This window comes from Salvelinus sp. IW2-2015, linkage group LG18 (assembly GCF_002910315.2).
Source record: "Salvelinus sp. IW2-2015 linkage group LG18, ASM291031v2, whole genome shotgun sequence".
NCBI lineage: Eukaryota > Metazoa > Chordata > Actinopteri > Salmoniformes > Salmonidae > Salvelinus > Salvelinus sp. IW2-2015.
This window is the reverse complement of record NC_036858.1, coordinates 52,251,672-52,307,693: the sequence shown is the minus strand read 5'-3', so window position 1 is coordinate 52,307,693 and position 56,022 is coordinate 52,251,672. Positions and strand designations below refer to the sequence as shown.

Sequence of the window (56,022 nt, the reverse complement as noted above, 5' to 3'; positions counted from 1 at the left end):
GTCTTGCCCTCAAATGGTTATTCCCATTCTGTCAAGGCTTCTAAAGATTATAATGTGGCAAAACAACCTTTGCATTTTTACTGAATGTCGACGGTCCAAAAAATACATGTTTATCCTTGCCTTACTCCATAGTTAGTGTTGATGTTAGGTGTTTGACGCCCAACAAACCCAAAACACGACATAGATCCTAAAGACAGAGAAGCGGATGCAGCTGAATCCATGTCCAAAAATGGACAGGGATGTGTCTTAAACACAGCCGACAAATGGTGGCCGTACATAGTGTGGAAGTAAAAAGACAAATATGTGAACACAGAAGTCTTACCGTCAATTAAGACAATGACGACTCTACCAATCTCTTACTTCAACCCTACAGAGGACATAAAAACTGAATTGAAAGGGATCCTCACAGAAGCGAAGGAGAATGGCTACATTTCAGACAATGAGGTCAAATTTCTTTCAATTTCAGCTCCGCGAATGGCTTCTTTTTACCTTCTTCCAAAGTCCACAAAATTCTTGAAAATCCCAGGCCAGCACCAGTCATTAGTGGTAATAAAGTCTGACAGAAACCCATCTCTAAGTACAGCTGCTCAAAAAAATAAAGGAACACGTAAACAACACAATGTAACTCCAAGTCAATCCACACTTCTGTGAAATCAAAACTGTTCCACTTAGGAAGCAACACTGATTGACAATAAATTTCACATGCTGTTGTGCAAATGGAATAGACAACAGGTGGAAATTAAAGGCAATTAGCAAGACACCCCCAATAAAGGAGTGGTTCTGCAGGTGGTGACCACAGACCACTTCTCAGTTCCTATGCTTCCTGGCTGATGTTTTGGTCACTTTTGAATGCTGGCGTGCTTTCACTCTAGTGGTAGCATGAGACGGAGTCTACAACCACGCAAGTGGCTCAGGTAGTGCAGCTCATCCAGGATGGCACATCAATGCGAGCTGTGGCAAGAAGGTTGCTGTGTCTGTCAGCGTAGTGTCCAGAGCATGGAGGCGCTACCAGGAGACAGGCCAGTACATCAGGAGACGTGGAGGAGGCCGTAGGAGGGCAACAAACCAGCAGCAGGACGCTACTCCGCCTTGAGCAGGAGGAGCACCATAGCTTGTAGCTCCCTACAAGCTATGGGTATTGATCATATTCCAGCCTCTATTAGAAAATTAAACACAAAGGGAACGTTTTTGGATTTACAAACTACAGGCCACTAAATACCCTGGTTAAATGAAATATGGATTTCTCCCTCACCCTTCCTGTAGGGTCATGATGGGTCCATTTGCTGTCATCTAGTGGACGTTTTGCTCAATTGCCCTCAGCTATGTTTAGACTGTTCATGTTTTGCTGTGTTCTAGTGTACTATGGAATATATTGCTGTCTTATTCTTGACACTTGTCCCAGTCATATTTAAGGTTAGAACTACCTTTCTAAGTGTCCTGATACTTCTAGCTTGGAGTTGTATTTTTATGATAACAGAGCTTCAGTATTTCACTTTTTAATGTGTATGTATATGTGTGTCCAATCAATTTTGTAACCACTCCCTCTTCTAATTAGGGCTAATTGGAAAAGCTGTTCAAAAGAGGACAATGTATTATTTCTTTGTACTCCCTGACGAAGGCCATACAGCCGAAACGCGTCGGATTTTTAAAAACTTTGTTTCTATTGAACATCCCATACTAATAAAGGCATTTTAATTAATTATATGAAGAGGTCCTTGGTCCTCCTTTCTTTTTGAGGATCTCTATCTGAATGTTCTCACTCTGGTGCTTGCATATATCTGATCCGTTTACTCTTGTAAGAATCTATGCATGTGACAGAACCAGGATTTCAAACACAAGCCAGACACTTTCATTTCAGTTCTATGATCGCGTCACTTCCTCTGCCAGTTCTCTCTTCTCAAATCAAATAAACGTTTCTTGGTCGTGTACACAGATTTGCAGATGTTATTGCAGGTGCAGCGAAATTCTTGTTTCTAGCTCCAACAGTGTAGTAATGCCTAGCAATACACAGAATTCAGAAGGTAAAAATAAATACATTTTTGTCCAATCAAACCCTTTCTGCACAGTGTTTCCCTTTCCATCAGTGTTAAATTCTATTATTTTTCTCTCCCCCTTCCTGAGATGAATCATTATTTCTCTCTACCCCCCCCTCAGTTCAGTTCAATACCTGCTCCATTTGTTAAGCCAAGGGTGTTCTGGCATGATTAACTAAAGTTGACAATGGCTGACCATTATGATTACGCAATTGGCCTTCATAAAATATTCCCAATCGATGGTATTGACAAGGGAATGAAAACGGTAGAGGGAAGAGAGGTAAGCCAACTCTACTGGGCTTCACTTTTCTGGCTCGCTCAGAGACCAACAACCTCTAGACTAGGGTTTTCACAGCATGGTGGTCCTATGGGGGCTGCAGGAGGCGTAATGAACAGAGTGATTATTGTAGACTTGACAGTATGTGTGTATCAGGTGCTTTAGGTGAACTTGTGGTGCCTATAGAGAATGTAGGGAGGTTTTCATGCTTTCACTGGACTTCACTATAGTTGACTTAGTGCTTACAGTGGACAGAATGGCTTAGTGAATACTGGGTTTCCATCATACTAATTGATAATCATAAGTCATAATTAGAGTTTTTCAAATGAACCACTTAAGTATAAGTAATGAATTAGTGTCTGTTAGCTTTAATGAGTGAAAATGCTGTCACATTTTCTACTAGTGACAGTAACACACAGCAGGACTTCCTGGACTAAGGTGTGAGTCAACAGGAGAGAAGAGAACATGTTGATGGCTGAACACCTACTGCTACACACCAAGGCATCCTCTGGTCGTAAAGCTGAGCCTCTAAACATACACAGTTTAATGTAACCTTTCAAGTCAAACTTGTGTGTGTGTGCTCACTCAGGGTCAGGTCAAGTCGGACTTGTGTGTGTGTGTGCGCTCACTCAGGGTCAGGTCAAGTCGGACTTGTGTGTGTGTGCGCTCACTCAGGGTCAGGTCAAGTCGGACTTGTGTGTGTGTGTGCGCTCACTCAGGGTCAGGTCAAGTCAGACTTGTGTGTGTAGGTAGACTTTAAGCCCCATAAGAGCAGGATTGAAGATTGGGTTAATGTAGTAGTTCAGTTTGCAGCCAGTAGGCTATGTATTTATTTCAACATCCCAGTGTCTATTATCTCTCTCACGTCATGCTCAGACAAGGCAGTCAGTTAGAGAAGGATTATTCTCCTGTAGTCAGATCATCATCTATCCATAATCTTATTGAAGAGAAGATGTGTGTCTCCTGGGTGTTGTTGCTCTCATTGTTAGACACAGACACAAACACACACATACAAATTATGAGTCAGTTACATTTGTGCTCTTGTTATTATATCACACGTGGTGATATCTCTTCTACGGCATTCAGTTTAAACAATGCATAGAGAGATAAAGAGTGACAGAGAGAGAGAGAGAGAGAGAGAGAGAGAGAGAGAAAGAAAGAGAGAGTATGGAAGAAAGAGAGAGAGAGGGTGAGAGCATAGAAGAGAGAGAAAGAGATTGATGAGAGTGAGAGAGAGAGAGAGAGTGGGAGGTCAAAAAGGCTCAGATCCTTCCATTTATTTTCCCTCTGTGTGCCATTTCGGACCACACACTCACTGATCATTTCTCCGCCAGATTGTCGACAGCAAGTTGATTTACTCTTCTCAGAAATAGAGCACAAAAATTGACAGAGGCTTAAGATTGAAAAAAGAGCTTAACTCACAACACAGACTGAACAAAAGAGTGAGATAGGAAGTAAAAGAGAGAGGTAGAGGGGCAGGTTGACAGACGAAGAGGAAGGTGAGTAAGGATGCTCCTCTTGGTGTGTGTGTGTGTCACCTGTTTGATTTCTCATTAGTGTGTGTGTGTGTTTGTGTGTGTGTGTAATCTCATTTCAGCTTTGAACTGAACAGTAAGTTTGATTCTGTGATAATAGTTGTGTGTGTTTCAATTGGCTGTCTCTCTTTTTCTCTTCCTGCTTTTCCAATTCTCCACTTTTCCCCTGATTGTGCACTTCTTACTTTTACACATTTCTGGCTATAATACACTGGCTCACCCCCTGTCTCCCCTCTTCTCTCCCCTACCCTCTCTGCTCTGCTCTCCTCTCCTCTACCMTTTCCCCTCTCCTCTCTCCTCTTTTTTGCTCTCTCCATCAATATATAACTACCCCACCATTGCTGTCTCTCTCTCTCTGTCTATATCCGTGTTAGCTAATACTATAGGGAATTTAACATTTCTAAATCTCACTCTGTTTTTCTGTGCATGTCTAGAGGGTTAAAACCTCCAACTTCCACTTTCTAGCACGTTCTCTGTCTCAGTACGTTACTCTCCTCCTCTCTCTTTTGACCTCTTCTATCTACTGGGCTTTACAGTAAAATCTCTCTCTCTCTCTCTGTCTTATTTTCTCCACCAGTTGATGTCTCTGGGAGTGAATGGCTCATGGAGGGGCTCTGTCCCATCCTCCATCCCTCCTGCCTTCCTTTCTCACCTCTCCCCCAGCACTGACCTGGGAGTCGCCATCTTCCTCATCCTCACAGGTGAGTCAAATCTACCATCTGCCTATAACACATTCACCCCTAGCCACTATACCCCTATACTCTTTAACCACTGATATAGATTTGAAAGGATTGGATTTTACAGTATGTGTACTATAAGCAATATGGTGAAAAATCCTCAAAGCGTAGAGGGCAAGTTTGAGATATTACTATACTACATCAAATCATTTCAGATCTATACAAGTGTCTACAGACTTGGGTATAGAGGCTCAGGGTTGTTGGTTGATTTGAAATTAGGCATCTCTCCTCATCACAGATGAGAGATTCAGTGTTGGTGTCAGTTAACATCAGAGTTTGGTTGGTATTCCTCCTGAGTAACTCACTGGTAGAATAATCACTGGTAAAATAACATAATCTGTACAGTGTAGAAGTATTAGGCTTGGCTTAAGGTATATTTATGGGGGTGAAATTCTGTTCAGATAAATCAAGACTTAAAAACAATATGAACAAAATCTAATTTGATCCCAGAGGACTGAAAGGTTTTCGATATATAAGCTGGGCAACAGCTTTTCACATCTTAATCATGGGAATCCAGAGCCCACACAGATGGCTGAATGGGTTTACTTTGTTTCAACACAGATCTGTCATCCATCAGGATCAACCTTTCTGATCAAGTATGTCAGTGATCTAACTCTCTGTGACTGTTTCCATTATGGAGCTGTGTAGACAGACTGAATACAAAGTGTATTAGCATAGCAACCCCAGGGTCACACCAGAGAGGAGAGGATACACAGAGAGAAGAGAGGAGAGAGGACAGAGGAGAGTATAAAGGAGAGAGGATACATAGAGAGAGGAAAGAGGACAGAGGGGAAAGGAAAGGAGAGAGGATACATAAAGGACAGAGGAGAGATGAAAGGATAGAGGATACATAGAGAGATGAGAGAGGAAAGTGGAAAGGAGAGAGGAAAGGTGAGAGAAAAGGAGAGAGGAAAGAAGAGAGGAGAGGATACACATGAGGAATCACAGCATGGAACATTCCATACCTGTTGCTCCCAATAATTACCTACACAACAAATCAAATGAGGCTATGAACAGCACCCTGCACCGCACTGGCCAGCCAGCCAGCAAGCAATCATGTCGATTCAGCTATAACATTTATTCACTTTGGATTGGTTCCCCGATGCTTTCAAAGCCGGATAGTGGGTTGAGGGGTCAGGAAGGTAGCAGTGGTTGAAATATTAAATGACTGACGGTTTACTGACCCTTGTTATACCCAAGAGCAGACAGTGAGCTGGTCTGTCTCTATACTTCTATCTTTCTCTCTCTCCCCGTCGCTTCAAAGCTCCTATCTCCCCGCTCCTGTCTTCCTTCTCTCCTCTCTTCTTCTCCAGGTGTAGTGTCAGTGGTTGGGAATGGCATAGTGCTGTTGGTTCCTTCTCTCCTCTCTTCTTCTCCAGGTGTAGTGGTCAGTGTGTTGGGAGGCATCGAGTTCGCAACCTTAGTTATTAAGGTTTCTTCTCTCCCTCTTTCAATTTCGCACCAGGATGTAGTGGTACCAGTAGCTGGGAATGGATATGTAGTCTGTAGCTGGTTTTCTTCTCACTCTCTTTCTCTCCAGTGGGCTATCAGTATAGAGGTTTACGGAAATCAGCAAGTTAGTGCTTAGGTTTAAGGGTTTCTCCTCTCTCCTACTCTTCTTCAGGTGTGCAGTGTCAGTGGTTGGCGAATGTGTGAAGGCTGTTGTTCTTCTTTATCTCTTCTTCTACCTTCATACTTCTTCTCCAGGCTAGTGTCAATGGTTGGGAATGCATAGTGCTGTGTTGTTCTTTCTCTCCTCTCCATTCTCTCCAGGAGTGTTTACAGTGTCAGTGGTTGAGGATCCGGCATATGGCGTTGGTGTTCTCTGCTCTCCTCATCTTCTTCTCTTCAGGCTAGATGTCAGTGGTTGGAATGGCATATGTGCTGTTAGGTTTCCTTCTCTCCTCTTCTTCTTCTCCAGGTTGTATGTCAGTGGGGAGAATGGCATAGTGCTGTTGGTTCTTCTCTCCTCTCTTCTTCTCCAGGTGTAGTGTCAAGTGGTTGGGAATGGCATAGTGCTGTGGGTTCCTTCTCTCCTCTCTTCTTCCCCAGGTGTAGTGCAGTGGTTGGGAATGGCATAGTGCTGTTGGTTCTCTCTCCTCTCTCTTCCTCTCCAGGTGTAGTGTCAGTGTTGGGAATGGCATAGGGCTGTTGGTTTCTTCTCTCCTCTTTCTCTCCAGGTGTAGTGTCAGTGGTTGGAATGGCATAGTGCTGTTGGTTCTTCTCTCCTCTCTTCTTCTCCAGGTGTAGTGTCAGTGGTTGGGAATGGCATAGTGCTGTTGGTTTCTTCTCTCTCTCTCTCTCTCTTCCAGGTGTAGTGTCAGTGGTTGGGAATGGCATAGTGCTGTTGTTTCTTCTCTCCTCTCTTCTTCTCCAGGTGTAGTGTCAGTGGTTGGGAATGGCATAGTGCTGTTGGTTTCTTCTCTCCTCTCTTCTTCTCCAGGTGTAGTGTCAGTGGTTGGGAATGGCATATGCTGTTGGTTTTCTCTCCTCCCTCTTCTTCTCCAGGTGTAGTGTCAGTGGTTGGAATGGCAGTGCTGTTGGTTTCTTCTCTCCTCTCTTCTTCTCCAGGTGTAGTGTCAGTGGTGTGGATGGCATAGTGCTGTTGGTTTCTTCTCTCCTCTCTCTTCTCCAGGTGTAGTGTCAGTGGTTGGGAATGGCATAGAGTGCTGTTGGTTTCTTCTCTCCTCTCTTCTTTCTCCAGGTGTAGTGTCAAGTGGTTGGGAATGGCATAGTGCTGTTGGTTTCTTCTCTCCTCTCTTCTTCTCAAGGTGTAGTGTCAGTGGTTGGGAATGGCATAGTGCTGTTGGTTTCTTCCTCCCCTCTTTCTTCTCAGGTGTTAGTTGTCAGTGTTGGGAATGGCATAGTGCTGCGTTTCTTCTCTCTCAGTGTGTGTTCATGGAAACTAGTGCTGTGTCTCTATCGTCTCTTTCCTCATCCGTGTAAAGTTGGGTCAAGTAGGTTGGGAATGGCATAGTGTAGCCTGTGGTGGTTTTCTTCTCTCACTCTCACTTCATTCCACATACAACAGGGTGTAGTGACAGTGGTTGGGAATGGCTAATCACGGTGCTATTGGTTTACTGTAGAAAGAAGAAGAAACTCAGACCACCAGAACTCATGACTATTAACCTGGCCATCTGTGATTTTGGATACAGCCTCTTGGGGGCGCCATGCCTCATAATTTCCAGGTGAGCGATTCCTGTMGACCAATCTTCAATCCCCCATACTGACAGTATGAACATCAAACTAGAGAGAATKATATGGTACAGGTGTCTTTTATCCAAAACAATTGACAGTTAACACTCACATCCCATGAATCAGACAAAGTGCTTAGTGTTCCAATGAACATTATCAGGTCATTAACTCCTCCTCTGGKCCACCAGTGTGTCCCATGGCTGGGTGTTTGGGGAAGCAGGGTGCCTGTGGTACGGGTTGCAGGGCTTTGTTTTTGGGATCGGCTCCCTCATCACCACCTGTCTCATCTCTCTGGACCGCTGCCTCAAGATCTGCAGCTTCAGATACGGTCAGTGGGATTCCCTTCATTTCTTTTTACGTATTTTATTTTTGCTATCTTTTGAGTCATGTGTGTAAGTGCATACTTATTCTATCCTATTCTTCTTTTTTCTTTTTGACATACTTTCCCTTGGGAAGACAATGATAAAGTGTTGTTGAATCCCAAAAACATTTAACTTACCTAGGCTACATTTATCCTTCATCCTTATTTGATATTTTTCCAAACATTTCATAACATGAAATACATGTCTAATAATCAATTGAGAGAACAAAATTGGTGACACAAAAGGATGTTGTTAACCCCTGACCCCTTTTAGTGGCCTCATTGAGTTCCTGTTTTCCCTGAGGCTTTAGTCAGTGGGTCAGAGCATAAACAAGGCCCTTGCTTTGAATATGCCCTTTATACTGAGCACATCAGATGATTGATTTTGAACAGAACCTCTGCATTCAATGATCTAATCTAAACATACACTATATATACAAAAGTATGTGGACACCCCTTCAAATGAGTGGATTCGGCTATTTTAGCCACACCTGTTGCTGACAGGTGTATAAAATTGAGCACACAGCCATGCAATCTCCATAGACAAACATTGGCAGTAGAATGGCCTTACTGAAGAGCTCAGTGACTTTCAATGTGGCACCGTCATAAGATGCCACCTTTCCATCAAGTCAGTTCATCAAATTTCTGCGCTGCTAGAGCTGACCAGGTCAATTGTAAGTGCTGTTATTGTGAAGTGGAAGGGAAGTGTGAAGTGGTTGGCCACCCAAGCTCACAGAACGGGATCGCCAAGTGCTGAAGCGTGTCGCTCGTAAAAATCGTCTGTCCTCTGTTGCAAAACACACTACTGAGTTCCAAACTGCCTCTGGAAGCAAAGTCAGCGCAATAACTGTTTGTCCGGAGCTTCATGAAATGGGTTTCCATGGCCAAGCGTTGGCTGGAGTGGWKTAAAGCTTGCTGCCATTGGACTCTGGAACAGTGTAAACACTTCACCATCTAGCAGTCCGACGAACTAATCTTGGTTTGGTGGATGTCAGGAGAACGCTACCTGCCCGAATGCATAGTGCCAACTGTAATGTTGGGTGGAGGAGGAATAATGGTCAGGTAGATTGTTTTCATGGTTCGGGCCCCTTCGTTCCACTGAAGGGAAATCTTAATGCTACAGCATACAATGACATTCTAGACGATTCTGTGCTTCCAACTTTGTGGCAGCCCTTTCCTGTTTCAGCATGACAATGCCACCATGCACAGGTCCATACAGAAATGGTTTGTTGAGATCGGTGTGGAAGAACATGACTGACCTGCACAGAGCCCTGACCTCAACCCCATGGAACACCTTTGGGATGAATTGGAACGCCGACTGCGAGCCATGCCTAATCACCCAACATCAGTGCCAGACCTCACTAATGCTCTTGTGGCTGAATGGAAGCAAGTCCCTGCAGCAATGTTACAACATCTAGTGGAAAGCCTTCCCAGAAGAGTGGAGGCTGTTATAGCAGCAAAGGGGKACCAACTCCATATTAATCAACTCCAACTCCATATTTGTTGTGTGGTCCAGTGCTGCAAGTGAAGGCGTATTTAAGCTGYAGCTGGCCCAGAACAGAGCGGCACGTTTTGCTCTTCATTGTAATCAGAGGGCTGATATAAATGTGATGCATGCCAGTCTCTCTTGGCTAAGAGTTGAGGAGAGACTGACTGCATCACTTCACTTTATAAGAAACATTAATGTGTTGAAAATCCCAAACGGTTTGCATTGTCAACTTACACACAGCTCTGACACACACACTTATCCCACCAGACATGCCACCAGGGGTCTTTTCACAGTCCCCAAATCCAGAACAAATTCAAGAAAGCATACAGTATTATATAGAGCCCTTATTGCATGGAACTTCCTTCCATCTCATATTGCTCAAATTAACAGCAAACCTGGTTTCAAAAAACAGATAAAGCAACACCTCACGGCACAACGCCTCTCCCCTATTTGACCTAGATAGTTTATGTGTATGCATTGATATGTAGCCTACGTGTGCCTTTAAAAAAAAGTATGTAGTTCTGTCCTTAGGCTGTTCTTGTCTATTGATGTTCTGTATTATGTTTCATGTTTTGTGTGGACCACAGGGAGAGTAGCTGCTGCTTTGCAACAGCTAATGGGGATACAAATAAAATACCAAAAATACCAATACCAATGTTCTTGATTTTGTAATGAGATGTTGGACGAGCAGGTGTCCACATACCTTTGGTCATGTAGTGTAGTTTATAATCTGTTTGTCTGTATGTCAGACTCTTTCTTCAAGCCCACGTTGTAGAGATAATTGGGGGCACTATTGTAAGAGCAGTTTTTTATATTTTTGATTGGTCCAGAGACCAGCTTGATCTTGTTGACCTGGAGATTACTTTTCGGTTACGTAGACACTAGGCAGCAATGATGTTATTGTATTGCTGGTTAGGGGTAGTCACGCAGGTAGCTATGGGAAAGGGAAGGTGGCCTAGTGGTTAGAGTGTTGGACTAGTAACCGAAAGGTTGCAAGATTGAATCCCGGAGCTGACAAGGTAAAAATCTGTCGTTCTGCCCCTGAACAAAGCAGTTAACCCACTGTTCCTAGGCCATCTTTGAAAATAAGAATTTGTTCTTAACTGACTTGCCTAGTTAAATAAAGGTAGATCATTTTTTTAAAAGGAAGGGAATTGTCAGGCAGGGTTAATGTCTGGGCTATCAACATGCAACACTACCTAAAGAAATAGAAAACCGTAAATATCACACACAACCATTTAAACTACTAGAAACCAATTGCAGGGCTCACTTGCAACAGATACCTTGGTCTCAATGAGACTCCCTGTTAAAATAAAGGAAAAATACATGTATTCATTACATGCTTCATACATCTGGAGCCTTTGGATCAATCCTATTTCTTATTTACTAATTAGTGGTCAATCAAACAACGTGCTTCACTTTATTCATATCCCTTTCCTATGTGTCTGTTTATAATATAGTACATGCTGGACAATCAGGTGTCTCTCAAAAAATAGATCTTACCCAATTAGAATAAATAATGGTGAAATAAAAGAATATCATTCCTCCATCTATCTCTACCAGGTCAGTGGATCGAGAGACGTCACATGTCCATGTCCATAGGGCTGGTGTGGTTCTACTCTCTGTTCTGGGCCTCCCTGCCTGTCTTCGGCTTTGGCAGCTACGGACCAGAACCCTTTGGGACCAGCTGCACCATCAACTGGTACTCCTGACTCTCTCTTATTAGACTCTGTTTTGATGTGTGTGTGTGTGTGTGTGTGTGCGTGTGCGTGTGCGTGTGCGTGTGCGTGTGCGTGTGCGTGCGTGCGTGCGTGCGTGCGTGCATGCGTGCGTGCGTGCGAATGTCTGCAGTTATAAAAGCATTCATCTCATCCAGCAGCAGCAATTGAGCCTGGGTACGAGGTTATAAAAGTATTCTCTCTAAATATACATCTTCTTCTTCCTCTTTTCTTTGAGGTGGGGGATGAGGTCATCTTTCATCGACAGGCTCTACATCTTGCTGATCCTGATCATGTGCTTTTTTCTCCCCACACTGACCATCGTCGCCTCCTACGTGACCATTCTGCTGACGGTGAGAGAAACTGCACCCAGCTGCACAAAATGGCTGATTCAGTAGGGAAGAGTCCAGGGAACTCAACTCAGACTCTACAAAAAACAGCATGCCATGTACGTAACTCATTGATTAATGGAATCAATTGTCCTGGCATATTCTGAGTGGGGCACACTATAACGTATGGAATGCATGCTGAGTACAGTCCAGCAAGCATGATCTATTACCGTGATGGTSGACTCAATAGCTGTAGCCAACTGGTGGTCTAGCTAGCGTGGCCCTTGTGTATTTGTTTGTGGTCAGTGAYGGTTGAAGTTTGTGTTTACTGACATGTCTCTCTGTGTAGGTTTACCGTTCTAGTCGCGCTCTGGCATCTATTCCCTCCTCAACTGTCACTCACACCAGCAAAGACCTGAGACTCACAAAGGTATGTGGAAAACAGACTATGTTAGAAGAAGCTTAGTTACTGGCTTGAAATGAAAGATGTCGTAACATCTGCTTTATTCCAGGCAGAGGAACTACCAGGGAATAACKTTTGTATTAACATTGTAACAAGTGTGTAAGTACAGAYAGCACAGTATATCTTTCTGTTGTTTCATCTATTGTCTGTCTGTCCCAGATAGCAGCTGTGGTGTGCTCYACCTTCCTCTTATCCTGGACTCCCTATGCCATTGTCTCCCTCTACTCCGCCTTGGCCCCCAAGGAGGAGCATKGGGCYGGGGAGGCCATGCAGGGAGGAGGCCCCTCCATGGGGACTGGAGGATCCACCGGGATGGCCTCAGCCTTCCCAAACATCCCCAACATTATGGGTCTCCTCAATTGGACCTCCACGGAAAACTACGGAAGCAACTACGGAAGTGTCTACTACGACCCTGGAGAATCCTTGCGGGACGTGACCAACCCAGATCCATACTCCTATTCTGGTTTAGGCCACAGTCTGTCTGCTGCTTCCACMCGCAGTTCAGCCCCAGGCCAGGAGGGGGAGTCGGAGACAGGGAGCAACCGGCCGGTGTCCTGCCTGCCACCTATGGTGTCTCTGATACCAGCAATGTTCGCCAAGTCTCACTGCATGATTAACCCTTTCATCTACCAGATCATGAACAAGGAGTTCAGAGAGGACGTGTACGACATACTGTTTGGGAGACAGAACGGGGAGAGGAGGAGAATGCAGGGAAGAGCAGGGAGCTACTCTGACAGTAAGGAGTCTTTCATAGCTACAGGTGTGGACTGGACAGGTGCAGAATGACTGATAACTCTCTCTCTCTCACATTTTCATTCTCTCTCTCTTCTCCTCTTTCTCTCCTCAGCCCCCAAAAGCAGCCTCTCCTACTGCCACAGCTGGCGAGGGAGGAGCAACCCCAAGGCCATGCCCATGGTGGAGTTGGGGAAGAATAAGAGGGCTGGCGACACCACCTCGGTGGGGTGGGACGCCCTGGGCGTGGCCTCGCTGGACACACAGGTCAACATGGACGGGCAGAGTCTGAGCGAGGCAGGGAGAGAGCTGGGGGGTTCCACCTCTAGTAGTCTGATGACCGAGTGATGGAGGCAGAGATAGATAAGAGAGATGTTGAGAGGATGGAGATGTTTAGGAGCAGAGACATCTTTAAAAACAGCTTTAAAATAAAACATGTTTTGTGTAAGTACAACCAAAGTATTGTATCATAGTGAGTGTTTTGAGTAGTGACTCTTTTTTAAATGTAGCCAAAACATTAGTATTATTATATAACCAACAATTATGATATGTAAAATATACACTATGTTGTATTTTTACATATTGTGTGTATTTTTTACCTTTATATCTAAGCACCAACAAAGATGTCTGCTGCAGTTTTGAAAATGGTATTCCATCTTTTAGTTTAGTCTATTTTGTCGTTTTTTTTGTCTTTGTCAACACTGTCCTGATAGGCCTGTGGGTTATGGTTCACATTATAGTTTCACACAATAGAATAGTGTGTACAATTGTATGTGTGTATTTTGTAACAAAATAAAATCGAGCCAAGTGGGAAAATCGTGTTGCCTATGGTGTGACCATAAAATTACATTCACAAGTTGAAATGTTCCTGATAACACCTCCCCAAGTTGTGAACTAGGAGTTTAAGAGGTCTTATGGAACTGTTCGTTTGCCTACTGGGCACAAAGGTTAAAAGAAAACCAGCTACTTGTGTATTTACGGTAGCTTCCCAGCTCTCCAAATCTTGCAGCACTTGTTGTGTCTTGTCGTCACTTTGGAGACAGATAAGCGTTGACGGAAGACTGGATTTATTTTTAATACATTAGAGATTTGCAGGATTTAACAGTACTTTCTCTCATATAGGCTGTATACCAAAACATTACTTTTCTGAAATACATTTGAGTGTTGTCGTCTGCGTATAGCCGTCGGACCGGCCTATTCGGCATTGTTTTTTGGGGCGACCGTTATCCAGCAACAGAGCCAGACAGGAAGAGAAAGGTAACTTATTCCACGAGCCTATTTAGACCGACCGGAGATAAATAGAGGAAACATTCGTAATTAGAAACAGTTACGTAATCAGGTAAAGGTGGACCGTCACGGATACGTCTGGTATCCAACAACAAGTCAACCTTCAGCCTGTCATAATTTTATTTTTGTGATTTTATACGGAGAAAATTACCGTCCGTGTTCATGCCAGATCTGCAGCGCTTTAGTTTTCCATACCATAGCATGAATCCTTTGTTAGGGGCGAACTCGCTTCTCCAACATCAACAGCAGCAGAACCAAGGAGGACMGAGTCATCCGGATTCCCCCTCAGGCCTTCTGCCCGAAKCCGTCTTCKGCTCRCYCGACCCGACRTCYTTCTTCCTGGGCGACCATCCCGGACTGGGTACGGAGACTCTGCCAGGGTTCGATTTCACCACACCCTCACAAGCTTACCTGCATCTGAACCATAATAACCACTCTTATCACCGGTCTGTGCCCCAACCTCCTGCAGCGATGGCCCTGAGGAACGACCTGGGCTCCAATATCAGTGTCCTAAAGACTCTGAACTTACGGTTCCGATGCTTTCTGGCCAAAGTGCATGAACTTGAGCGAAGGAATAAGATTTTGGAGAAACAACTACAACAGGCGTTGGATGCGAAGAACAGCTGTGATGGAAGTTGTTCTGAAAGCGCTAGACGGGCCCATACCCAAGAAACGGGTGTACAGACCGGGTTTGTGGGAACTATCCCGCTCAGGCCCGGGTCACTCCCGTTCCAAAACACCAACAACTCCGCGAGACGACCCACTACCCTCTTCACACCTGCCMTCAACACTGTCCTCACGCTTGAGTCCAACAACAAAGCTGGAACAAACCCCACCGAACCGAATCAGAATCCGACCATCACGGTAAGCCTATCAACCCCGACAATCGACTCTCCAGCTGGGTCCAATTCAATCACCAACGGGAAAACGGTTTTCAGTACCAGTACTGGCACTGGAACCCCCACCAACCCGCCTCCCCGGTTCCTCCCCGGTACTATCTGGTCCTACAACCATACCCGCAAGCTCGGTTCTGGCGTGGAGACGCGCGTCACCAGCCCGGGTGTGTCCTGGGTCCAGCCGGACGGGGTCGGGGTCCAGATTGATACCATTACCCCGGAGATCAGAGCCCTGTACAACGTCCTGGCCAAAGTCAAGAGGGAGAGAGACGAGTACAAACGCAGGTAAATAGGATCAACCTTTGTTGATTTATTCACCAATGTAAGGCCTAATTAACGTGTGTGTCTGACGGGTGTAAAGGCGCACGGGGACCTAGAGTTGTGATTAAACGTCTCTTGGCAAAAGTCAGTTGATGTAACTTAGTGAAGCTATAATAGGCGTACGTGTATTATTTTGCTCATGCTACTTGGGTGAAGTGAAAGGCCCTATTGCAACAGATGGCCTTTCAGAGCAGCTGTGTCCTSCCTGTGTTCTGTCTATTTCTGCCACAGCCCACAGCATTCTTATTGCTAGAGATGCAAAGGGCAGCTGGGGGAAATACCAAACATTATCAGACCATAACTGACTCAGAATGAAGTAATTTAACTGAGATCCAACACAGGAAGGCTCTGTTTCAACAATCACACCAATGCTTTTGAAGTTAAAAAACCTTTGAACTCTTGAGTTTCCAACTAGCTAGTGGACTCTAGACCTAGGTTAGGGTATGCTTGATTTAGCTGTTTGTACTTTTGGGATTACTGCATTGATTTTGTACTTTTGGGACGATTCCATTTGAACCAGGCAAACTATATATAAATCAAGCACAGCTCAAGTATTTGAAGATTTGACTTATGGTTTGGCCTGGGGAAGGAATATCTGCTTAGCGCCCCTTTAGAAAAAMAGGGGGAATGGGCCAAACACAGTCACAGGAATCTGATACAGATACCATAGTGCACCTCTGCACGTTTGAAATGGCTGCAGTTTGTATTCTGTGACAGAACTAGAACCCGGACCGCTGATATGTGGCACTAGTAACAGCAGGTCTGAGGCTTTGATTTACGCTGCACAGGTCACATAGACATGGTCTATGCTGAAGGTATGACCATAAGTTGAATTGGATAAATATATCTCAGCGAAAATGCCATACCCAATGAATGTAAGGTGATAGACAAGCATGTATGTCCCATTAGGAAGGGTGGGTAGGGTCAGGTGGGAGGTCCTGGGACAAGTGTGTGTTTGTGGCTGTTTTGTTTTTTTATTGTGATTTCATGAGGCATGTGACCTTACAAGTGAGTCAAGTCCAGGCTTGTCTGACCTTCAGACATCCATATATCTGATAGCATCCGTACTGTACAGTCATTGATGTGATTTAGGCCTCCAGTGTAGTGAAATAATGTTATCTCTGTCATGAGTCTGTTGTTGTAGTAATGCAGTTAAATCTACCTGCAGGCAAAACATAGAGAGAGGGAAACCCACAGGAGTATTCATTCACTTCAAGGAGGTAGTTTCAGTATAAGATACACCCCCTTCCCTCCCTCTCCTCCACTCCTCTTCCCCTGCCCTGTCGCTTGTTCTCTCCATCTATCCATTCATATTGCTATTCATTGTTCCCGCTCTCTCATTGGCTAGTTCTCTCATACCCCTCCAGTGGTGGAAAAAGTACCCAATTGTCATACTTGATTAAAAGTAAAGATACCTTAATAGGAAATTACTCAAGTAAAAGTGAAAGTCACCCAGTAATATACTACTTGAGTAAAAGTCTAAAAGCATTTCGTTTTAAATGTACTTAACTATCAAAAGTAAAATTATAAATAATTTTAAATTCCTTATATGAAGCAAACCATATGGCACAATTGTTCATGTTATTTTGTTTTTTTTTACGGATAGCCAGGGGCACACTCCAACACTCAGACTAGAGGTTGTCCTACGGCATGGCCGATTAATTAGGGCCGATTTCAAGTTTTCATAACAATCGGTAATCTGCCTTTTTGGATGCCGATTATGGCTGATTACATTGCAATCCACGAGGAGACTACATGGCAGGCTGACCACTTGTTATGCGAGTGCAGCATCAAAAGGACCTTGTCCAAGATAAGTTCCTAGCTAKCATTAMACTTATCTTATAAAAAACAATCAATCTTAACATAATCACTAGTTAACTACACATGGTTGATGATATTACTAGKTTAACTAGCTTGTTCTGCATTGCATATAATCAATGCGGTGCCTGTTCATTTATCATTGAATCACAGCCTACTTCAACTTCGCCAAACGGGTGATGATTTAACAAAAGCTCATTCGTGAAAAAAGCACAATCGTTGCACAAATGTACCTAACCATAAACATCAATGCCTTTCTTAAAATCAATACACAAGTATATATTTTTAAACCTGCATATGTAGTTAAAATAAATTAATGTTAGCAGGCAATATTAACTAGGGAAATTGTGTCACTTCTCTTGCGTTCAGTGCAAGCAGAGTCAGGGTATACACAGCAGTTTGGCTTGTTGTGAACTGTGTGATCATTTCTTCCTAATAAAGACCGTAATTAATTTGCTAGAATTTTACATAATTATGACATAACATTGAAGGTTGTGCAATGTAACAGCAATATTTAGACTTATGGATGCCACCCGTTAGATAAAATACGCAAAAAGCTTTTTTTGAAATCAACAAAGCATGAGAAGACTTTGCTTTATTTTGGTTCATTTGTCAGTAAGGGTGTGCAGGGTGTATACGAGGAAATGTTGGAGTCTGCTGTTGATGATGGTGCAGAGGATTTTTCAGAGATTGCTGTTGATGTAGATTCCACTATATTTATTGGGGTCAAATTTGTCTCCACTTTTGTGGATTGGGATGATCAGACCTTGGTTCCAAATATTGGGGAAGTTGCCAGTGCTGAGGATAATGTTGAAGAGTTTAAGAATAGCCTATTTGAATTTGTGGTTTGTATATTTAATAATTTAGTTTAGTATACCATCAACACCACAGGCCTGTAGCTCATCCAATGTAATTGGAGAATCCAGTGGGTTCTGGTAGACTTTAATAGCTGATTCTAAGTTTAGTAAATGATCATGTGTATGTTTTTGCTCTTGGTTCTTTGTTAAACGACTGAAAAGGTTGGAGAAGTGGTTTATCCATACATCTCCATTTTGGATAGATAGCTCTTCGTGTTGTTTGTTTAGTGTGTTCCAATGTTCCCAGAAGTGATTTGATTCTATGGATTCTTCAGTCACATTGAGCTGATTTCTGACATGCTGTTCCTTCTTTTTTCTTAGTGTATTTCTGTATTATTTTAGTGTTTCACCATCATGAAGGCGGAAGCTARGGTTTTCTGGGTCTCTGTGTTTTTGATTGGATAGGTTTCTCAATTTCTTTCTTAGGTTTTTGCGTTCTTCATCAAACCATTTCTAACTGTTAGTTTTCTAAGGTATTCTGCTTGAATTTAAATTTGATATGTTAGCTGATAGATCAAATATAGTGTTCAGGCTTCCTACGGCTACGTTTACACCTTCACTATTGCAGGGAAACACTTTGTCCTGGAAGTTGTCTAGGAGGGATTGGATTTGTTGTTGGCCAATAGTTTTTTGTTTTCTACACTACCCTCCTTCCATCTATAGCATTTCTTAAAAGCATGTCGTTTGTTCAGCTTCAATGCCTTGGTTGAGTTTTGCTCTGTTCAAGAAGATGGAGATTTTGCTGTGGTCTGATAGGGGTGTCAGTGGGATGACTGTGATCGTTCCRAGAGACACTGGGTTGAGGTCAGTGATAAAGTAGTCTATAGTACTACTGCCAAGAGATGAGCTGTAGGTGTACCTACCGTAGGAGTCCCCTCGAAGCCTACCATTGACTATGTCTAGACCCAGCGTGCAACAGAGCTGCAGGAGTTTTTGTTTTTGTTGGTTGTTTTGTCAGTTATGTCTAGGGGGCGTATTGGGGAGGGAATGCTGTCACCTCCAAGTAGGTGTTTGTCCCCCTGTCTGCTAAGAGTGTTGGGTTCTGGCCTTAGGTCGCCACAGACTAGTACATGTCTCTGGGCCTGAAAAGGGTTGATCTCCCCCTCTAGGATGGAGAAGGTGTCATCATTAATGTATGGGGAGATATAGGTACCACACAGGACAACCATTTTCTCTGAGATCATTTCCCTATTTATTTCCAACCAGATGTGAAATGTTCCTGTTTTAATTAATTGATTGCAGTGGGTTAGGTTATGTCTGATCTATACCAAATTCTCTCTTCTCTCTCTCCTCTCTCCTTCTCTCCATCTCTCTCCATCTCTCACTCTCTCTCGCGCACTCTCCACTGCCAGCTCCACTCTCCTTTCTTCAACCCCCTTCCCCCACATCATATCTTTCTCCCTCTCTCTCTACCTAACTGCATGCGGCCATGCACCTTCCCCTCCACCTAGTATCTGCAATGCGGTATACTCTGCACGGCAGGCTGTGATTGCTGGAAAAGGGAGGTGGCTTCCAAAGAGAGCTCAGCTCATCTTTCCCTCGCTCTCTCCCTCTCCCTCACTCTCACGTTACCCATCTATCTCAATCACGTCTTTTGTGCCACAGTGTGCACAATGGCACAAAAAACGTCTCTCTGTACACTATATAACCTCCTATTTGTTTTAAGAGCAGTTTGGTAAAGACTCCGACATGTCGCAGTATTGTGCATTTTAAGCAGCAATTCTATAAACGCCAGTGCTGTGCAGTGGGGTCTGTGTGGTGTGTTGAGTCACTGAATCAGCCATCGTAGTTCTAACATGTCAACTGTACAGGCTTTCAATGAGATTACTGTTCACTAGATGGATGGTGCTGTCTGACCCAGATTCATGGACCAGGGGTTTCAGACACACACACACACACACACACACACACACACACACACACAAACACACAGTTAATAGTTATTATTATGATGTTGCCATTTTACTGTGTCATTTACTTCACATTACTTTTTGTTGTGTAGGTGGGAGGAGGAGTACACTGTCAGAGTGGACATGCAGCAGAAGATGGAAGACCTACAGGAGGTAACACTGTGTGTGTGTGTGCGTGTGCCTGGCCTCTCTTATTGATTGATACATAGGGGGTAAATGTATCCCCTCTTTCTGTTACACTTGTTCTCTGTTGATTTGCAGGGACAAGAACAAAGCCATGTCAGCATATCAAACATGACAACAAGACATTACATTGAAATGTTTAGGTGCTCAATGCTTGTAGACACAAAGGCCCTCCTCACTGATCTATACACTAACTTAGGGCGCGGGGCCAGAGGCGCAGTGTTGTCTCTGACGCTGTGTCATCAGGTTCTGGCGGTGTTGACACATTTGACATTGCCCTGACGTATGCAAAACAACCTAATACAATTGCTTGTGTGAAACAGCTTTGTTGAATAGTGTGCAAACCTCTAACCTAATATAGTATGTTTATAAACACCTAACATAATTGTACTGTAGGCTATGTATAAATCCCTAACATACTAGTTAGATGCTCAGCCCCTGACGTTCGTCATAGGTGTTATAGAAAGCAGCTGACAGTCATGATCAAACAGCCAAGTGGTTAACTATTTGAGGAACTGGTGTAGCTACTTACACACATTCAGYATGATTGAATTACAGCAACAATATCAACTCCCCAAAATGGCACCGTTGGTCCCCGTCACATAGTTACATCTGAAAGTCATTTGTACGTCCTACTTCCACATTTTATTGGTCACATACATATCAAGCAGATGTTATTGCGGGTGTAGAGAAATGCTTGTGTTCCTAGCTCCAACAGTGCAGTAATATCTAACAATTCATGACAATTCACACAAATCTAAAGTAAAAGAATGGAGTTAAGAAATATACACTACCGGTCAGAAGTTTAAGAACACCTACTCATTCAAGGGCTTTTCTTTATTTTTACTATTTTCTACATTGTAGAATAATAGTGAAGACCTCAGAACTATGAAATAACACATATGGAATCATGTAGTAACCAAAAAAGTGTTAAACAAATCAAAATATATTTTATATTTGAGATTCTTCAAATAGCCACCCTTTGCCTTGATGACAGCTTTGCACACTCTTGGCATTCTCTCAACCAGCTTCATGAGGTAGTCACCTGGAATGCATTTAAATTAACAGGTGTGCCTTATTAAAAGTTAATTTGTGGAATTTCTATCCAACCTAATGCGTTTGAGCCAATCAGTTGTGTTGTGACAAGGTAGGGGTGGTATACAGAAGATAGCCCTATTTGGTAAAAGACCAAGTCCATATTATGGCAATAAAAGCTCAAATAAGCAAAGAGAAATGACAGTCTATCATTACTTTAAGACATGAAGGTTAGTCAATACGGAAAATTTCAAGAACTTTGAAAGTTTCTTCAAGTGCAGTCGCAAAAACCATCAAGCGCTATGATGAAACTGGCTCTCATGAGGACCGCCACAGGAAAGGAAGACCCAGAGTTACCTCTGCTGCAGAGAATAAGTTCATTAGAGTTACCAGCCTCAGAAATTGCAGCCCAAATAAATGCTTCACAGAGTTCAAGTAACAGACCCATCTCAACATCAACTGTTCAGAGGAGACTGTGTGAATCTGGCCTTTTTGCTGCAAAGAAACCACTACTAAAGGACACCGATAAGAAGAAGAGACTTGCTTGGGCCAAGAAACACGAGCAATGGACATTAGACCGGTGGAAATTTGTCCTTTAGTCTGGAGTCCAAATTGGAGATTTTTGGTTCTAACCGCTGTGCKGGTGAAAGGATGATCCCCGTATTTCCCACCGTAAAGCAGGGAGGAGGAGGTGCTATGGTGTGGGGGTGCTTTGCTGGTGACACTGTCTGTGATTTATTTAGAATTCAAGGCATMCTTAACCAGCATGGCTACCACAGCATTCTTCAGTGATACGCCTTTGCATCTGGTTTGCGCTTAGTGGGACTATCATTTGTTTTTCAACMGGAAATGAACCAGCACACCTCCAGGGTGTGTAAGGGCTATTTTACCAAGAAGGAGAATGATGGAGTGTTGCATCAGATGACCTGGCCTCCACAATCCCCCGACCTCAACCAAATTGAGATGGTTTTGGATGAGTCGGAGCGCAGAGTGAAGGAAAAGCAGCCAACAAGTGCTCAGCATATGTGGGAACTCCTTCAAGACTGTTAGAAAAACATTCCAACTGAAGCTAGTTGAGAGAATGCCAAGAGTGTGCAAAGCTGTAATCAAGGCAAGGGTTGGCTATTTGATGAATTTCAAATATAAAATATATTTGGATTTGTTTAACAATTTTTTGGTTACTACATGATTCCATATTTGTTATTTCATAGTTTTGATGTCTTCACTATTATTCTACAATGTAGAAAATAGTAAAAATAAAGAAAAACCCTTGAATGAGTAGGTGTTCTTAAACTTTTGACCGGTAGTGTATAAATATTAGGATGAACAATGTCAGTGGCATTGACTAAAATACAGTAGATTAGAATACAGTATATACATATGAAATGAGTCAAACAGTATGTAAACATGTATTAAAGTGACCAGTGATTCCATGTCTATGTATATTGGACAGCAGCCTCTAAGGTGCAGGGTTGAGTAACCGGTTGGTAGCCGGCAAGTGATGGCTATTTAACAGTCTGATGGCCTTGAGATAGAAGCTGTTTTTCAGTCTCTCGGTCCCAGCTTTGATGCACCTGTACTCAATCAATCAATCAATCAAATGTATTTATAAAGCCCTTTTTACATCAGCCGATGTCACAAAGTGCTATACAGAAACCCGACCTAAAACCCCAAACAGCAAGCAATGCAGATGTAGAAGCACAGTGGCTAGGAAAAACTCCCTAGAAAGGCAGGAACCTAGGAAGAAACCTAGAGAGGAGCCAGGCTCTTAGGGGTGGCCAGTCCTCTTCAGGCTGTGCCGGGTGGAGATTATAACAGAACATGCCCAAGATGTTCAAACGTTCATAGATGACCAGCAGGGTCATATAATAATCACAGTGGTTGTAGAGGGTGCAACAGGTCAGCACCTCAGGAGTAAATGTCAGTTGGCTTTTCATAGCCGATCATTCAGAGTTAGATACAGCAGGTACGGTAGAGAGAGAGTTGAAAACAGCAGGTCTGGGACAAGGTAGCATATCCGGTCAACAGGTCAGGGTTCCTTAGCTGCAGGCAGAACAGTTGAAACTGGATCAGCAGCAGGTGGACTGGGGAAAGCGGGTAGACTGGGGACAGCAGGTGGACTGGGGACCGCAAGGAGTCATCAGGCCAGGTATTCCTGAGGCATGGTCCTAGGGCTCAGGTCCTCTGAGAGAAAAGAGAGAAAGATAGAGAGTTAAAGGGAGTATACTTAAATTCACTCTGTACACAGGATAAATACTCCAGATATAACAGACTGATCCTAGCCCCCCAACACAAACTATTGCAGCATAAACACTGGAGGCTGAGACGGGAGAGGTCGGGAGACACTGTGGCCCCGTCCGATGATACCCCCGGACAGGGCCAACCAGGCAGGATATAACCCCACCCACTTTGCCAAAGCACAGGCCCCACAYGCCTAGAGGGATATCTTCAACCACCAATCTACTACCCTGAGACAAGGCCGAGTATAGCCCACGAAGATCTCCCCCAGGGCACGAACCCGAGGGGGGTGCCAACCCGGACAGAAAGATCACGTCAGTGACTCAACCCACYCAAGTGACGCACCCCTCCTAGGGACGGCATGGAAGAGCACCAGTAAGCCAGTGACTCAGCAACCGTAATAGGGTTAGAGGCAGAGAATCCCAGTGGAGAGAGGGGAACCGGGACAGGCAGAGACAGCAAGGGCGGTTCGTCGCTCCAGTGCCTTTCCGTTCAACTTCACATCCCTGGGCCAGACTACACTCAATCATAGGACCTACTGAAGAGATGAGTCTTCAATGAAGACTTAAAGGTTGAGACCGAGTCTGCGTCTCTCACATGGATAGGTAGACCATTCCATAAAAATTGAGCTTCATAGGAGAAATCCCTGCATCCAGCTGTTTGCTTGGAAATTCTAGGGACAATAAGGAGGCCTACGTCTTGTGACCAGAAGTGCACTGCTCGCAACCGCAGGACTCTCCAGAGGGTGGTGCGGTCTGCCCAACATATCACCGGAGGCACACGGCCTGCCTTCCAGGACACCTACAACACCCGATGTCACAGGAAGGCCAAAAAGATCATCTAGAACATCAACCACCCGAGACACGGCCTGTTCACCCCGCTATCATCCTGACCTCGCCTTCTGGACAATAGCGGGGTGAACAGGCCGTGGCTCGGGTGGTTAATGTCTTTGAAGTGCGGGCAGTGCACTTCCACAGTCCTTGGGAGCGGGCTGTGTTGGTGGCACTGTGTTATGCTCAAAGCAGGCGAAAAAGGTGTTTAGCTTGTCCGGGAGCAAGACGTCGGTGTCCTCGACGTGGCTGGTTTTCCCTTTGTAATCCGTGATTGTCTGTAGACCCTGCCACATATGTCGAGGAAGTTGGAGTAGCAGTGGTCATGTGGTTTTTAGCAGCATGGGTACTACAGTCAATGTGTTAATAGAACTTCGGGAGCGTTTTCTTCAAATTTGCTTTGTTAAAATCCCCAAATACAATAAATGCGGCCTCAGGATATGTGGTTTCTAGTTTGCACAAAGTCCAGTGTAGTTCCTTGAGGGCCGTCGTGGTATTGGCTTGAGGGGGGATGTACACGGCTGTGACCATAACTGAAGAGAATTCTCTTGGTAGGTAATACAGTCGGCATTTGATTGTGAGGTAATCTAGGTCTGATGAACAAAAGGACTTGAGTTTCTGTACATTATCACAATCACGCCATAAGTAATTAATCATGAAACATACACCCCCGTTTTCTTCTTCCCGGAGAGTTCTCTATTCCTGTGTGCACGATGTACTGAGAACCCAGCTGGCTGTATTGACCGGGACAGTATATCCGGAGAGAGCCTTGATTCCGTGAAACAGAGTATGTTACAGTCCCTGATGTCTCTCTGGAGGAGATCCTCGCCCTGAGCTCGTCTACTTTATTGTCCAGGGACTAAACATTAGCGAGTAATATACTCGGAAGCGGTGGATGGTGTGCACGCCTCCTGAGTCAGACTTGAAGTCTACTCTTCTCCGACGGCGGCATCTTGTAGCAGCCTCTGGGATAAGTTCAATTACCCTGGGGGTTACGAACAAAGGATCCAAATTGGGAAAGTCGTATTCCTGGTCRTAATGCTGGTGAGTTAGCACCACTATGATATTCAAAAGTTCTTTCCGTCTGTAAGAAATAACACAAAAAAAACAAAATACTGCAAAGTTGCTAAGGAGCTAGAAGCAGAGCTGCCATGTCTGTCGGCGCCATCTTGCCATCGGTGAGCATATAAAGCTGAGCCAGGTGGGGCTCTGGTTTCTCAGGTTTGTTGTGTGTGAGGATGCAACTGCAGGGGACATCTACCTAACCCAGTTAGACAGKCTCTGTTGAGCCAACAGGAGACCACATGGCATGCAGCAAAGTCCCACTTTACATTAAACTATCCATGCAGAACAATGTACAAGAGTTACACAAAGAAACACTCACGGACGAGTCAAGTCAAGTTACCCTATTTCATTTGCTGCACAGACACAATCAGCTTTTATGTCAAGACATCTCAGGAAGAAGTTCTGCAAAATATTATGGCTAGTAGTTTAGGGAATCAAATACTTCAGAGAAAAGAGGGAGAATTAGATCAACAATATAATCCAAGGCACTCATGAGATTAAGTAGGCAGGGTTGTCAATGTATAATCTGTGTATGTACTGTATGTTTGTGTGTTGTACTTTGGATTTGTAGTAAGACTTAGGGTAAGAACATCTATCCTTACACTGTAAAGAATATATAATCATCATGGACAGATTATACTGTTGTACTTTGGATTTGAAGTGCTATTTGAGTCAAGGTTTATAAAGACAAGATATGATGTTTTACTGTTTGTCCCTACCCTGAGTTGGTCAATATAGAATGTTTTACTGTTTGGCCCTACCCTGAGATGGTCAATATAGAATGTTTTACTGTTTGGCCCTACCCTGAGATGGTCAATATAGAATGTTTTACTGTTTGTCCCTACCCTGAGAAGATGGTCAATATGAATGTTTTACTGTTTGCCCTACCCTGATGGTCAATAATAATGTTTTTACTGTTTGCTTACCCTTGAGTTGGTCAATATATAATGTTTTACCGTTGGCCTACCTGAGTTGGTCAATATAGAATGTTATTACTGTTTGGCCCTACCTGAGATGGTCAATATAGAAGTTTTACTGTTTGGCCATACCCTGAGAAGGTCAATATAGATGTATTACTGTTTGGCCCTACCTGAGTTGGTCAATATAGAATGTTTTACTGTTTGGCCCTACCCTGAGTTGGTCCATATAGAATGTTTTACTGTTTGCCCTACCTGAGATGGTCATATAGAATGTTTTACTGTTTGGCCCTACCCTGAGATGGTCATATAGAATTTTTACTGTTTGGCCTACCCTGAGTTGGTCCATATAGAATGTTTTACTGTTTGGCCCTACCCTGAGATGGTCCATATAGAATGTTTTACTGTTTGGCCTACCTGAGATGGTCATATAGAATGTTTTACTGTTTGCCCATCCTGAGATGTCAATATAGAATGTTTTACTGTTTGGCCTACCTGAGTGGTCAATATAGAATGTTTTACTGTTTGGCCTACCTGAGTTGGTCAATATAGAAGTTTTACTGTTTGGCCTACCTGAGATGGCATATAGAATGTTTTACTGTTTGGCCCTACCCTGAGGTGTCATATAGAATGTTTTACTGTTTGGCCCTACCCTGAGATGGTCCATATAGAATGTTTACTGTTTGGCCCTACCCTGAGATGGTCCATATAGAATGTTTTACTGTTTGGCCCTACCCTGAGTTGGTCAATATAGAATGTTTTACTGTTTGGCCCTACCCTGAGTTGGTCAATATAGAATGTTTACTGTTTGCCCTACCCTGAGATGGTCAATATAGAATGTATTTACTGTTTGGCCCTACCCTGAGATGGTCAATATAGAATGTTTTACTGTTGCCCTACCCTGAGATGGTCCATAAGAAGTATTACTGTTTGCCACCCTGAGATGGTCATATAGAAGTATTACTGTTTGGCCCTCCTGAGATTGCAATATAGAATGTTACTGTTTGGCCTACCCTGAGTTGGTGAATATAGAATGTTTTACTGTTTGGCCCTACCCTGAGTTGGTCCATATAGAAGTTTACTGTTTGGCCCTACCCTGAGTTGGTCTATATAGAATGTATTACTGTTTGGCCCTACCCTGACTTGGTCTATATAGAATGTATTACTGTTTGGCCCTACCCTGACTTGGTCTATATAGAATGTATTACTGTTTGGCCCTACCCTGAGTTGGTCAATATAGAATGTTTGCTGTTTGGCCCTACCCTGAGATGTCCATATAGAATGTTTTACTGTTTGGCCTACCCTGAGAGTGGTCTATATAGAATGTATTACTGTTTGGCCCTACCCTGACTTGGTCTATATAGAATGTATTACTGTTTGGCCCTACCCTGACTGGTCAATATAGAATGTATTACTGTTTGGCCTACCCTGACTTGTCAATATAGAATGTATTTACTGTTTGGCCCTACCCTGAGATGGTCCATAATTGAATGTATACTGTTTGCCCTACCCTGAGATGGTCAATTAGAATGTATTACTGTTTGGCCCTACCCTGAGTTGGTCAATATAGAATGTTTACTGTTTTGCCCTACCCTGAGTTGGTCAATATAGAATGTTTTACGTTTGGCCCTACCTGAGTTGGTCCATATAGAATTTTACTGTTTGGCCTACCCTGAGTTGTCCATATAGAATGTTTTACTGTTTTGCCCTACCTGAGATGGTCCATATAGAATGTTTTACTGTTTGGCCCTACCTGAGTTGGTCAATATAGAATGTTTTACTGTTTGGCCCTATCCTGAGTTGGTCAATATAGAATGTTTTACTGTTTGCCCTACCCTGAGTTGGTCAATATAGAATGTTTTACTGTTTGGCCCTACCTGAGATGGTCAATAAGAATGTTTTACTGTTGCGCCTACCCTGAGTTGGTCAATATAGAATGTTTACTGTTTGGCCCTACCCTAAGTTGGTCAATATAGAATGTTTTACTGTTTGGCCCTACCCTGAGTTGGTCAATATAAACTCAGCAAAAAAAGAAACGCCCCTTTACAGGACCCTGTCTTTCAATGATAATTAGTAAAAATCCAAATAACTTCACAGATCTTCATTGTAAGGGTTTAGACACTGTTTCCCATGCTTGTTCAATGAACCATAAACATTAATGAGCATCGAACGGTCGTTAAGACACTAACAGCTTACAAACGTAGGCAATTAAGTCACAGTTATGAAAAACCTAGGACACTAAAGAGGCCTTTCTACTGACTCTGAAAAAACATCAAAAGAAAGATGCCCAGGGTCCCTGCTCATCTGCGTGAATGTGCCTTAGGCATGCTGCAAGGAGCATAACGACTGAGATGTGGCCAGGCATAAAATGTACGTTGAACAACACCTCACAGATCGGGACATCCAACATCATACCTGCGCAGTACAGATGCAAAACAACTGCCCGACACCAGACCGCACATCCATCCATCAGTGCTCAACTGTCCGCATAGGCTGAGAGAGCCTGTTGTAAGGCAGTCTCACCGACATCACTGGCAACAGTGTCGCCTATGGCACAACCACTTTCGCTGGACCAGACAGGACTGGCAAAATTCTTCACTGACGAGTTGCGGTTTTGTTCACCAGTATGTGGTCGGATTCGCGTTATCGTCGAAGGAATGAGCATTACACCGAAGCCTTACTCTGACGCGGGATCCTTTGGAGGTGGAGAGTCCGTCATGGTCTGGGGCGGTGTGTCACAGCATCATCGGACTGAGCTTGTGTCATGAAGGCAATCTCAACGCTGTGCGTAGAGAAGACATCCTGCTCCCTCATTGGTATCCTTCCTGCAGGCTCATCTGACATGACCCTCCAGCATGACAATGCCACCAGCCATACTGCTCATTCTGTGCTTGATTTCCTGCAAGACAGGAATGTCAGTGTTCTGCCATGGCCAGCGAAGAGCCCAGATCTCAATCCCATTGTGCACGTCTGAGACCTGTTGGATCGGTGGTGAGGCTAGGGACATTTCCCCCCCAGAAATGTCAGGAACTGTAGTGCCTTGTGGAAGAGGGTAACATCTCACAGCAAGAACATTGCAAATCTGGTGCAGTCCATGAGGAGGAGATGAACTGCAGTACTTAATGCAGCTGGTGGCCACACCAGATACTGACTTACTTTTGATTTTGACCCCCCTTTGTTCAGGGACACATTCTAAATTTCTGTTAGTCACATTTCTGTGGAACTTGTTCAGTTTATGTCTCAGTTGTTGAATCTTGTTATGTTCATACAAAATATACACATGTTAAGTTTGCTGAAAATAAACGCACTTGACAGGTCTTTTTTTGCTGAGTTTATAATCTGGCCTTCCAGAAAGTAGTGGCTGAGCTGGTTGCAGGATGTGTGTGAGCGTGGGTTGTGTGTGTGTTTGTGCAGGCCTGCGTGTGTACCTGTGTGCATGGACATGCATCTCATGATTATGTGTGTTTTGTTTGTAGGACCTCCAGGAGAGTGAGGGCTGTCAGGATGAGTTGGCTGTCAGAGTGCAGCAGCTGAAGGCTGAACTGGTGCTCTTCAAAGGCTCATGAGCAACGGAGTCTACATCCCAAAGTTCCTCTCAATTTGCACCTTCTCTTATCCAATTGTATTGGTCACATACACATGGTTAGCAGATGTTATTGGTCACATACACATGGTTAGCAATGTTATTGCGTCACATACACATGTTAGGCAGATGTTATTGGTCACATACACATGGTTAGCAAGACGTTATTGGTCACATACACATGGTTAGCAGATGTTATTGTGTCACATACACATGGTTAGCAGATGTTATTGTGAGTGTAGAGAAATGCTTATGCTTCTAGATCCGACAGTGCAGCAGTATCTAACAGGTCATATCTAACATTCCACAACAAAACCTGATACACACACTAGTAAAGGAATGGGATGAGAATATATAAGTATAAAATATGTGGATGAGCAGTGACAGAGCGGCTAAGATGCCATAGATAGTGAAGGATACATATATACATATGTAATGCGAGATATGTAAACATTCTTAGTGGCATTATTAAAGTGACTAGTGTTCCATTTATTAAAGTGGCCAATGATATCAAGTCTGTAGGTAGCAGCCGCCTCTCTGTGCTAGTGGTGGCTGTTTAACAATCTGATGGCCTTGAGATAGAAGCTGTTTTTCCAATCTCTCTGTCCCAGAATTTGATGCACCTGTACTGACCTTGCCTTCTGGATGGAAGCAGGGTGAACAGGCATGGCGCAGGTGGTTATTGTCCTTGATCTTTTTGCCTTCCTGTGACATCGGGTGTTGTAGGTGTCCTGGAGGGCAGGTAGTTTGCCCCCGGTGATGCGGTGTGCAGACCGCACCTCCCACTGGAGAGCCCTGCGGTTGTGAAGTGGTTGGCAGTTGTCGTACCAGCGGTGATACAGCCCGACAGGATGCTCTCAATTGTGCACCTGTAAAAGTTATTGAGGGTTTCCGGTGACAAGCCAACATTTTGTCAGCCTCCTGAGGTTGAAGAGGCGATATTGCGCCTTCTTCACCACACTGTCTGTGTGCGTGGACCATTTCAGTTTGTCGGTAATATGTACACCGAGGACCTTCACTTTCCAACTTCTCCACTACTGTCCYGTCGATGTGGATAGGGGGGTGCTCCCTTTGCTGTTTCCTGAAGTCCACAATCCTCTCTTTTGTTTTGCTGACATTGAGTGAGAGGTTATTTTCCTGACACCACATTCCGAGGGCCCTCACCTCCTCATTGTTGGCTGTCTCATCGTTGTTGRTAATCAAGCCTACCACTGTAGTGTCGTCTGCAAACTTGATCATTTGAGTTGGAGGCGTGCATAGCCACGCAGTCATGGGTGAACAGGGAGTACAGGAGAGGGCTAAGAACGCATCCGTGTGGGGCCCCAGTGTTGAGGATCAGCGGAGTAGAGATGTTGTTTCCTACCTTCACCACCTGGGGGCGTCCCGTCAGGAAGTCCAGGACCCAGTTGCACAGGGCGTGGTTGAGACCCAGGGTCTCAAGCTTAATGATGAGTTTGGAGGGTACTATGATGTTGAATGCTGAGCTGTAGTCAATGAACATCATTCTTACGTAGGTATTTCTCTTGTCCAGACGGGATAGGGCAGTGTGATGGCGATTGCTTCGTCTGTGGGCCTATTGCGGCTGTAAGCAAATTGGAGTGGGTCTAGGGTGACAGGTAGGTTGGAGGTTATATGATCCTTGACTAGTCTCTCAAAGCACATGATGACAGAAGTGAGTGCTATGGGGCGGTAGTCATTTAGTTCAGTTATCTTTGCCTTCTTGGGTACAGGAACAATGATGGACATCTTGAAGCATGTGGGGACAGCAGACTGGGATAGGGAAGCCTTGCGAGGGTTAACACGTTTAAATGTTTTACTCACGTTGGCCACAGAGAAGGAGAACCCACGGTCTTTGGTAGTGGGCCGTGTTGGTGGCATTGTATTCTCCTCAAAACGCGCAAAGAAGTTGTTTTAATTTGTCTGGGAGCAAGATGTCGATGTCCGCCACGGGGTTGGTTTTTCTTTTTGTAATCCGTGATTGTCTGTAGACACTGCCACATACGTCTCGTGTTTGAGCCGTTGAATTGCGACTCCACTTTGTCTCTATACTGACGCTTTGCTTGTTTGATTGCCTTACAAACAGTGTAGTTATTCCCTCCGTATTTGGCCATGTTTCCATGCGGTGGTACGTGCTTTCAGTTTTGAGCGAATGCTGCGATCAATCCATGGTTTCTGGTTAGGGAAAGTTTTAGTTACAGTGGGTACATCTCCTATACACTTCCTTATAAACTCGCTCACCGAGTCAGCGTATACGTCAATGTTATTGTCTGAGGCTACCCGGAACATATCCCAGTCCATGTGATCTAAGCAATCTTGAAGCGTGGAATCCAATTGGTCWGACCAGCGTTGGATAGACCTAAGCACGGGCGCTTCCTGTTTTAGTTTCTGACTATAGGAGGGGAGCAACAAGATGGAGTCATGGTCAGATTTGCCAAAAGTAGGACGGGGGAGGRCCTTGTATGCATTGCAGAAGTTAGAGTAGCAGTGGTCGAGTGTGTTACTCGCTCCTGTACTGCAATCGATATGCTGATAGAATTTAGGTAGCCTTGTTCTCAGATTAGCTTTGTTAAAATACCCAGCTACTATAAATGCAGCCTCAGGATATATAGTTTCCAGTTTGCATAAAGTCCAGTGAAGTTCCTTGATGGCCGTCTTGGTATCCGCTTGCAGGGGGATATACATGGCTGTGACGATAACCAAGGAGAGTTCTCTTGCGAGATGATATGGTCTGCATTTGATTGTGAGGAATTCTAGGTCAGGTGAACAAAATGACTTATGTTCTTACAATTACACCATGAATCGTTAATCATGAAACATACACCCTGCCCTTCTTCTTATCAGAGAGATGTTTGTTCCTGTCGGCGCGATGCACTGAAAATCCCGTTGGCTGTGGCTGTACGGACTCCGACAGCATATCCCCAGCTAGCCATGTCTCCGTGAAACAGAGTATGTTACAATCCCGGATATCTCTTTGGAAAGCAACTCTTGCCCTAATTTTGTCGACTTTGTTATTAACTAGGGACTAGACGTTAGCGAGTAATATACTCGGAAGCGGTGGGTGGTATGCGCGTATCCGAAGCCTCACTAGATCACCGCTCCGGCACCCTTTCCTCCGACGGCGTTGTTTTGGGTCGGCCGTTTGGGCGGCCTCTGGAATCAGTTCAAATCCTGGGAGGTGCAGACAAAGGATCCGCTTTGGGAAAGTCATATTCCTGGTTGTAGTGCTGGTTGTGCTGATAAGTTGATGTCTCTCTGATATCCAATAGTTCTTCCTGGCTGTATGTAATAACACTTAAGCTTTTCTGGGCTAACATGTAAGAAATAATCATAAAAAAACAAAATACTGCACAGATTCCTAAGGACTTGAAGCGAAGCTGCCATCTCATGTTGCTATCCACACCTAACAGAACCATCATCAACAACTGGTATACATCTTTCTCCTATATACACACGCAGCCTCATACTGTCCTGATCTGACTGCACACAAATCATCTGCTCATCGATGACCCTTTTCACTCTCAATATTGTCTGGTTCATTCTCCTGTCCCTGGGTCCCTAGTCTGTTTTCACACACCACACAGAGATCACTCCTGGTCTGGTTAGGATGATAACTGTTACTAGGAGACCTCTGTGTAGAACATGTCTGATCTGGACAGTAAGATCCAGGAGAAGGCCATGAAGGTGGACATGGACATCTGTAGACGCATCGACATCACGGCTCGCCTGTGTGACGTGGCCCAGCAGAGGAACTGTGAGGATGTCATCCAGATGTATCAGGTAGTCTGTCTGTCTTTCTGTCTGACGGTGTCTGTCTGTGTCAKTCTGTCTGTGTCTCTCTCKCTCTCTGTCTATCTGTYTGTCTGTCTAAGTCTCTCTTTCCACTCCTAGGTCTCTAACACCCAGTCTGCCATCAACTGTCGCCCCCGGAAACAGACCCCGCTSTMCGTCAACAGTAGTGAGGGTGATGAGACTATCAGCACYTCGGAGAGYGATGGGGGCCTGCCCAGAGAGGAGGAGCTCTGTGGCTCGTCAGCCAATCAGATCAACGAGGAAATGCARAGGATGCTCAACCAGCTGTGAGTAACATTACAGGACTGGTGTTTATTACATGTGCAGTTTCTCTTATCAGTCTTCTACAGGTACAACCAGCTTCTACACTCTCTATACTCTACCATAGTAAAGGTATTAGACTGATAAGAAGGAAGCTTCCATGTGCAGTTTCTCCAGAGGCCAAACAAACGTTAATAAAGAAACATTTGTGTGTTTTGCAGGCGGGAGTGTGAGTTTGAAGATGACTGTGACAGCTTGGCCTGGGAGGAGACAGAGGAGACTCTGCTGCTGTGGGAGGACTTCCCAGGATGCACTCTGGCTCCAGAGACCACCCACCAGCCAGGAGAGGTATGGAGCGCTTTAGAATGTTGATGTTTAGGTATTCCATAGTAACTCTATGGGGTTAACTGATGTTAGAACCTTGGAAGTAGTACCTTCAACTTCTCATAAGTACACATTGATGACATAGTGCAATACCTTTGTCCAAGTAGTTATATTGTTTTAATGATTTGTACGGACATCTTTATGCAGAGGCTACACAACATTCCATAGACATTTATCAGGAGTTTCTGTATTCGCAGTTACTCAGATTATAGTATTGTCAATTTGTATTTTCCAGGAAATGATTTTGAGTAGAGCTAGACAGATGAGTCAGGTGAGGGATGGGGTAATGGCCTGCTGAAAACAGGGTTTATTGCTCACAGGCATTGGCCCTGGCTGTCTGATTTCAGTGGTGCTAGTGGTTTAAACTGTCCCAGGGCACTGACCTTCACTCCTCTGGGAAATATATTTTAGCAGGCGATTTTTCCCAGCATACTCACACACTCCAAAAAGCTTTTCACTAATGACTGCATGCCTGGAGGCTTGTGTCTGCACACTGACACTCAAACACACACACACACACACACACACACATACATACATACATACATACATACATACATACATACATACATACATACATACATACATACATACATACATACTAGTTAGTGTCTGTTTTCCATTTACCAGTCAGAAGATGTATTTTTAACACTGTGTCTTGTCTCTCTGAGGTAAATAAAATGGCCTTGTAATTTAATTAACTGATTACATCAGTACATTACCTCAGCGATGTGTAACTCTACTGTGTTGTACTGTCTGGTCATGAGGTGTGCCAGGTGTAACTCTACTGTGTTGTACTGTCTGGTCATGAGGGTGTGCCAGGTGTAACTCTACTGCTGTTGTACTGATCTGCGTCATGAAGGTGTGCCAGGTAGTAACTCTACTGCTTTGTACTGTCTGGTCATGAGGTGTGCCAGGTGTAACTCTACTGTGTTGTACTGTCTGGGTACAATTGAGGTGTCCAGGTGTAACTCTTACTGTGTTGTACTGTCTGGTCATGAGGTGTGCCAGGTGTAACTCTACTGTGTTTACTGTCTGGTCATGAGGTGTGCCAGGTGTAACTCTACTGGTTGTACTTCTGTCATGAGGTCCTTAACTGCTACTGTGTTGTACTGTCTGCATACGGGTTGCCAGGTGTAACTCTACTGTTGTACTGTCTGGTCATGAGGTGTACCAGGTGTAACTCTACGTGTTGTACTGTCTGTCTGGTCATGAGGTGTAGCCAGGTGTAACTCTACTGTGTGTACTGCTCTGGTCATGAGGTGTGCCAGGTGTAACTCTACTGTGTTGTACTGTCTGGTCATGAGGTCCAGGTGTAACTCTACTGTGTTGTACTTGCTGGTCATGAGGTGCTGCTGACCATACAGACACCTCTGTTATACTGCATTCTGAGTGTTATAAATGTGCTGAAAGGGATTTCTGCCTCCATCCAATAAGGGCATTTCTGTAACAACCAATACTACACACACACACAGACACATCTTCTTAAAGAACCAATACTCACACACACAGACACATCTTCTTAAAGAACCAATACTCACACAACACAACACATCTTCATAAAGAACCAATACACACACACACGACATCCTCATAAAGAACACCACATACTTCACACACACACACACACATCTTCATAAAGAAACCAAACACACAACACACACACATCTTCATAAGAACCAATACACACACAACACACACACATCTTCATAAAGAACAATACACACACACACAGACACATCTTCATAAAGAACCAATACAAAACACACACACACCACACATCTTCATAAAGAACCAATACTCACACACACAGACACATCTTCATAAAGAACCAATACACACACACACACACACATCATTCATAAAGAACCAATACACACACACCACACACATCTCATAAAGAACCAATACTCACACACACATCTTCTTAAAGAACCAATACTCACAACACATCTTCATAAAAACCAATACTCACACACACATCTTCATAAAGAACCAATACACACACACACACCACACACATCTTCATAAAGAACCAATACACACCACACACACACACATCTTCATAAGAACCAATACTCACACACACACACCACAATTCATAAGAACCAATACACCAATACACACACACACAACACACATTCATAAAGAACCAATACTCACACACACATCTTCTTAAGAACAATATCACACACAAGACGTTCAAAAGAACACCATACTTTCTCCAGTATCATTCTATCACCGTACTCTTTAATTTATCACTTCCATGTATTTTCTTCCATTCTCCGCTCCCCTCTCTACCCTCCCTCTTCCCTCTCTCCCCTCCCTCCTTCCTCTCTCCCCTCCCTCCTTCCCTTCTCTCCCCCCTTCCCTCTCTCCCTCTCAGCAGGAAGACCAGTGTCTGGAGAAGTGATTAACGACACGGAGGACTATTCAAATCCAGGGAGAAGGAATACCAAAGAGACCATCCGATCAGATTGAGGTGTGGGGTCTAGGGCTAATGTTCAATGTTTGACTGTGTGTTTCTCCCCAGTATGACTCGCTACAGCTAAGAGTATGTGTTCTCCCCAGATATGACTCGGCTACAGCTAAGAGTGATGTGTTTCTCCCCAGTATGACTCGGCTACAGCTAAGAGTGATGTTTTCTCCCCAGTATGACTTCGGCTACAGCTAAGAGTGATGTGTTTCTCCCCAGTATGACCTGGCTACAGCTATAGAGTGATGTGTTTCTCTCCCAGTATGACTTCGGCATACAGCTAAGAGTGATGTGTTTCTCCCCAGTATGACTTGGCCTACAGCTAAGAGTGATGTGTTTCTCCCCAGTATGACTCGGCTACAGCTAAGAGTGATGTATGTTTCTCCCAGTATGACTCGGCTACAGCTAAGAGTGATTGTGTTTCTCCCCAGTATGACTTGGCTACAGCAAGAGTGATGTGTTTCTCCCCAGTATGACTTGGCTACAGCCTAAGAGTGATGTGTTTCTCCCAGTATGACTTGGCTACAGCTAAGAGTGATGTGTTCTCCCCAGTATGACTCGGCTACAGCTAAGAGTGATGTGTTTCTCCCCAGTATGACTCGGCTACAGCTAAGAGTGATGTGTTTCTCCCCCAGTATGACTTGGCTACAGCAAGATGATGTGTTTCCTCCCCAGTATGACTCGGCTACAGCTAAGAGTGATGGTTTCTCCCAGTATGACTTGGCTACAGCTAAGAGTGATGTGTTTTCTCCAGTATGACTCGGCTACAGCTAGAGTGATGTGTTTCTCCCCAGTATGACTCGGCTACAGCTCAGAGTGATGTGTTTCTCCCCAGTATGACTCGGCTACAGCTAAGAGTGATGTGTTTCTCCCCAGTATGACACACGGCTACAGCTAAGAGTGATGTGTTTCTCCCCAGTATGACTCGCTACAGCTAAGAGTGATGTGTTTCTCCCCAGTATGACTCGGCTACAGCTAAAGAGTGATGTGTTCTCCCAGTTATGACTTCGGCTACAGCTAAGATGTAGGTGTTTCTCCCAGTATGACTCGCTACAGCTAAGAGTGATGTGTTTCTCCCCAGTATGGACTCGGCTCACTAAGAAGTGATGTGTTTCTCTCCCAGTATGACTCGGCTACAGCTGAAAGGAGTGTATGGTGTTTTACTCCCCAGTATGACTCGGCTACAGCTAAAAAGTGCATGTGTTTCTCCCCAGTATGACTCGTACAGCTAGAGATGTGTTCTCACCCAGTAGACCGCTACAGCTTAGAGTGATGTTTTCTCCCCAGTATGACTGCGGCTACAGCTAAGAGTGATGTGTTCTATCCCCCAGTATACTTGGCTACAGCTAAGAGTGATGTGTTCTCCTCCAGTATGACTCGGCTACAGCTAAGAGTGATGTGTTTCGCCCAGTATGACTCGGCTACAGCTAAGCAGTGATGTGTTTCTCCCAGTATGACGCGCTACAGCTAAGAGTGATGTGTTTCTCCCCGTATGATCGCTAAGCTAGAGTGAGTGTTCTCCCCAGTATTGACTCGCGCTACAGCTAAGAGTGATGTGATTTCTCCCCCAGTATCGACTCGGCTTACAGCTAAGAGTGATGTGTTTCCCCAGCTATCGACTCGACTCAGCTAAGAGTATGTGTTCTCCCCGTAATGACTCGGCTACATGCTAAAGAGTGATGTGTGTCTCTCCCATATGAACTTGGCTACAGCTAAGAGTGATGTGTTTCTCCCCAGTTATGACTTGGTCTACAAGCAAAAGTGATGTGTTTCTCCCCCAGTATGACTAGGCTACAGCTAAGACTGATGTGTTTCTCCCCAGTATGACTCTGGCTACAGCCTAAGAGTGATGTGTTTCTCCCCAGTATGACTCGGCTACAGCTAGCAGTGATGTGTTTCGCCCCAGATGACTCGGCTACAGCTTAAGAGTGATGTGTTTCTCCCCAGTATGACTCGGCTACAGCTAAGAGTGATGTGTTCTCCCCAGTATGACTGCATCAGCTAAGAGTGATGTGTTTTCCCAGTATGACTTGGCTACAGCTAAGAGTGATGTTTTCTCCCCAGTTATGACTTTGGCTACAGCTAAGAAGCTGAGCTGTGTTCTCCCCAGTCATGGACTTGGGCTTACAGCTAGATGATGGTTTCGACCCAGTAGCACTTGGCTACAGCTAAGAGTGATATGAACCGTCACTACATGAATACATGAGATGTGTTCTATGAAGAGAGGCCTGGATGTACAGATGGAGACCTGCAGGAGACTCATCACCCAGAGTGGGGACAGGTACACTCACTCCCTCACTCTCTGACACCGGCATTCACTTCTCTCTCTCACAGTTTCTCTTTGGCTCACTTTTAATGACCTACAGTAGTTTACACTAATCCGTACATTTTCTTTGACCAAGTTTAAACGCATTCTTGTGCCTACTGTATACCTGTTGTTGTCTAAATTATGCATTCCCCCAAAAATGATCTTCTTTCTCTCTCTCGCTCTTTCTCTCTCTTTCTCTCGCACTCTTGCTCGCTCTCTTTATAGTAAGCCTGGCTCTCCTGTGGCTGTGGCTGGTGAGGAGAGCGTTGACCAGGCAGAGAAGGAAGGGACAACAGCATCACCACCTCTCTCCAACTTTCCTCCCAGATCATGACCTATCAAGACCACCTCCATCACATGACCTTCATTCCATCCAACCACAGTACCACTCAACACTCCGCCATCACTATAGCAACGCCATGTTTACATTCTAACCACTAGATGCTTATTAGTCTATTTTAAATTTTCTTCATGCTATCTTCATTCACAAACCTCAAAATAGGAAAGTGGCAGATCTATCTGTTTTAGCGACGGTGTAGTGTTGTGTGTTTCCAACAGCTTTTAGTCCCCTCCACTGGAAAGTGGTATTACTAACACCATGGAAGTCTGTACATAAGAATCCACTGTTTAGCAGAGCAAAGGTAACGAGGTAATGGATTGAAATACACAACTTGAATTGAGAATACCTCTTAGCAACGTATGAGCAATATTTGAATGAACTCATATGAGTTGTAGGCTAGCGTGTACTTTTAAGGTAGTTGTTGGTACTACAGAGAACCATGGTAATAACTCTCCTATAGCATGATCCATTTCCACACAGCCATAATGATAAACACACCGCACACACACACCAACACACACCAATACATTCATGTCAGGCTAGCAGATCATTCTAACAGTGTGCTGTCCTGTTGCTACATCATGAGGGTTGTTTTCAGACTCAGTCAAACTCACCTAGAAGTATAACACAGTAAATATAAGCCTTAGGGTGTGTTTGTAAATTCACTCTGGAGTGCCAGAGTGCGCTCTGGGCGTTCGTAAATTCAAAGCGTTGTCAGATTGTCCGTTCGTAAATTCAGAGTGTTTCACTCTCGGAGCGTTCAGAGCGCACGAGGAGTAGGGTTGATCAGAGTGTTCTGACCTCGCAACGGCAGTCAAGCACCCAAGCTAACTGGCTAACGTTAGCAAGCTTGCTAGCTACTTCCAGACAAAAATGAGAGCACCTCACTGACCATTTTACTCACCCTAGCAGAGCTGGTTTGGCTGTTTACATGTTATCCAGAGCGCTGGTGACTAACTGTGATGCTTGCAACAATTTAATTAAGCTTTTTGCCGATGTTTACTGACACCGGCCCTATTCAACGGGTGTTGAGCACTAGTAAAGTCATCAGTTATTCTGCGCTCTGTTACACTCAGATGAGAGTGCTTTGAAATCGGAGTAGATAGCCAGAGAACATTTACGAACGCACCCTTAAATAAAGCAAAGCCCAGTTGGCAAGAGAGAAACTCCAGATGTATCACTTTATTAGCAACAAAACAGAAATGTACTGTATCAGAGTTATTCAAACAGACTAAAATAATATCAAATCACTCATTTTATCAAGACATCTACACTTCATTCATAGGTATCGATGAAAACTAGAAAAAGTCAAATCGTAAACTAAACTCTAAGATGCAGTAAATCCGATGGCGTCACTGATATCCCGATTCTGCACTCATGAGTCACATTTTGAAACAAAAGCCTGCCCGTCTCTCTGCCCTTTTGTTGACACCAGACTGGGAGACAAGGTAACATTATTCTACTGTCCTGTTTCACTTACCTGGTATTTACTAAGGAATTATTGGATAACATTGTGTAACATTGTATTCTTTCTTCAACACAACTGGTAACTAACTACCTGGTACTAAATGTTACATAGTGGTGCTTGTTTCACTGAATCCCAAAGAACCCCAAACTAGTTTTATTGTAATTATAATGTAAGCGAGAGCAGAGATTTTTGTTTTAGAATGCAGCCGTAGCCTAGGGTTTCCACTAGATAACACAGCCACAAAGTTCACATTGGCTATATCGTAAAATGTCATTAAAATAAAAATTTGCTTTTTGGTCTTAATTTAAGGTTAGGGTTAGGCAGAAGGTTAACAGTGTGGTTAAGTTTAGGGTCAGATTTTAAGACGATAAATTGTAGAAATAGGCAGGGTTTATGACTTTGTGGTTGTGTAAACTAGTGATGACCATAGCCTAGCCTGGTTCCAGATCTGTATATGTGCTTTAGTCAACTCCTCTAACTATCGTTGTCATGCCATATGCTTTTCTATGTGACTCCAGAGAGGTCATCTCYGCCACTGATCCACTTCTATCAGGTACTTTGACWTTTRGCATGGCAACTATGGTGAGAAAAGGTCGCTAGAGCACATACTGATCTGGGACCAGGCTAGTCATAGGCTCTGTGTCGGCCCTATATGTGGTAGTGCAGTGTGAATAATGTAAATACTCTGTTAAAGCTGATCTGAGGTCAGCTCTGGGGCCTTGCCCTGCTCTCTGTGTCTCTGTCATGGACACAGGGAGAGGGATACATATGACAAAGGGCATTGACACGCAAGTGTTATTATACCTACGAGCTGTCTAATGTATACTAATGTTTTGTATAGTTTCCAGCAGCAGAGAAAGGCCCTGCTACTCTGTCCTCTAGCAGGGAGATAGGTAGGCTAGCTATGATAAGTTAGATAGGAGAGATCTATGTATCTGTTCTGTGCTCTCTATTTCTATGTGCTGTAGTCTGATCTGGTTGGTAAGGACTCAACTGCATCAGTAGTATTGTATCAGAGAGAAAAGGAAGATTGATGAACAGGCTATAAAAGACAGAATGTCTACAGATGAACAAATAGACAGACCGACAGATGAATGTACAGTACAGATAGATGGACAGATTAATGAATCGATGGATGGATTGATGACCTGCTGAGATAATTTGTGTTTGCTACTTGAGTGTCAAAGCAACTGAAAACAAGCAGTCTGAATTAACTTTGAGAAATATTGCTGAAACATTGTTATAGAGGTACTAAATACTGATGCTGAAAAGCTATCTGACACAGTGCTTGATATGACCTAACCTATTTTTGAGCTTAAAAGTTAGCCGTTTATAAAGAAAGAGCAAAGCAAATATTTATATTCAATAATACAGCAGTAACAGCAATAATAAGAGTATTATATGTAACAGAATAATAATAATGACATGTAAAGATGTAGGATCTTAATTTGATCACCTTTGTTGCTGAAAATKTTCCTGTTCTAAAAGGGCTTCTAAAGTTTGTAATTTCCACTTTGAAATTTCAGACTTGATTTTCCCTAATGAAAAATGCATCAACCCCTACAAAAATGGCCATTAATTATAATCCACATAATAAATCACATTTCCTGTTGCTGCATAATTTTGTCCTGGCTCAAAGTAAGATTCTACATCTATAATAAGTCAAACTCGTACACGTCACGAATGTAAATAATTACTGAGGAAAACGTATTTTATTTTCTCCACTTGTCACTTCATATTTGTAGATGGGGTGAAATCGTTACAGCTGAGGAGTAGATTTCCCCTATGTTAATTTAACATACACAATGTTATTATTCAGTAGAATGTAGATGTACAATACATTTTTGTTCGTCTTCGTTGACATTGAAAGATGCTTGACTTTGAATATAAAACACTCTCTTACCTCAGATAAACAATATTTAATAACTCAATAATAGAACACAAGGATTCCTTCACAAATACTATCTCTTTATCAACAACCAAATGGAGGCTTCAGTTTTAGGTAGAGTTCATTTGTGTTTTTCTTTTTCTTGTTTGATGAGGAAGTTGTTGAAACATGTGCAGGCTGCTGGTCACACCTCAATATTTTAATATTCTAGAAGTGTTTCCAAGGCTTTCTCTGAACGATTATATAGGTTGTGAAGAACAGGTTTTGAAACCATGAAAAAATTATATGCATGTGTTAAGCTACAGTTGAAGTTGGAAGTTTACATACACTTAGGTTGGAGTCATTAAAACTCGTTTTTCAACCACTCCACAAATTTCTTGTTAACAAACTATAGTTTTGGCAAGTCGGTTAGGATATCTACTTTGTGCATGATACAAGTTATTTTTCCAACAATTGTTTACACACAGATTATTTCACTTATAATTCACTGTATCACAATTCCAGTGGGTCAGAAGTTTACATACACTAAATTGACTGTGCCTTTAAACGCTTTGGAAATTCCAGAAATGTCATGGCTTAGAAGCTTCTGATAGGCTAATTGTTATCATTTGAGTCAATTGGAGGTTTACCTGTGGATGTATTTCAAGGCCTACCTTCAAACGCAGTGCCTCTTTTCTTGACATCATGGGAAAATCAAAAGAAATCAGCCAAGACCTCAGAAAAAAAATTGTAAACCTCCACAAGTCTGGTTCATCCTTGGGAGCAATTTCCAAATGCCTGAAGGTACCACGTTCATCTGTACAAACAATAGTACGCAAGTATAAACATCATGGGACCACGCAGCCGTCATACCGCTCAGGAAGGAGACGTGTTCTGTCTCCTAGAGATGAACGTACATTGTGCAAAAAGTGCAAATCAATCCCAGAGCAACAGCAAAGGACCTTGTGAAGATGCTGGAGGAAACAGGTACAAAAGTATCTATATCCACTGTAAAACGAGTCCTATATCGACATAACCTGAAAGACCGCTCAGCAAGGAAGATGCCACTGCTCCAAAACCATCAATAAAAAGCCAGACTACGGTTTGCAACTGCACATGGGGACAAGATCGTACTTTTTGTAGAAATGTCCTCTGGTCTGATGAAACAAAAATAGAACTGTTTGGCCATAATGACCATCGTTATGTTTGGAGGAAAAAGGGGAGGTTTGCAAGCCAAAGAACACCATCCCAACACGCTGAAGAGGACGGGGGTGCAGCATCATGTTGGGGGTGCTTTGCTGCAGAGGGACTGGTGACTTCACAAATAGATGGCATCATGAGGAAGGGAAATGATGTGGATAATATGAAGCAACATCTCAAGACATCAGTCAGGAAGTTAGCTTGGTCGCAAATGGGTCTTCCAAATGGACAATGACTCCAAGCATACTTCCAAAGTTGTGGCACAATGGCTTAAGGACAGCAAAGTCAAGGTATTGGTGTGGCCATCACAAAGCCCTGACTTCAATCCTAGAGAACATTTGTGGGCAGAACTGAAAAAGCGTGTGCGAGCAAGGAGGCCTATGAACCTGACTCAGTTACACCAGCTCTGTCAGGAGGAATGGGCCAAAATTCACCCAACTTATTGTGGGAAGCTTGTGGAGGCTACCCGAAACGTTTTGACCCAAGTTCAACAATTTAAAGGCAATGCTACCGAATACTAATTGAGTGTATGTAAACTTCTGACCCACTGGGAATGTGATGAAAGAAATAAAAGTTGAAATAAATCATTCTCTCTTCTGTTATTCTGACATTTCACATTCTTAAAATAAAGTGGTGATCCTAACTGACCTAAGACAGGGAATTTCAGAATGTCAGGAATTGTGAAAAACAGTTTAAATGTATTTGGCTAAGGTGTATGTAAACTTCCGACTTCAACTGTATGTATTGGGAATGCCATTCCTTGGGCTAGGAGTTTCTCCTGACCACATGACCTAGGTCCTAGACTAGAGGTATTCAACTATTATCCTACGAGGTCCGGATCCTGCTGGTCTTCTTTTCTACCCGATTTACTAATTGCACCCACCTGGTGTCCCAGGTCTAAATCAGTCCCTGATTAGAAGGGAACAATGAAAAAATGCGATGGAGCTGGCTTTGAGGTCCAGAGTTGACTTTGAGGGTCCTATGCTATAAGGCTTGAACTCCTGGCCCTAGCGTTCCTGCCCTTTGGCCAGAACTGGAGATTAAAATGGAGAATAGAAGGCAGCGGAGAAATAGTGTGAGAATATGTACTCTCTTTTTTCTTTCTACACGCACAGAGAGACTGAGTCTCTGCAGTATGTATGCATGAGTTAGCGTGTATGTTAGGAGAGTGTTCTAATGTCCTTGGTTTTAAAAAAGAGTGTTTTACTGGTTCACTTACAACATGAAGAATACAATAGTCCCAAATGCACACTGTCTTCCGGTGTCTGTCTGACAATAGACCAATTCATATCCTCTTYACAACTGAACTGAAGGCTAACGGTATAACTGAATCATTGTAAACTAGAGTGGTAGGGACCATACAGTGATGTGTATTGCTGACTGGATTCCCATCTCTACAAATGTCTGTAAATCGCCTTGAAATACTGTATATATGTAAATCAATGATGTACAATAATCGCTCTAATATTCCTTCAAGAATCCACTTTCTTCATGAGTGTATGTGATTACAAAGTAAATTCTTTTTAGAAATGGCACCAGAGTGTAAAAAATAATAAATAAAAATAACTACTCACATGCAAATGCTTTAACATAATGAGGGTATGATTGCTATGATATTGTATGCATTAAAGGAAAATGCTATGTTGGATATATTGTATGTTTAAACACTGGCAATGCAAGGAGGTCCACAGTCAAAAATACTTTTAGTGTCAGTTTCCCGGATTTGGCACATAGCTGAACTTTTAATGTAGATTGAGATATTTGTTTGGTCCTTAATGTTTCTCGTAGACCAGGAGCCAATGCTCTTCCTCTGTGAGGACCAGTGTATTCTCTGGTCCATATATTTTACCATCAACTAATTCCATCTGGCCTTGGTAAGCTAGCATGCAGGTGAATAGACTGAGTTGTCAATGAGAAGACTGTTAGGAATCACCAGGGCCTCATTTACTAAGCATCTGCACCAGTGCCATGTTTAAACCTGCTCTGTTCAAAAGGGAATGAGTCATTGAACAAAAGGTCAAGGGASAAGTAAAGTCYGTTTTCTGTTTCTAGCTTTGTATYTCATCTTATAATTCCCTCCGAAAAKAGCAAGTGTAAACATTGCGCTGCTTGGTAAATCAGGCCTTGGTCTTTGTTTTGGTGAGCTGTGAGTTATTTGAAACTGGACAGGCCCCTTGAACATGTGTGCTTCAACGCAGAGCTCTGTATACTGACAGAGCGATGGAATGAAGAATAAAAGATACAGCTGAGCAATATGATTGTGTGTGTGTTTTTGTTGTTGTGGATTTGGTGAGTTTATGCTGGAAACCTACTTGCATTGGCTGCTATGTGTGTCTGTACTTCCTGAACTCCACCTGCCTGATAAGATAACTTTACAAGTACAGCGAGATCAAATGTTTGTGACAAACTGTCTTTCACATCTTAAAGTATGTGGTGAAAATGATGAGACTTCGGTTCAGAACCATTAGTCACCCTTGTCATGACGTTGCCCTCTTTGGGTACAGCGAGCACCATCCCCCTCTCTCTGTCTCCTACACTCAGGCTGCTGCGACCTCAGGTTGTAAATTCCTGGAGGAGATTATCTCCTCATGGCCACAGTATAGAGAGAGAGTGAGTTTTCAGAGAGAGAACAAAGGAATTTATTCCACCTCACAGAACTTGAGGTCCGAACAACATTTATGTTCTGGAGAAGGTATAAAAGATTGGTGAAGAATCCAGCTATGAACTGGTCCGTTTGGTACAATTTTGTGAAACTCATGGGAGACAATACGGTCACATTACCATAACGCTGTTTAGATAATGACTCCTCAGTTATGAGGCTCATCTAATTGTTGTATAAGAATGAATAGGTGAGGATGATACTGTTTGTGAATAGTGTTTAATGTGATTTGGACTGTTTAACCTCTACGCGAGCCTACCCCGGATCCGGGAGCACCCCCACCCCCCCCCACACTGATTAGCATCGTTAGCATGCGCCACAACTTAAATGTAGCATCTAAATACATAAATCACAAGTCCAAGCACCTAATGAAAGATACAAATCTTGTGAATAAACCACCATTTCAGTTTTTAAAATGTTACAGGGAAGACACAATAGTAAATCTATTAGTCACCACGTTAGCAAAACACCACTATTTCTAACTCCATCAGTTTCTTACTCCTTCAGTGCTATCACCAATTCGGCTCAACTAAGATATGATATCCACTAACCAAGAAAAACTCTTCAGATGACAGTCTGATACATATTCATGGTAAGAGGATAGTTTGTTAGAAACAAGTGCATATTTCAGGTAGAAATCACAGTTTACAAATTCGCACCCACCATCACAATCGACTAGAATTACTAGAGTAGAGCAACGTGTATGACAATTTACTCCATCATAAAACATTTCATAAAAATAGACAAAGCATAGCAATGGAAAGACCCAGTTCTTGTGATTTCAGACCATTCCAGATTTCTAAGCGTTTTTCCAGCGAAAACACAATAAATCGATAAGTTAGCATACCACATGTAACAAGCGTTACAGAGAGCTCGATTCCAGCCAAAGAGCGTATAACGTAATCACCGCCAAAATAATATATTTAATTTTTCACTAACCTTCTCAGAATTCTTCCGATGACACTCCTGTAACATCATTTTACAATATACAGATACAGTTTGTTCGAAAAGGTGCATATTTAGCCATACAAACCGTGGTTACAATAAAAAATACTAGGAAATCAAGCCTCAATATGTGCTGACTCTCTATCAGGAGTGAATCTATTAATGAAAGCTATCATATACTTGACTAAAAATACACGGGTTGACAGCAAATCGAAGACAAATGTTGCTTAAGCAACCGCTGATTTACATTTTTAAAATATCCTTACTTTTCAATACAGGGTTGCCAAGTGAAGCTATAAACAAAACAAAATGGCGAAATATGCGTTTAAAATATTTCAGACAGAAACACGGTTTATCATATTAAATATTGCTTACTTTGAGCTGTTCTTCCATCAGATTCTTGGGCAATGTATCCTTTCTATGTTATAAACGTCTTTTGGCGATAGATGTCCTCTGTCCTTCGAAATGTCCACCACCAAACGACCGACACCCTAAAACGTGTCGCAAACTTCAGAGAGCCAAACAAGGAAATTCCTCAATAAATCGCACTAAACGGATATAAATGATATAAAACGGCTCTAATTAACTACATTATGATGTTTTTAACAACTATACGACTGAAAACTTGACCGGAGAAATATTGCTGTAGAAGCCACGGATGTGCGGAACGAGGCAGGTCCCGATGGCCTCTACGCCTTGAGGCGCACGTGGAGAAAGGGGGTCTCTGTACATTTTGGTCTTTATCAACTGGCGTGAACGTCCCATCGATTTCATTGAAAACGTGATGACGTACAGACACCCAGAGGAAGACGTAGGAGGTGTCGTTTCTTCATAGCATTCACTTGTGGCCTTATAACAACCCCAGATCAGAGGTAAAATTTCTGAAATCTGAACCTGTCATGAAAAGTGCTGTAGAAATTGTTCTGTACCACTCAGAGGACAAAATTCCAACTTCTATAGAAACTCTAGAAGGTGTTTTCTATCCAATAAATAACAATAATAGCATATTGTAGCGACAATGAATTAGCACGAGGCAGTTTAATTTGGAGACACAAATATGCTAATGCGGAACAGCACCCCCTATAGTTGCAAGAAGTTAATGAAGGAACTCCAATTCCTTTTGGAGTTTAACTAAATCAGAGACCGCCATGAGCACAGTGTCGTGGTAATTTCCTGTATTACTCAATAGAGAGAGAGAGAGAGCCAACCACACACAAGTCAGAGTTAAATTATATATTCCATTTTTATATATATACAAGCTTCACCAAAGCCCTTTAATGACCTCTCAGATCAATTCAGTGTCTATCAATGAATTCTCTGAGAGTGCTTACAAAACAATCTTAGTTTCATTTATAGCCAAGATACACCCTCTCAACTTACAAAGAAATCCTACCCCAAAGAAGAGTATCCTATCGCTAGACAGCATCAGCTATAAATCATCGTTCAGTTTGATCTCCCAAGACCAGGTTTAAACTCATGCTTGATACTTCACTGTCTACCAAAACATTACCTCATCCAATGGCATATATCAATTGTCATTTCTAGATACTCCCAAACCTGGACAAACTCAAAATCAGACAGTGAGCCCCTTAGGTCAAATACTAGGTCAAGATAAGGGCAACCTCAGAGGGGACATACAATGGTTCCAAACACGGCCAAACTCCTTCCCCCTATGAGAAAAGTAGGGAGTGACTGGCRTACAGACATTGTATRAGATAACTAACTGGTTCCCCAATTAATAACTCCATCCCATGGTTTAGGAATAGTTACAAACAACGTTCCCATAAGAAACCAACGTTCCACTCTGTCCTCCTCCCCTTCTAATATTCTACTTAGCACCACATGGTTTAACAGATACATTGACATATGAAGACAAGCCTGACCTCTCCCCTCTCTGGCCCCAAGTTACCAATCCCTAGCTCAGAAGATTCTAATGACAAGTATCTCACAAGCATATGATGAAAATAACATCTTATCTATCTATGTTACTTAGCTAAATCTGATTCTGCCACGACAACAGTTATGGTCGGGCATCCTGGGACAGGCCCTTTTCTGCTCTGCCGAGTAAAACCCCCACCCGGGTTTTCTATCACCAGACCGAGCTTCCCTCAATTACGATATGGTTGAAGGTTGGAGACCAACTTACCTCGATAACGAGAGGGCCAAGGTTTGAGAGGAGACCATAAACCTAAGGTTTGAGTAGATGGCTGAATCTTTTAACCATCCCACGTGGTTAAACTCTTAGACTATCGATACCGACAGAATAAGAACAAGTCTTTGATATTAATTACTACTCTGCAGCTAGGAATTCGGAATCATTGAATGCGAAGACCGACAACCGCCGAAACATCTATTCTATAACGACATGAATGAATGTCACTCTGAACTATCCATTCTAACCACGACAGAGAGAGAGGAAGGACAGACTCTCCAACAGAAACAAACTTTTCAACAGAGATCCCGACGACACACTGAGCGTAAATATATATATTGATTGCAATTATTCCCGAATGAGTGAGTGTTCATGTGCAAAGGATTAGCATTTCAATTGTTATAATTATCAACTTTGTAGTGTCTCATCTCAGTTGACCCCCACTTCCCCTTTTGTCCACCAAGCCGCGATACCGGTTTATCCCACTAGGGAAACTCCGTTATCATTTCCTTGTAACTATCTACTGTTTGTTTATGCATTCTGTGAATTACTTAGTTAGTAAATAAATGATTTAAGACAATTGATGTATGGATGACTCATAGTGAAGACTGGGTTCGTGCAGATAACCAACAATTTACGACGTTTGGAATGAGACTAACATGAGGTAAATAATGATTCATTAATCAGAAGACTAAGTGACCAGATATTCAAATATCTGAAAGTTATATTAGGAAATGTATAACTTTGTAATCTGAATATTTTCCTTGGTGCCCCGACTTCCTAGTTCACTAGTTAATTGGTCCCGTGTGGCTCAGTTGGTAGAGCATGGCGCTTGCAACGCCAGGGTTGTGGGTTCATTCCCCACGGGGGGACCAGGATGAATATGTATGAACTTTCCAATTTGTAAGTCGCTCTGGATAAGAGCGTCTGCTAAATGACTTAAATGTATAATGTAAATGTAATTACAGTTACATGATTAATCAGTTTAATCGCGTAATAATAATTACAGAGTTATTTGATAAATAAGTATTCAGTTTAATGATGCCAAAGACACGACACCCTGCTGACATGCCTGTCTTTTCTGCCTGTCTGTCTCTAGCTTATAAATACACCACAACATCACTGTCAGTACACAGTGGGCGGGAGAGACAGGAAGAGAGGAAGATGTCACAGGTGAAGGAAATAATGACGCAAAGGATGGGTAGAGAAAAGAGCGACACACCTTAAAAAATAATAGTTGGGGGGGGTCGAAGTTGTAGACAACAAATACTTGGCATTTGGTGTGGTCTCTACAGTGCAAAAGGTAAGACTAGATTATCTTATGTGTTGGTAGTTTTCAACACAGGTTTTTACATTTGATATATTTTGAACTGAAATGAGGCTCAAAGCTAGAAGTTAGTGCAGTCACCATCAAATTGTGATAAACTTACAGATTTTCAACATGTAGTAACCTTGTAACATCTTTTGGCATCATTTGTTGTGTGTACTTTTTAATACCTWTTTAGAAATGTTACTGAATGAACTCAAAAGACAGATTGTTAATGATTTAACATTGTTTATAGAATGGTGATGGAACAGTTCTTTGTGGCTGTGCTAATGATGTCTGCACACCTAGCAGTCTCATATCCTCTGGTAACCATTTTGCCCCTTTTATGTCCAGTCTTATTATTTGTTATGACTGCTTATGAAAGCTGTTAGAACCRTTTGACATCTGTTACAACAGTATGACAGTAGACCTCATGAGACTGTGTGTTTGTGTTGTCAGATTACAGAGCGCTATTACATGGATGGAGGGAGACAATGCAGACTGTGTCCACCAGGTGAGAAAGAAATGCCCTCCACCATAGGCCCTTACTTTTTATTTGACTTGTTGTTCCCTTCTTTTTCTTCCCTCATCTCCACATTCTATCCCTTCATCCTACAATCAACCATTTTTACATTAATAGTGAGGCAGATCATTTCAGAATGTGTGTGAGTGCGCATAGGTTCTTAGGAATCATGAGGAAACTATGAGAGAGTTTCTCTCATGATGAGAAGTGGAGCTCTGTGCTGTGACCACATCCTTCATTAGTATGCAGACTAGGCCAACAGGCTCTCGCTCTGTGCGCTCCATCTCTTCCTGTTATTCTCTGCTCTCGTGTCGCTATGCTCCCTCTCTTCTGTCAGCAACAGACCGTGTACTAAAACGTTACCTGAATGTGCGTGTGCCTATGTGTCTAAAAGAGTTAGCATTATGTTCTGACATCCGCTACTCATGTAGTCTTCTACAGGACATTTATAAAACTGCAGCGTCCATCAGTTTGTATTGTTATTGTAGTGCTCTCTTATGTCTTGACTTCCCTTGTCTCTTCACTCTCTCCTCGCTCCTCTCTTTCTACCTCGTTCTCTCTATCGCCCCATTTCCCTATATTTTTACCAAACTTCATTTCCTTTACTCCATATCTGCCGTCCCATGTCTTACAGCCGTCAAACCACTGGACACTTCCTGTTTCACACTGAATATTTAAATCCTGTATTCCCGGCATATATTAGAATGAGCTATCTACTGCTGTACATATCATTCTTAGTATATCTGATATACATTTTTCCAGTGTACATACGCATAGATTGCATTTGGGTTGTTGATTTGGATTCGTCTCGCCGTTCTTGAATTCTTACAAAAAACAACACTTAAATGATGTGTACTTGTTTGACATTTTACTGCGTTAAGAGCTAGTAACACAAGCATTTCGCTGTACCCTCTATAACATCTGCTAAACTGTGTATGCGACCAATACACTGATTTGATATGTTTCACCTCCCCTCTCTCTCTCAGGTCATTATCAGAAGTCCTGTTCAGAGTGCTCTCCCTGTCGAGATGGTTCCTACACAACACGATTGAACGCAGAGTCCAGTTGTCATTCCTGCTTCAAAGACTGCAAACGTGGTACATGAACACAAACACAACTCATTCACAGAGCAATGTAACATCTTTATTTAGTGGGAAATACTTAAACTGTATATTGCTTGTAAATATGTTTTTGGGTGGGGCCCTTCTCTTTGGAGGACAAAAAGAAACTTTGTTGTTATATGTACAGGGCATTCAGAAAGAATTCAGACCCTTTGACTTTATCCACATTTTGTTACGTTACAGCCTTATTCTAAAATTGATTAAATAGTTTTTTCCCCTCATCAATCTACACACAATACCCTATAATGACAAAGCAAAAACAGATTTTTAGAAATTTTGGCAAATTTATAAAACTAAATAAAAATGAAATATCACATTTACATAAGTATTCTGACCCTTTACTCAGTACTTTGTTGAAGCACCTTTGGCAGTGATTACAGCCTCGAGTCTTCTTGGGTATGACGCTATAAGCTTGGCTTGGGGAGCGTCGCTGCACAGCTATTTTCAGGTCTCTAGAGATGTTCGATTGTTTAAAAAAAATATATATATTGAATTTTTTTAACCTTTTATTTAACCAGGTAGGCCAGTTGAGAAAAAGTTCTCATTTACAGCCAATAACACAATAGAACAATCTATATACAGTGTGTGCAAATGTAGTAAGATTAGGGAGGTAATGCAATAAATAGGCCATGGTGGCGAAATAATTACAATTTAGCATTAACACTGGAGTGATAGATGTGCAGATGCTGATGTGCAAGTAGAGATACTGGGGTGCAAAAGAGCAAAAATAAATAACAAATATGGGGATGAGGTAGTTTGGTGGGCTATTTACAGATGGGCTGTGTACAGGTGCAGTGATCGGTAAGCTGCTCTGATAGCTGATGCTTAAAGTTGGTGAGAGAGATATAAGTCTCCAGCTTCAGTGATTTTTGCAATTCGTTCCAGTCATTGGCAGCAGAGAACTGGATGGAAAGGCGGCCAAAGGAGGAGTTGGCTTTGGGGATGACCAGAGAGATATACCTGCTGGAGCACGTGCTATGGGTGGGTGTTGCTATGGTGACCAGTCAGCTGAGATAAGACGGGGCTTTACCTAGCACAGACTTATAGATGACCTGGAGCCAGTGGGTTTGGCGACGAATATGAAGTGACGGCCAGCCAACGAGAGCATACAGGTCGCAGTGGTGGGTAGTATATGGGGCTTTGGTGACAAAACGGATGGCACTGTGATAGACTACATCCAATTTGCTGAGAAGAGTGTTGGAGGCTATTTTGTAAATGACATTGCCGAAGTCGAGGATCGGTAGGATAGTCAGTTTTACGAAGGTATGTTTGGCAGCATGAGTGAAGGAGGCTTTGTTGCGAAATGGAAGCCGATTCTAGATTTCATTTTGGATTGGAGATGCTTAATGTGAGTCTGGAAGGAGAGTTTACAGTCTAACCAGATACCTAGGTATTTGTAGTTGGCCACATATTCTAAGTCAGAACCGTCCAGAGTAGTGATGCTAGTCGGACGGTCGGGTGCGGGCAGCGATCGGTTGAAGAGCATGCATTTAGTTTTAACAGCATTTAAGAGTTAAAGTCCAAGGCTCTGGCTGAGCCACTCAAGACCTGTCCCGAAGACTCTCCTGCGTTGTCTTGGCTGTGTGCTTAGGGTCGTTGTCCTCTTGGAAGGCGAATCTTCGCCCCAGTCTGAGATCCTGAGCTCTCTGGGGCAGGTTTTCATCAAGGATCTCTCTGTACTTTGCTCTGTTCAACTTTCCCTTGATACTGACTAGTCTCCCAGTCCCTGCCGCTGAAAAACATGCCCACAGCATGATGCTGCCACCACCATGCTTCATCATAGGGATGGTGCCAGGTTTCCTCCAGACGTGACGCTTGACATTCATGCCAAAGAGTTCAATCTTGTTTTTATCAGACCAGAGAATCTTCTCATGGTCTGACAGTCCTTTAGATGCCTTTTGGTAAACTCCAAGTGGGCTGTCATGTGCCTTTTACTGAGGAGTGGCTTCCGTCTGGCCACTCTAMCATAAAGGCCTGATTGGTGGAGTGCTGAAGAGATGGTTGTCCTTCTGGATAGTTCTCCCATCTCCACACAGGAGCTATGAAGATCTGTCAGAGTGACCATTGGGTTCTTGGTCACTTCCCTGACCAAGGCCCTTCTCCGCCGATTGCTCAGTTTGGCCRGGCGGTCAGCTCTAGGAAGAGTGTTGGTGGTTCCAAACTTCTTCCATTTAAGAATGACGGAGGCCACTGTGTTCTTGGGGACCTTCAATGCTGCAGAAATGTTTTGGTACCCTTCCCCAGATCTGTGGCTCGACATATTCCTGTCACGGAGCTCTACGGACAATTCCTTCGACCTCATGGCTTGGTTTTTGCTCTGACATGCACTGTCAACTGTGCGACTTTATATAGACAGGTGTGTGCCTTTCCAAATTATGTCCAATCAATTGAATTTACCACAGGTGGACTCCAATCCAAGTTGTAGAAACATCTCAAGGATGATCAATGGAAACAGGATGCACATTTCTAAAAACCTGTTTTGCTTTGTCATTGTTGCGTATTGTGTGTAGATTGATGAACATTCTTTCTTTAATCCATTTTAGAATAAGGCTGTGATGTAACAAAATGTGGAAAAAGTCAAGGGGTCTGAATACTTTCTGAATTCACGGTACATTCTACATGTTACATACATTGTATTTTTTATTTTTTACAGTAGTTACATAGCAAGAGTAAAGTAATTAGATTTTTTGATATACATTAGATCTAGATAGATCGATAGTACTTATACATTGTGTTTTCAGTCATAACTAGAACATTAATTTTTAAACCCACCCCTCAGCTACTCTATCAATCCCACCTATCTCCATAAACCCACCCCTCAGCTACTCTATCAATCCCACCTATCTGCATAAACCCACCCCTCAGCTACTCTGTCAATCCCACCTATCTCCATAAACCCACCCCTCAGCTACTCTGTCCATCCCACCTATCTCCATAAACCCACCCCTCAGCTACTTCAGTCCATCCCACCTATCTCCTTAACCCCCCTCAGCTTACTTTCAGTCATCTCACCTATCTCCTAACCCACCCCTCAGCTACTCTCAGTCCATCCCACCTATCTCCGTAACCCACACCCTCAGCTACTCTCAGTCCTTCCCCTATCTCTAACCCACCCCTCAGCTACCTCTCAGTCTCCCACTATCTCCTAAACCCACCCTCAGCTACTCTCAGTCCTTCCCACCTATCTCCGTAACCCACCCCTCACACTCTCAGGTCCATCCCACTATCTCCTAACCCCACCCCTCCACGACTCTCAGTCCACCCTACTCCGTAACCCACCCCTCCAGCTACTCTCGTCCATCCCACCTATCTCCCTTAACCCCACCCCTCAGCTACTCTCAGTCCATCCCACCTATCTCCGTAACCCACCCCCTCCTCTCAGTCCATCCCCCTATCTCCTATCCCCACCCATCC

The 56,022-nt window shown here is 43.2% G+C and overlaps 2 protein-coding genes and 1 long non-coding RNA gene across 3 annotated transcripts; all 3 read left to right on the top strand.

Annotated features, from left to right (window-relative positions):
- The first annotated feature begins 7,654 nt into the window (after window positions 1–7,654).
- Window positions 7,655–13,763, top strand: opn9 (opsin 9). Its single transcript, XM_024008505.2, has 7 exons — window positions 7,655–7,770; window positions 7,966–8,105; window positions 11,191–11,329; window positions 11,584–11,698; window positions 12,024–12,104; window positions 12,297–12,873; window positions 12,985–13,763. Exons 1-7 carry the CDS (start codon window positions 7,700–7,702, stop codon window positions 13,215–13,217), a joined length of 1,356 nt encoding a protein of 451 aa, XP_023864273.1. The 5' UTR covers window positions 7,655–7,699; the 3' UTR covers window positions 13,218–13,763.
- Window positions 13,764–13,862: 99 nt separating this feature from the next.
- On the top strand, window positions 13,863–46,157 carry iffo1b (intermediate filament family orphan 1b). Its single transcript, XM_024007720.2, is given in 13 exon segments — window positions 13,863–15,337; window positions 20,051–20,111; window positions 29,703–29,789; window positions 33,446–33,586; window positions 33,698–33,885; window positions 34,081–34,207; window positions 36,630–36,651; window positions 36,654–36,671; window positions 36,674–36,702; window positions 36,705–36,725; window positions 38,872–38,922; window positions 38,924–39,000; window positions 39,253–46,157. Coding segments are annotated over 13 exon segments (1,950 nt in total). The 5' UTR covers window positions 13,863–14,318; the 3' UTR covers window positions 39,362–46,157.
- Window positions 46,158–50,720: 4,563 nt separating this feature from the next.
- Window positions 50,721–52,584, top strand: LOC112081291 (uncharacterized). Its single transcript, XR_002896447.2, has 4 exons — window positions 50,721–50,961; window positions 51,221–51,290; window positions 51,424–51,478; window positions 52,474–52,584. It is a non-coding gene; the product is annotated as an uncharacterized lncRNA (long non-coding RNA).
- Window positions 52,585–56,022: the final 3,438 nt, after the last annotated feature.